Raw genomic sequence first — 72,089 nt, 5'->3', positions numbered from 1 at the left:
ATATCGTTAAAGGCCATGAGAGAGTGGATATCATTATAATGCTCAGATGTGTCAATAAAACAGATTTTGCAGAAACCATAGTAAGTTGCTTTTAAACTAATCCAGTGAGAAGAGTTATTTGTTAAGCATTACTAAATACAGCTTGCAGAACAAAATCTGATCCTTTGAAACAACACTGAAGTAGCAAAAGGAGAAAAATACTCATTAAAAAAGCAGAAAGGTTATGAAGTTTCAGTTCACAGATTGAACAGAAAGGACACAAAGTACAGAGAGCAAAATTAGTTTAAAGATGTTGAGGTTTTAATCATTAATAGAAGAGTCCAGTAAAAATAAGTTTTCCTTGTTATACTACTGCTCTGCTCTGGTGGCACAAGAAAATTACAAAGCTGGAGACCAAACTGGAAGGTTTCTTGCTACAGTGCCACTCCAAATGCACATAGAAGGCTTACAGTCAGTTTAAGTGAGCTCCTGAGAAGGCAGAGATGATTAAAAGTATGTAGCAAGAAGTTACCAAGATATCTCTGCAGACAAGAGATTCCTAGAAGTAAATAAGCAAAAGCTTTACAGATACAGGAGATATCTGTAGACATACAGACCTGGTATGTCTATAGACAAATAGGTAACGTTATAAGTGCTCCCAGATTATACTATGAGGTTTTAATACACGTATAGATGTAGGTATTATGTAAGGCAGTGAAAGAGCTAGGCCCTGTGGATTGAAGCAAGCTCATTTTTCCATGAGAGTACTAAACCACTCTAAACCACAGTTTAATGTCAATAAGCCAAATGGTCTTGTCGCACATTATTAGTCATCTAGAGTTTCTTAACACACTGTATATATATCACTGGTGGGATGTGAGCCATGTTTAGCCAATAGGGCAGCTTCTGCCTGGCAGTTTGGAGATGCTTATGAGAGCTGAAGGCAGGCAAGGAGACGTGTACTCCTGCACAGGTGGTTATTTTTGAGGAGTAACCATCTGGAAGAAAGAACTTAAAGTGTTGCATGTAAGCAAGATATTGATCAGTAGTAATCACCTGTCCTGTCAACTGGCATTTATCACTGATCTGGTGGTAGGACTGTGGGTGGGATTCTGTAGAAATACTAGATCAGAGGATGTGGGGAGAGGCAACAGGCACCCCAGCTTTTGGGTTTCTGTTGTCATCCTGCAGGAAATGAAGGCTGGAGATTCCTGCATTCAGCAATTCAGCTGTCTCCAACTCACAGCTTGAAAGAAGTTGTGTAATGAATGCAGAGTGAGTACATTCTGCTCCTTAAGGAATGAGTGCCCAAAGCGTGCTTGTCTGGGAGTTAAATTTGTGTGTGAGTTGTTCTTATGTAAGGGTTAAGAGGCAAACTGTGTAGTCAGTGTGAGCCAAACATCATTGTTTTAAAAAATCAATTATCTGCAATTATAGGGCCTACTCCAGCAGTACCTTTGCAGTATGCAGAGCCTTCTCAGGTAGTACAGCTATTTTTATTAGCAACCTCCCCTCCCCCAGCTCTCTGTACGGAGCCAAGTTTAGAGTCAGCAAAATGACTTGGAACCAGCAATTTTATCCCCAACAGGCCAACCAACCACAATTAAACTGTATTACCACACATTAGGCTTTAAAGGGATTCCTTTACTGCAGTATATAAAAGGCTCTACGAAGAGACAGAGAGGGAAAGGAGAAGACAAACATTTCACGTGTAATGGGTTAAAGTCCTCCCCAATGTAAGTCCATTGACTTCAGTTGGCTAAGGATGAATACAGACAATTCAATATTTAACAATCAGCAACTTTTGCTTAGTTGGCAAGAAAAGGAACAATTTAAGGTCCAGAGCCTTCCCTGTGTTCTTTCTGTCTTTCTCAATCTTCACTCGATTGCAGTAGCTCTCTGCTAACAGGAACGACACTCTGCAGGGTTGGCTGTTGGGTATTTTCTGCTGTGGTGCAAGATTACTCCTCATGGTTTTATGGTGCAGCAGCAGACTTTAATAGTCACCTGAGACAATTATTCAGATACTGTATTGTGCAGTAAGATTGCTTTTGAACAGCTGCAGAAATACTTAGCAGAGGCACACTCCCTGAAGCCCTGGGATGGGAAATAAAAACAAACAAACCACAGCAGCAAGAGAAGAGTCTGCATCTTACTCTGTCTTTTAGCTTGTAAAAAAAGGAGTTGTGTAAGTGATTTAAAAGTTAATTGGGACAGGGACCATTTTTCATTTAGTGGTCCATATAACACCCAGTAATAATAGGCTACAAATTCATATTCAGTCACTACCCAAACCCAAATCCTCTTTGGGCAGAGATGTGACCCAGTGTGTAGTGCTTTGCCAGGCAATTCTCATTAAAAAGATAAAGAGGTGATAAGATAGGGATGCAATTATTCTCTCCAGTAGTGATTATGTTTTTTGGTGCAATCCCATTTATAAAGAACATCACAAAATCATACGTTCCTCTGGTAGAAATGGGCAATCTTCTGTCTCATAGCTTCAACCTTGCCGTTCTGATGAGTACTATGCCTTAACAAAAATACCATTTCTTTTTTTTCCCCCAAGCCATGATAACCAGTGTTTCTCTGTTACCCTCTGTTGCAACTAATTAATTTCTCTGCCATTGCAATTCTAACTAGGCCTGGTGAAAATCTTTTGGCCAATATAACACATTGTGGCTTAGCTTGATGCTCTATGTTGTTTTAGGTCTCGCCGTACAAAGCGATATTCAGCTGCACTGTCTATTTAGCTTGAATAAAGAGTGCTCATAAACACATAAAATTTTATGGAATCTCTTAATAGCTACCTGGTTATCAAATCCTGCCTCCAGTTCTGGACTCAGGAGGATCTGGCAGTATACCAGAGGGAAGTACTCTTGCCTCGTTTGGTCTCTGAGAAGCATCCCTGCTTCTTTTTTTCTGCAGATGGGCGGTTGGCAGGGGCTCAGTAGGCTCTGCTAGCCCACTCCTCCACTGTATCAAAACCACTTCTCTCTTAAGACACAGTTTGAACATTTCCTCAGCATTTTCTCCAAGGATGACCCTGCAGGCAAAGTCAAGCTGGGACAATGTTTCATACTAAATATAGTGTGTGATTTGTTGGGAATTTAGTGGCTGAAGGACTGCTTGTTCACTTTTTACTGATGTGTGCTTCAGTGAAGTTGCACTTGATTTATAGCTGGATAAGCAAAATCAGAATCAGACCCTTGCTGCTCATTTCTGTGGGAGCAGGACTGGGCTTTACATGCTCTTGTGCTCATTATATACCTTAGTATCAAGTCTCACAGCTTTGATTCATAGAGTTCTCTTTAATTTGGTACGTGCAGGCTTCCAGACTAGATCACACAGCAGCAGGATAACAATCCTCAGGAGAGCATTTCAGTTTGAGAAATTCATGAAGAGGGTGACTTTGCTGCTTACTTTCAATGACACTTGAGGAATAGGAAAGAGAAGAAGTGAATGAAATGGAATTGCCAGCCTGTTTCAAAATGTATGCTCTATTTTACAGTAGATGACAAATAGCATCCTCAATAACATAGTTCTGGTAGCTGTGTGAGTTTTTGTTGGGTTGTTGTTTTTTCCCCACTGTAATCTGTCTTTTCACATTTAGGGCAAGGTTTTCTTACTTGTGTGCGCTGCACACAGGAGCTCTGAAATACTCCCTTATGCCCTTCTGCAGAGAAGGTATTCACAGGCTTTGCCTGGGATGGAGGTAGGCAGGAGGAACAGAGCCTCTTTCTGCCAAGCGCCAGGGAAGGACCTTGAGTTCACCCCTTTCCTCTTTCCATCTCCAGCACTCTGACCAAGAGTGTTGAATTCAGAGTGGAAGAGGAGTCATCACATTTTGAGATGGTACAGATCTAGGGCAGCTCACTTCCTCATGGAGCAAAACCAGGTTTCTTCCTGCTGCTTTTCTGAGCCATAAAAAAACCATATGTGCCTCCTTACACAGGAAGGATTGAAAGGCAGTAACGTTGCCTTCTTTCAGCAGGAATGAGCCACTCTCCTATTTGCTAAGGCATTTTACTATATATTTGGGTATATTGAAGCTGAGGGAAAAATACGTCCTTGACAGCAGCTGTAGTGAATCTTCAATATATGTATATGTATAAAATGACTGTAGGAGCTCTACAGCAAGAGAGGATGAGAAAGTGTTCCTAAAAGAAAAATAATCAGTTTCCCACTTTGAGGACAGCAGGGTTTTGCCCCTTTCCATGGAAGATTGGCTTCCCAGCCTGGCAGCTACACCAGAAGTATTGGGAACTGAGCTTTTGATGCTCTTCACCCCATCCTAATTTCTACACAGATGCATATTTGCAAAGGGCAATATTATTGGCCTCTAATAGTAGCATGAACTGTCTCTGTACAAGAAAAACTACTTTCTTATGAAGCTGAATAATGGATTTTGGTGGGGTTACACATTGAAAAGAGTGTTGGAAAAATGTGATTGAACAAAGCAAAGGTACTTGACGTACATCCTCCTCTTAGTCCATGTCATATTGCCCTGGCAAAAGCGTCCAAGATTATGGAGATCTTGAGCTAGACTTTTAGCTCTAGTGAAATAAAGAAGCTACGAACTGAGTATCTGTATATTGTGAGGGAGTGCGGAACACAAAAGGCAAAATGAATCATAGAGACCCATGTTCTTAATGCTGTTGGGAGGTGTCCTTTAAAGCAATTTGCCTTCCAAAAAATCCTGGGTTCGAATGCAGTTAGAGAAGGGATCCAACGTATGTTAAGAGAAGGGAAAATTGTAGTAATGTTGCTTCACTACTTCTGGTGGGATAAACCATGCTTGCTTGGGTGCATGTCTATTTGGGCACTGCAGTCCAATAGAGATCCAGGTACTAATGCATCCTGATTTCACAATTAGTTCCTTTGCTTTGGTGGGTTTTCATCCCATCCTGACTGCTTCTTTTAAAAGGGTTATTTTATGATGCATTTGATTTCAGTGCCTCAAGATTCTTTATGTATTTGTGGGAATATGCTTGAAAGTGGTGCTTTCAGTAACAAAAAATAGTCATATGTGTGCAGATCCAATCATTTACTGTCTTGTCCAAGAAATTAGCTTCTGTTTCATCAAATGATCTTACTGACAATTGTCAAAAACTTACTCAATAGCAGTCATATTCATGCCTTTTACATATTTTCTTCTTGAAACTTTATAGCCTATTTGAGCTCAGAGAAATCATCTAGCAAACAGATCTCCAACAGAAATTTTTCAAAGCCTCCTTTAAGCTTTTTTAGGGACTTTATGTGTATGTATATTTTTATGTTTTGTGCTGTATTGTTCAGACTCAGCAAGGGATCATGAAGAATAATGACCTTGCTCAGGTGTGCACAGTATGAAGCACTGTACATACAGTCACACTGAGGCCAGTTATGCAGTAGTTAATGAGATGATACAAAAAACTAAAAATTGATTCAATAATAATATGGTCCATATTGGTCCATTTCAATGTGTAATGCTTTGTACTGAGTAGAGAGTTACCTGATTAATCAGGTAACTAAATCTGAGGTGGGGCAGGCAAATGACAATCTTCTTAAAAGGGCAGATAATACTTAGTATGTTGCTCCCCCCTCCTTATTCCAAGGACAGGAATAGAAAGGCTTGTTATACCCACCTCAACAATGACCTGAATGAACTACAAGAAGAGGTGAGAGAATAACCAGTCAATGACGACAGCTCGGTTCTTGGATCCTCCTGTGAAGCCTGACAAAAATGCTGCTGCAAGTCACATACTGTCACTTGCTGGGAGGTGAACTAAGATCCTGAACTTGTTTCAACAGCCAACTGAACAATTAATTGTCAGATGATGCCTTTTGGTCACTAGCCATCCTGACATTCTGATAGCAGGGATGAAGGTTTGATGCTTCTATCTTGTGGGCTTCATAAATGTCTCTGTGTGCAGTAGCTTGTGATCCGAAATCTACCGAAATCAATGAAAAGACCAACTACTTTAGACCTTGTGTTCAGTAAATGTTAAATATCCTTTTCCAGAAAACTCTGTATTTAAAGTCAATGAAGTTCATGTCCATGAATCATACATGGTCCTTCTAGCTCCATGTTGCCCAGACTTTGGTGACCTAGAAACTAGCAACTGTCTCACCTCAGTAGCTCTGTTGAAACCTGTTGCTGAGTGCAACGCTCAGGTTTTCACAGAGTGGTTTTCATCACAAGCATCTGTTATAACACTTAGTCCATCCTTATCGATGGGCAGCCTTTTGAAGAGGAAGCTTCAGATGTTGTGCTTACTCTAGGATGAAAGCCAAGTTCCGTCCTCCCTTGCGCTGAAACTGACTGTTCTTCCTAGGCAAGACTGCAGGATTTGCCCCTTAACTTTGTAACAGTTACATAATTAATTTGTAACAGAGTTAAGTGACTATCCCTAGTTTGGGCGTGTAGTTTTTTCCCATCCTTCTTTCATTTTTCTGAGCTGTTAGCAATGCACTGAGTGATGCACTCAGTCACTTCGTTGCCTTCCCAGTCTACAGCAATCAAAGCTAACGGCTGTTCAGCAGCATAAATGAACCCCTTTATCCGCCCTGCATAACCTTATAACCCAAGGGCAGATTCTAGCCCCGTATATTTAAATTACGTGTATATTCACCATTACTCTTAGTTCATGTTTTCTTTAAATCTTTCATGAAGTTACTTCAGTCATTTAATTTTGAATTTTCAGGTGCACTGTTTCATTTTTAGGCTCTAAAAAGCCTCTCTGAAATTGTGCCTGCTCTACTTTTGAAGCGAGTTCAGGGACTCTTACCACTCCTTCTTACCACTCAGTATTCCTGCCACTCTTCCCATGACAAGGCAGATAAATTGATATTAATGCTACATAAGGAAGGTCAAGGGCACATTACAGTGGCCTGATCTGCCTGAATGCAGTCCTTCTGCTACTGGCCTTCCACAGAAAGTCCTGTTAAACAGTATGGACATTCCATTCAATCATGAGCATCAGTGCAGGTTTCCTTCTTTTACTAAATTTTATTGAATAAACAAGCCACCTAGAAAGTTTCACAACCTTTTACAATATGTTCAGAAACACATAAAATATAACTATTGCTTAATGGGCTGATACGCACTTGAAGTCAAGTCCTTGGACTAACATTCTTGCAGAAATAAGAGTAGTTGATGTGTTTCTTCCACTGCAATAGACCTGATCCAAATTCTATCGAAGCCAACAGATTTTTTTTTTTCTAACTTGTGGAATATGGCTCACACTCAGCTTAAGGGACTCACAAGTATTTAAATTATTTTTATGCTTTTGAAAAATAAGCCCAGTCACAAGTAGTGGCACCTCCTTTAAACCTGAATTTTCCTGGTGATAGAAGGTTCATAGAGTGGATGTTGAATGAGTAGGGCCTATCTGCACTTTAACTCTCACAAGTGCAGAGAGTGACAGCAATGGCATATATTTCCTAAGAACTTTACCCTACAACAGCTAGAGATAACTTATCAGAATAAACACTGATGGGACAAAGTTTCCATCTACTAAGTCCATGCCAGCCAGGAATCTCGACATCTCTTATGAAGCGGCTAACTTAATTTTTCATTTCTGCACTTCTGTGCAATAGTTTTAACAAAGAATACTGGTCAGGTCCCTGTCTAAATTCCTTAGAGAATCGAAGTTCATTGTATAACACTGGAAGGAAGGAAAATAGTATTGTAATGTCTTTCTGCAGAATGAGTGGTGGTTAAAATGTACTAGCCAGGGGTTTTCTTAGAGTCTTTTATCAGTTTGATTTACATATCAGCAATGATGGAGGATTAGGTTGTAATGAAACGTGGTTTAATTTCTCCACTTTTGTTGTGGCATCAATGCTCTACATGAGGCATGCTTTATTAAAAACAACATGAGTACTGTTATTTGATATTTTCACTGCAGCAGTAGCTACATGTTCCAGTTTAGCTACGTGCTTTAAAAGTGTAAAATAAAAGTCAGACCTGTCGCAACACCTAAAAGTGCATATATATGCTTAACTATGCAATTGCATTAATGTCAATAATGTGTATATTGTGCACAAATTTAGACATGACCATAACTCATCACGAGATTCAGACTTATGTTGGAGAAGTAGTAATTTTTTTTTACTTTTACTACTAGTTTAACAAGTAATAAGAGAGGGTAGTGGGAAGAGTCAAAGTTTATACTCTTGACATGCTGAGGCCTGACTATGTACTGCACAAACTAGTGACAATTCCTGTTACATTTGTGGAAATACCTGAAAGAGACTACAGAGCGATTTGGGTAGAAGGAGTTCAGCTATTTATGGAAGTTCCCTGTGTTGGCCTTATGGGGGCTGGGTGAATTGAACTTCTCCCACAGTGCTTAACTTCTTCCTTACAACCTGCAGGTATTGACTTACGCAATTCAGTGTTGTTGATTCTTGTGATCATGTTAGAAGTTCTTTGATACTTGATGTTTTTCCTGAAATCCAAATCCTTCAGGCAGGTGAAGCTGTGAGAATTTCTCTTGGTAATCCTTTGTGCTAATAGCGGAGGAGGGAGTTAAAAAATGTGACCGAGTACAGCCCTAAAGCTCAAGCCAACAGAACACATAACACTGAGAAGCAATGCTCTCACTTAAAAAGGGAAAATCCATTATAAATATTTTCACTTATAGACTTTTCTTTTTTTAGACCTGATTTTTTTTTTTTTTTTTTAAATTGATTTGCTTCCTGAATCAGTTACTTTGTTTTTAGCTTGGGTCAAAGGTTTGGGAACTGTTTTCCCCTAATTTTTATTTTAATTAGACTCTCACTGATTTTTATATTCTCTATTAAAAGAATATTAAAAAACCTGCAAATTCTTCAAGGCCTACTTTTCTGGTCAGTACAGAGTGCCCTCACATCACATTGCTCTTAATGGAGATTAATTGTATCGTGCCTATAGACCTTGGAGCAATTTTGTAGATATTAGGTTCTTAGACATCTGTGGTGTTTTATTATTGATTAAAGAATGAGAGGAAATCTCATGGCTTAAGACCTTGTGCTGGGATTTATGAATTACTTTTTTTCCTATGTGACCCTTGGCAGGTCATTGAATCTGTCTTTCAGTTTCCCATCCGTGAAGCAGGGAATAACGATGATTTTCTGCTGCTGCTCTTTGTCCATCATGCCTACTTAAATAGTTCACTCTTTGGAACAGGTCTTGTTACTTGCTAGTGCAAAGAAATCTCATTCTGAGTTAGGATCTGGAGCTGTAATACAAATAATTAATATCAGCATTAAACAGTCAAAGGTATTACATCCAAGATGCATTTGGCCTGAGGCCCACATAGTTCTTAAAATGATGGATTTTTAATTGATTATTTGGAATGAGACCTTTTCTCAGACTAGCTAAATCGCTTAAGACCCACGCACACTAGCTATATTTAGAGGTGAGGAGGTGGAAGAGTAATTCTTGAAGTGCTCTGTTTCTAATAACCCAGGTGAGTGACAGTCTGAGAGTGCTGCCTCTTTTAAAACAAACATGACTCACAGCCCCCCAGGCAGCAAGCATGCGCAGGTTAGAAATTGCGTTGAACTGTCCACATTCAAGAAACAATGAAATTCAGCCATAATCATAAACATTTAATTTATTAATTTCAGGTTAGTAACATGAGGGTAGGCATACTAATGGCTTGGCATCTATAATAGCAAAATGCAAAAAGGCCGTGTAAAATCTGTGTGAGGGGTTTAAGGTGAATCTGGAGTAAACAAGGCAATATTTTCATTCCACACCACACCCTGATGCTTTCAGAAAGTAGAGATGTAACTGGAGCATCAAGCATTGTTATGTATTCTGCATAAACTACATCTTTACAAGAATAAGATTATCTCCAGTGTCCAAATCAAAGGCAAAATGTAAATGGCCTTCTAGATGCATAGATGTTTAATTCCCCTTGAAACAGACCTCAACACATACGGCTGTTTCCCAGGCATTTCTTGTCCCAAACAATTACTAACACCCGTGAATGATCTTTCTCTCTCTCAGAGAACGTACATGGTGAAATGTCTGCAGAAACTGCAAGGGAGATGCAAGGGAGGAGTGAGTACCACGCTAGCCTTTTCACATCTCTGACCAAAGCTAAAACTAAGCAGCAAAACAGGGACAAGATGGTTTCCCAGTGGGAGAAGAATACTGCTGTCTTCTTGAAAGATGCTTTACGTCACTTGTGTTCCTGGGGACAATGGGCCCAAGGGATTCTCATTTTGTGTCCTAAGCTTGTCACTGACCTCGGCACCCAGCCACGTTGCACCATTTTCTGTGAGATTACCCAAGGCAAGCTCGTCTCTGGGAATCTAAGACAGCATTGCCAGGAACTCCCACTGATGCAACAACTTTCTTTCATCACAAGCTGCAAAGTTAAAAGCACGCTTCAGTCTTAACTGCAATAAAAATGCTCAGCCAGGCTCTGGAATAGCTGCATCTTTGTTCCAGCAGATTCTCGTTGAAGTTAATGGCTACATGAAAAATGAAGCCAGTTCTGACTACTTACCTTCTTAAGGTAGTTTCACTAGAAATTAGATATGGTCCTTCTTGTCCCAAATCATTGCCTCTTTTTTAACAGTTCCCATGTTTTATTTCCAAGAATTTGTATTCAATGAGCATGAAGTGACATTTTTGTGTAGTTTGCCAGTTAGTGCAATACATGTAGCAACACTGAAAACAAGTTAGGTCGAAGACACAATGCAGAGGCTTTGGTTCAGGATTTCCTCACCTCCTTGCTTCCTTTAGAGCAAACACAATATTGATTTTGTATTTGCCTCCTAGTTCTGTTTCTCTGTATTTAACCCAGTGACAGGTGAGAGGTAGGCATAATACCTGCTTAACAGCAAGTGCACGCCCAGCTCTGCTACTGCTAATGAAAACTGCTCATGTCAAAAAATCAGGTAAACATTACCCAGTGGTTTTGTACCAGACTAGGAATCTGTGCGTTTTGAAACATGTTCTTCATGTGGACTTGAGGGAACCTGACAGCCCTGGAAAATAAAGACCCAGCACCATGTAGCAAGGAGTTGGTAGTGGAACCTGTTCAGTGTCCTCCTGCCTATCTGCAAACATGCCTTCAACTCTGACCCACTGACTTTACTGTGTGGCGTCTCTTGTAATTCTTTGTCTTTTTAAGATTTACAGATTTACATGTGTAAATAGCTCTATAATACTTATATATAATCTTTTCCATCAATGTAAATAGGCTGCCAAGCTCTGAAACTACCAGGGTGTACTAGATATAGGGTTCATCTGGTTCCTAGGGGTGTTGTACAAACTAAGATCAGCTTAATAAAAGTACGGGAAGACTGCGAATTAGTAATATCTGCAACGTGTAGTGCTTTATGTAATATTTCTTTAACTGGCAGTATTTACTTCAAGTTATTGCCTAAGATTCAGATTCTGTTCTACTTTCAGAAGTTCCTTTATTTCCACACCACTACAGTTAACTATTTATTTGTGGCTAACCAAATTGAACTACTCATTGTCTTTGTTAGTTTGGGCTTGTCAGTTTACAGTTGCTAAATATCTGAAGTATAAAATTTAACATCTTTTCCAAACATTTTTTCCTCAAAATTAATAATTCTATACATAATTTTCATTGTCTGCGTAAATATCCAGTCCCTTTTTGTATCTTGTCAAGTTCTTGGCTTCCAAAAGAAATTAATTTCAAAGTCCAGTTATATGCTGGGTAAAAAGGTATTGTTTTTTCAGGGTTGGATTTTATTTTTCCTAATGACATTGAATTGGTCTTCTGATTCTGTATTATGAGACAGTGAGAAAATAAGCTCCCTATATTTTAGTTACTGATACACACTTTCAGAATTATCTGTTTTATAAAGGACAGTCTTATTATCATTATTTAAATAAGAGACAACAGCTTCAGGGATAGATGCAGTGATTAGCAGATGAATCATACTTACATTTCTAGTTAATATTCTCAGGATTTTTCTTTCTTTATATTTGCTACTATCACAATCAACTTCCAAGAAGGGCTTTCCATCTGCTGCCTGCTACCCCCCATCTTACCATCTATAGTGAACCCTTCTCTTCCAACTACACCGGCTCCGAAGTCCAATAGGAACAGTGGAAGATTGCTATCGATTGCAAAAAGCCTGTAATCAGGTCATGGTGAACTCCAGTGTTAAAGGGACAGTTTTCTTTCTTTTTTTTCCCTTCTAACTCAGCCTGGTAAGATTTGGCACTGTTTCCAGACTACTTCAGTCTCTCTGCCCAGGATTTAGTTTTATTAATGTATGTAGAGAAAGTATAATATGCAAGGTGACCTTTTCTCCTAAACCCGGGATTATTTCAGTGCCTGTTTATTTCCTTCAAGTTTCTACTTAATAGGCTGTTGCCTTGACTTGTAGCTTGTTTCCTGCAAGAACTAACTTGCTTCATTTGTCTGCCCCTATGATACTGGACATTTCTCCTGAAATCATATCCCATATAAGCCATTAGTCTAATCAGTCCGACTCTTGAGGAAGCTGATAAATCAACAGCAGTCTAAACCCCAGCCTCCCTTCAAGTGCCAAGCTATGTCAAAGGGCTTTGGAGTTCATGCCGTTCTGTGTAATGAACTCTGCACTGGTAGGACAGAGAAAATATGGCTTTATAGCTGATGAATGTTTGAGTGTCTTTCTCCTTCTGAGCAGTATTGTGATTTTCCTGCCTTTCAGTAAAATGCTTAAAAGCTAATTTAGTCAGTGTGTTGGTGGTGGTTAGATGTGGATGCTTGACCACTAAAAACTGAACTGGCAAGCTACACGCTCCTTTCTCCTTAAAGTCACTTAAGAGAAGGGGAAATGATTATCTAGAGTGAGCTGTCAACCTTTATGCCAGCTTTCCCCCTGATATGATTTATAAAACAGCTAAAATAACCTCTGGGGGGGAGCTTTGCAATGGAAATAGCAAGTGATTCTTATTCTAATGAACATAACACTGTCACAAGTTTAAAGTTCAAATCTGAGGTACGAAGGTTTGGGGGAAAAAAAGAGCCCGTAAAATATGAATGTGACAGCATATGTGTTCGTTGCCTGCACAAGGTATGAAACAGGAGAAATAGGCAAACTTTATTTTTCTAATGAGGTTTAAAATATTTTTCAGTCTTTATCAGGCAGAAGTTCCTCAATACTGGTTGTTTTTTCATTGTGGTTTTTTTTTTGCTTCACACTGTCCCCAGTTGAGATGAGGCATTTTTCTCAGAGCAAGTTGTGCGCCCTTTGGTCCTTCAGCATTGCAAAATGTACTGTCACAATTGGCACTCATTAAATAAGGCTTTGTTGGTAGCTGCAGCCAACAGGCAGAAGGCTGAATGGACTACAGGAATTTAAACTCCTGGAGAGGACTTGTCCTGACCAGCATTCAGAAACACCAAATGGGGATTTATTGGAGAACTTATTTCTTCCCATTTTGTTAAAAAAAAAAAAAGGAAAAGAAAGAATCACATTACTGGGTATCTGACAGCTTTCATTGATATCTAGCTTACTTCAGAACTGCTTTAAAAAATAAAACGAGACCCTTTTCTAGAAAATGTTTCATGCAAAAAAAAAAATTATTAGAAAGTTTATGAATCAAAGGCAGGTTAACCTGTCCCTGAACTTACCCAGCGTATTTCTTATGATGAGACCTGTATGAATGCAATTTAGATAGTCAGTGAGCCATAGTATCTGCAGGTTTGCTGAGGCTGATAGCTTTTCACTGTCTGGTCAGTATCTTTCTGTCTCAAGGCTAGAGTTGCACTAGATCCTTGCTATCAGCTGAAGTAGGACTCAGCTGAGTGGAAAAGTATAGTGAGCTAAAACTTTAACACAGCAATTTTGCTTATTAGCCTCACTTTCTGTAGGTACATCTCACCTTGAAGCCTTGCATTAGTTGGAAGTTCACATGTTGTACTAGCTTCTGGGTACACCGCCCAGCTGGAAGTGGTGTGGTGGTGTCCTGTGAGGTTCAAGAAATCTGTGTTCTCTTTCTCAATGGCCCAGGCACCCCTGTCCAGGTACAGAAGGGGACCCTGTGCATGTGGCAAACTCCTGCGCCATGGAAGCATGGAACTTTTCAGTGGGACATCAGTTGAATGCTTATGACCTGGAAGCAATATTGAATGTATCAAAAATAAAAAAATCCCTTCTGCTGGTTTGGTAGGGTTTGTGCGAGTTGTACAGAAGGTGCTCACAGCCAGCAAGAATACATGCCACTGCCATGCACTTGCTGTAGCGTCCTGCCATGATGAAGTTCCATAACTAGCAGCAATATTAATTTGATCCCACTTATTTCTCCTTCTTACATATATGCTGTGTACTTACAAACAGGTACCGAATAGCCTGAAGACAAGTACCCTGTCCCTCTGTGGCACAAAATGCACACTGAGTGGGGACACTGTAGCTCGATATTTCTTTCCACAACAATGTCTCCTGAGATATGATCAGCACTGGTTTGGATTAGGGAATAAAAAAGCTCGGTATTGCAACCTGTTGAAAATTCAGGAAAACACTGGAAAATCTTCCTCTTTGTGTTTTAGAAAAGTTTGACTTTCCTCAGAGGAAATAAAATCAGTAATTCCTGATAAATACCAAGCTTAGTATCAAAAAAATTTGAAGGTAAGAAAAATAAGCATCCTCTCCGTATGCCATTAGCAGGTGTCTGAAGCCTTGTTGGGTCTCTTACCGGCACAGAGATGCTAAATGCACTATTTTGCCACCATCATGGGATGATTTATCTATGGAATATAATTTTTTATGCAGCTGTTATACCTCAAGTGGTAAATAAGGCCTTGTCTGTGCTCTGAAATTATGCCACTTTAAATATACCACTGTAGTTAGAGTAATACAACCCATTGGTTGTTGTTACAGTCCTGTAAAACAGCATTCAGTCATGTAGTCGTCATAGTTGTGTGTAGTGAGAGGAGCTATCTGTGGTGATTTTCTACTGCGTTGCACACTGAAGTTTTTATTGGTGATATGGTAACAGCTAGAAGAAAAAAGGCAACGAAAGTATTATGCTGGGAGAGGTCTTGAGTGCAGATAATGCCCAAATCAGAAAGATTATGAGCCGCTTCAGGTACAAAACATGTTTTCCTGTGGCCAAGGGTAATGGTAGCACATTATGGGCTGTATTAAATATCATTAATAATGACAAGAGTGTGGCAAAAGCATTTCACTGAGGCAGGAAAATATAAGGTTTCTGGCAGTAGCATCAGCAGCCTTACCGCTGAGCACAGAAGAATTTCTCAGGATCCAACTCTTGTGCAGAATAAGACCATTTTATGTCTGCTAACTATCAGAAGTCACAGTGTCACCATGTTATGAAGCTGCCTCAGAGAACTGAATAGAAGTTTGTGCCATTGTAAAAAATCACTAAATATCTTGCAATACTTGGAGCATAGTATTTGTTTTCTGATTTCAAATAGGCAGTGAAAAACAAATCTTGCCAGGGGTTTCTGATAAGGATTACAGCTGGGTAAGGCTATTTTAATGCCTGATTTTGGAAAAATCAGATTCAGTTAAATTAATTGCCTTCTTGCAAGGCAGACCAATCTAGAGAACGTTTGCCTGGAAAAATTCTGTGGGTTCAGGATAGAAGTTATTCTCCCAACAAGGCAGACATCAACATAATGCACAGTACCAGTGACAGAAAGGCTTTAAATAGTGTCCCCCATACATCAAACCCATGATCTGATTGTCACACTGTTGGATATTTCGAAAAGGCTTTTTTTTTTTTTTTCCCTTCCACGTTAAATTTGGAATGGCTTTGATTTCATCCTTATGTAAGCAGAGTCATAATTTAGGATCTTCGTCTCTTCTCTGATATTGTTTAGGATTCTTCATTTCTGTATTTGGTCCTGCTGTTGATTTGCAAAGGGGCCACAAATTCTCTGTATCATAAATGACCGATCTCTAGTGTGGCAAATAACATTCCCTGCCTATCTGACAGAAATGTGCCAGACTTAATTAGCAACAGACAATGTTTTCAGAAGTGACTAGTTAGAGACATCCTGTGAAAATTGAGGCTCTTGAAGACTATCAGGTTGAGCCTCTGGATACGCATTCACACTTAAAAATTCACAAGTAAGTTGTTGAAAAACAGTTGGTGCTCTGATAAGATGCATTTTAAACACATTACTATGTATCATAGCGAATATATTAATGACTACTTTCATACACATAATCTGAAACCTAACTCTTTCTCTTGTTCAGTGCCAAAGACTTGAAATCCTACGTACTCTTGGTTGATATATTCAATTTTCTCTCACAGAGAAGGGCAAACTCTGCCAGACTTACTGAGGGTTACCTGCAAAATCCAGAGGTGAAACACTGTGGACTATGAGAAGAAAGAAGTTTTAAACTTAATATTCAAGCTTAGATCTGCTCAGGATTTTACAACCCCATGAAAGCATGCTTGTGTGACTGCCAGAATCTTTCACTGTGAAAAATATGTATCATGATTTCATCACCACACTGGAAGAAGCGGCCACTTGCACAGCACACACAAGTGCTATACAGCTGTATTAATGATGGATCTCTTGCTTGCTGACCTGATTTCACCTGGTGTCAACTCAACACAACACTGTAAACTTCTTTGGATGATTAGAAAACATTCCTCTGAAGTATGCGAACAAACATGAGCTGCAAGCACTGTGTTGGGAGATTATCTTACAAATGTAACATCTCTGCAGTGGGACTATATAGCTATGCTATTTTTTCTTCTGTCAGCTGCCTGAATATTAACAGTTAGTTGCAATCATATTAAACATCTCTCTGCCATTTTTTTCAGCAGGAAACATGATTCTTTTCTCTTGGAAGGAGCCAGACCAAGTTATGTGCTCTATCAACCATAAGTAAATGTAAGAACCACTCTGAATTCAGTGTTTATTTTGATGTAGTGAGGTATGGTAATCTGGGAGACATAAACTCATTGCAAGTCTTCCATGAAATGTGAACTTGAAATTATGGAAAGCCACTGGAACCAAAGGTGCCTTCCTCATCCCTTGAAACAGTTGCCAAGTATGCCAAATGTCTGTCTGTTTTTAGTAACTGTATATTCCTCTAAAATCTCGGTTTTATATGCCCTGGAAGGATTGTTGGGTTTGTAGCACTGGCATCGTCAGAAGATTCCCTTTGCACAGAGCATATTCCATTCCCTCCCTGCTCCTAAGCGTGCGCCAGACTGCAGACAGCAACTACATACATTTTTGCTGGTTTTACTGCTTCTGGCCATCAGAAGCTGCTGGGGCTCTGGGCACTGGAACATGGAGGAGGAAAACTCCATTTCCCAACTGACCCAGCTAGCCTCCATCCAGCCTGCAGTGTGGAGAGAGTTATAAAAAAATAAAATAATTCAACTTCATTGAGTTAGTCAGTATTTCAAAACTGTGGCAGCTTTGGAAGAAGATCCCAATATTTTTAAGTTTTCATCGATGGAAACACCCATGCTGGTGTGTTCCAGCTGTTCCAAAGTCCAGCTGTCAGCCTGAAGATCCCAGCCCTGGTAGATGATTAAAGAGATGTAGTCTCTGGAGCATCTGTCACTCCTGACTTGAAGGCTGTCCAGCCAGCAAGCTGCCATGGGAGTGGTAGACAGCAAGGCAGGAAAGTCTTGCGTGAGTCTGGCCTGACAAGCATGAATCTGCCGGATTTTTGCTAATCAGGACCTGTGTAGTGTAATTGTTCGATTTTTAAAGAACTGGCATATTCTAAGAGAAATAAAATCTCACCAGCTTCTGGTTTTTTACATCTTTCTTTGCCTCTCCATTCCCCTCAAAGAAAAGGCAGCAGAACTGTAGAAAGGGAGAATGAAGAAAAAGGTAGTGATAACAAAAAGAAGTCTGGGAACATACTGAAGAGGAATGATACAGAAATCTCAGTTCCTGCTGCTCTCTGCAGAGGGCTAATAAGAGTTTGCAGGGATAGAAAAAAGTAAATAAAGGCCAGGTTAAATTGGAGATAAGTAAAAATACCAGCAGGGTGGATGAATGGAGAGGATGGAGTGGAAATTATACCCAAAGAAAAAAGGTGGAGACTGGAAGGAAAAGGTGGAAGCCAACCTGATTTCCTTAGCTTAGCACTTGGGGTTAGTAGTAGTCTGTAGCTCTACCCCCTACTTCATCCACTCCCCAATTTCCACACTCTGCAAAAAGTAAAGCTGAGTTTTACAGAACTCTCATTTCATGGCAATTATCCCCAGAGTAAATCCATCTTGTGCTTTGAGATTATTAACAAATTTTATTTTTTAACTAAAGACTATTCACAATCCAGGAAAAAAAAAAAAAAAACCTGAACAGATTTGCACAGGTCATCTGAAGTCTAACGCTTACTATTTTTGAAGTACTTGTCTTAAAATCTTCCTGTTCTTTCAGGTATGTGCAGTGTTTTGTTTGGGAAAGGGGACCGAAGGGAACTGTGTATAGCAGATAGAGAGATACCGTGGTAGTAGAAACTAAATACAATCTTTACTAAAGCTCTCTTTGCAAGATCCTGAGGTATTGGTTCCTTTTATGTGTGTGCAGACTGATTTCTTGGGCCACTTCCAGACTATTTTCTATTATAACCGGAGGTCTTCCCTCCAAAACTGATGCCCACTGTTACACATGGAGAAAGGCAAGCATTTTGGTGACATGGCTGTATCGTTGTTAAACAGTGTAGCCTGTGTGGTCCCCTTGTGCATCGCCTGGCACCTAGGCTTCTCCTTCACCATTCCAACTCGGCCAGAGGAACTGGGTGAGGAAATTGGGGAGTCCCTTTGCTTTTCTTTTCCTGTCAGACCCTGGTGTGATACTCAACACCTGGTTTGCATTCCTCCAACTTCGTCTCTTCTGCCACAAATATAATCACTTGATGTACGTCTCGCTAAGACATTTTGTATCTAAGATCTTCAAAAAGTCTGTCAAGGAGAAAGCAATAGGGAGGAAAGCTGAGAAACTCAAATGTGGGTTTAGGTCAATGTGTAGTATGAATGTGACAAAACTTTACTGATGTACAAACGCTTATGTATCTAATTGTAAAATGTGAGTGCCTAATACCAAATTTATTTCATTATTATTCCCTCTATGTCTTTCTTTTTGAGTTGAGCCTTTCTTCCTGTAAGAGTATCAATTATTTTTCAATAGCGTCTTGCATCCCACTCTTTCTCATCTCTTTTTCAGTACTACCCTTTTCTCTGCTAAATCATCAAAGATATTTTTGTTCTTTTACCTATTGTGGCAGAGTCTGTAAACACAATCTTACAAAGAGAATTTCTAAGTGTAAGCATTTGTGATGCATTTGCACTAAAAGCTTTGAATTGCTATCTTTGATAAAGCTATTTGGTCTGATTATATTGTTTTGGAATCACACATTCAAGCGCACCTTTCTGAAAAAGTGGGTTTTTCAAAATGTAGTATATTGCATGCCTCAGAATGGGGGAGGATTATTTTTAAATACTGTGTAATCCATGTAAGCAATTATATTTCTATCCTGAAACTCACACACCAGCAATTAAGACTGAAATTTGAAGTCCAGTGTTTAAAATTCAACAACTCCTAATCTTAAAGATGTATCGAATATAAACAAAGTTAATAACAATTATTCTGGTTTTCATTCTCTTAAATTGCTTCTGTGCTTTGAAGACTGCACAGACAGATATTGCAGGCGGTTCTTGTATTGAACATGACAAGCATTCTGCGTGAGCGCTGAATAGCAGGTGTAACAGCCATTGATGCTTGTAGTATATTTTTTAAGCAGGAATTGAAAACAGTGTTTCCAAATACAAATTCAGTTCTCATAGACTGGAATTTAGGTGGGAGTAACTATACTTTTGGAAATTCAGTGATGTCTTTAAACTGCCATAAGTAGTCAGGAAAAAGTGTATTCAAGTCATCAAATAGCAGAGGCCCCAGAAGGCTGTAGCCTTCTATAAAGTTACACTATGTGTTGATCTCAGCATTTGAGGCATGGGCAAACCTTCCCTTCATAAACCTTTGCAGATGAAGACACCACTACCCTGGGACAGACATCACAGCACCAACCAATTCCATCATTGGAAAGGATTATGTGAGCCTTCTTTAATCTGTTTCAGTCAAAATCAGTCAGGTTAAACAGTAACTGAAGTTGACAAAGTTAATCCACTATGTTTAGTTTGAAGTTAATTATCAGGGGTTTTTTCTACCTGCCATGTTCAATGGCAAGACATCCAGAGGAATTAAATATAGATGCTGCACACACTTACATGTTAAAATATCTTTCCTTACTCTCACACGTCATCAGTACAAGCCATTGAACATACTTTGAGTCTCATAATGTCCATTGATTTTCAAAAGCACCTTCTTGTCAGAGCTGAGCACCCTCTGCTGAGTGTCAGTGTGCCTTTAAAATCATGCTTCTGCAATAATGACTCCTTAGCCATGTCCTTAAATTTTTATTATTTTTTTTTATAGCAGCGTACTATTTTCACTCTTTACTAACTTGGTATTTGGTGTCTCTCTCCTTTTTCTATGTATTGATGGTTTTAAAACAAGGAACTGAACTGCATTTAATAAAAAAAGCATGCTTTGTTTTAAATGATAACTAAATCATTTTTAACATGTGACAGACACTAATCTGTGTCTCCAATAATAAATCAGTAGCATACATGATACCTTATCATATTAAAAGACAACTCAGAGTGCTTTATTATAAGCTGTACAGAAGTTTAAAACTGTGTTTTACTCCAGCTAACTAATGAAAGCCAGAGATAAAATGAGTGAATCCAAGGTTTCCTTCTCTTTTTGCCTGTGTACAGTGTACTCAACCTCTCCATTGCATCGCTTTGAAGGTCCGTAGGAAGAAAGTACTAAATGGATTCAGTGACAGCATTTTAGTACAGCATTAGTGAAACTCATAAGCAATCAGCTGACGAGTTGGGTTGTGTTGAAATCTGGAGGCATTGGTGCCAGAAGATTGGTATCTGAGTAAATCCCGTGCCTTTCCATGGCCACCAGGCAGTGATAGCTTTTTCAGATTGTTGTGAAGACTGGAGATGCTGACCATGTCTGATAAGACAAAATCAGAATTCAGAAGAGCTGATTGAAACAAAATGAGTACATGTATGTCTACAGACCAATATGCTTCAAACAACCATATGATGAGGGTGGCCTTTAGTCACTTCTGTGTTCTCACTATGCCATACAGGGAGAGAAAACAAGCAAAAAGAAGGGTGATTATTAGGATGCATATACATCTATATCTGAATATGTGGAAGTAACATGATAAAATCCTCCTCAGCAAGAGGGAAACTCCTAATGACCTGCCTATTTCAAATTAGGGATGAGCCTCACTCCCAGGGGGTTTAGATCTAGAATTCTTATTCAGGCTCATTTTTCTTCACAAAGGTTTCAAAAGACCGAAGAAAATAAAATAAGAGCTCAACCTGGACTGTATTGTCTGTAGTATCCTAAGAGACCTTTGGTTTCTTATTTCCATAATTAAAAGTACAACTGCAGCTACATATTTACCCTTTCTTATGCTGGATTAGATCCTAGCAATAGCATTTTGTACTACTTGTAGTTTGCTAATTCGATGTGCTGGGACATCAGTCAAAGGTCATTACAATAGTTAAATGCAGGTGACATAGAGGCCCTGAAGTAGTTGTGTGCCAGAGGCATAAAGAAGCAGCATGTGGCTTCTGCATTAAATGTCAAACATAAGAGAAAGCTTAAAGAAGTGCCTGCACTTGGGAGATCACATCAGGATCCAAACTTGCCTGGACCTGTTCAGATTCATGGTTTCAGTTCAGATCCACGTCTAGAAGATGCATCCTGAAATGCTTAGCAAAAAAAAAATATCTGTGTTTCGATCATGCTTGGTACAAGATTTCAACCTGTCTCTCTTTACTGCAAGAATAAGAGCTAATTTTGAAACAGTTCTATTGTACATATCTGCAGATTAGGAGTGTAACTTCAGCTTCACTCATTTTAGGCAAATTGCTGTCAATGGAGGACATTGTACCCAGTACTCCAGACATGCCCTTATCAGTGCCAAGCAGAGTGGAAGGATCACCTCCCTTGACCTGCTGGCAATGCTGACACCTTTCATAAAGACTGACAATTGCATTAAAAAACCAATTTTAATAAGAAAATACTGGCCATTACAAGGAGAAGCTTTTTCAATTCTGCCAGTTTCTCCCTCAACCAAGCCACATGAGGCACTGTAGATAGGGTCTGCAGTAACTCGTGCAGTTTTCAGCTTGTGGACATTCAAGTTTGCAGCTGAATAAATAAAATTATGTTATGCTCTTTCCTGTAGCAGTTTACAAGGCTGAAATGTGTATGAACAGATGAGGGAAATAAAAAAGGTTTCAAGATGTCTGTCTGAAACTTTCTGTTATCAGCTTTTATGTGATCATCTGTTTATGAGAATTTCATACGGATAGACGATCTGTGTTTCATATGACCCATCCCATGAAAATTGTGAGATTCCATATATTATTTTGTGGGCAAAACTGAAAACTTTCAAGTATTTCTTTTCCCTTTGTAAAAGGATGCTCTGCCTGCTCTAGCATTCAGCTCTCATTTTCTACCATTCTCCTACATCCAATGTGCCAAACTGTGCTTTTCTCAGATAGCTTTTTCTCACTCCTGTGTGTTGAGGACTATCTATGTTGTAGACATAATTAACTATTCATTGACACAGAGCCTTGAATTTGCCTCTCCCTAAATTCCAGGAGAATAGCCCTAATCTCTAGGTTACAAAGTCAGCTTCCCTACAGCTCATAAAGCTTTACACAATGTGTTGCAGCTCCACCAGGAGAGATTAAGAGACTATCTGGGCACTGCAGTAGTTGGAAAGCTCTTCAGTGAGGTGGGAGATCTGCTGTCAAATCCCTGTTCTGACGAATATTTGCTTCTAAAAAACATGCTGACATCTTTTCATGGCTTCTCTGAAATGAGTTACATTGGATCAGGGATGAATTTAGAGCAGAAACTCCACCATGACATAGTACTTATATATGTGTTTTAGAATACTAACCACAGTCTACTAAATGGACTAGAATATAAATGAACTGTCACTATGGGAGATAGTTGAAATCATCCTGGATGTACAGATAATATTGTCTCAACTGTGAACCCTGCTTTAGAATCTCATTTCAGTCTGTACCTAAAAATCTATATGTCAAAAGAAAATATCCCGAGTGCCATCTACCAACTATAACATGACACAAAACCCTCATCTTTCTATATGATAGAGCTACTTCTAATTTTCCCATTAGACCAAGCGACATCATAAAGAATATCTGCCAACAACATGATATAAAACCATACCATGCATCATGAAAAATAATTGCAATCCAATTACTCCTGAATTATAAAACCGTCAACTAGGTGCAATAAGACAAGAGCCTTAGAACATATGAAAAACTGCTTAGCATAGATAATTATATATGTTTGAACAAAATCCCCAAAATAAAATGTGCAGTTTGGAGGAACAGGGTAATCATGCCAAAATAATTCTCATTTATAGCAAAGGTTTGAGCATCAGCAATTTTAAAACCATCTCCCTGAAAAAAAATTATAAAAGTAAATTAGCAAACCTTTCTCACTCATGGAGGGCATACCCAGCCACTGGACAAGAAACTATTTTTTTCTCCTGTATCGTCTTCTTGCTTAGATTCTGCTTTGGCAAAGTATTTAACGTTGCTGCTCAGAATCACAGAATGGCTGAGGTTGAAAGGCATCTCTGGCAATTGTCTAGTCCACCCCATCTGCTCAAAGCAGAGTCACCTACAGCAGGTTGCTCAGTGCTGTGTCAAGTTGGATTTTGAATATCTCCAAAGAAGGAGACTCCAAAACCTCTCTGGGCAAACACTTCTGGTGTTTGACGACCCCAGAAGTCTTTACGTGTGCTTAAATTGAGTTTCCTGTGTTTCAGTTTGTGCTCATTGCCTCTTGTCCTGTAACTGGGCATCACTGAAAAGAGCCTGGCTCCATCCTCTTTGCACCCTCCCTTCAGGTATTTATAGGCATTAATAAGATCCCTCCCAAGCCTTCTCTGCTCCAGGCTGAACAGTCCCAGCTCTCTCAACCTCTCCTCATATGTGAGATAATTCAGTCCCCTCATCATCTTCATGGCCCTTCACTGGACTCGCTCCAGTATGTCCATGTCTTGTACTTTCTTGTAGTTGCACTTGCTTAGGTATTGTGGAAAAAGCTATGGAAGTTTTGCTTCCTGTCAGTTCTCAGTTCTGTGCTTTAGCCACACTCCCTGCTTGAATAGGAGAAAGAGAGAGAAAAAAATTACACTGGGGAAAAAGTAGGATTTGAGGAGAAATGGCTACAGCAGTCTTTCATAGGACAAGCAGAGGAAAGAAAGCTTTTTGCAGAAGAGGTCCTGTCTGCACTCTCCCCAGGGACCTCCTGGGCATTCTTGAGAGAGGGACTTGATTCTTGGTATGTTACCTTTTGGCAAAATGAAGAAGAAAATGGCTTTCCCACATAATTTTGAATTATGACTACACAAGGAGAAATAAACAAATATACTTAAAATACAGCTTTTCCCTAAATTGAAAGTCTCACCCTGGTCTTCCACTTTCATAGACAAAAGTTGCCGTGGAACAAGACAGGCGTTATGTCTATCCTGCAGCAAGACAGAACTGGGCTAAGGTTCCTAGTTACATCTGGCTAAAGCGTGGAAAGTTTTGCAAGAATACTTACCAAAGGGATAATAAAATTATTCAAACATGATGTGGTACCATAGTCCCAGAACTCCCCAGAGAATTCATCATATAATTAGGAATTTTAATAACTGGTTATTTCATAGATGCTATTTTTCAGCCTTCAAAGTGTACTTTTACAATGTTTAATAAATCTTTATAAAATATAAAACAGTTTTATTTGAGTAGATTTGCTAATCTAACAGATTTCACAAATAAGCTTTCTCAACCTCCTGATGACTACATTTCAGTGTCTTGATTGACCTTTTACATTATTTACAGAGCACTTGGGTTTTGTGTGTATTTGTTCTTCTGGTGTGTAGTCAGATAAATACTAGTCAGCATTTTTACTGATGCTGATGAGGTTCTTCAGAAGCATCAGATACAGGTTTCAAAAGCTGTGAACTCCAAAAGAAGCACTGCCATATTCTATCCCAGTTCTGATTCAAGGCTATCTGCACAGCAGCCAGAGTACTCTGATACTGCAGTGATAGGCAGTGCAGAAGTTGCTAAAATGGTTGTCTGAGGTAAGATTTTAAATAGAAGAAGTTCCATCATTCCCCCATGAAATAGGATATAGGACATAGGAAATAAGACATTGTCCAAAGTGACACCTAAAGATAAAAAAAGAACAAAAAAATTTGACAGAAGAAGACAAAGAATGTTCATACTGGAAGTTAAATCTTTTTTTTTTTTTAATATGAACCTTTGCTTTACCCCTTCTACAATTAAACTCTGTCCTTACAGCCATTTTGAAGTCCTTTGAAGCACATGCACAAGTGGCAGGTCATCTCCAATGTGTACAAGACCATGGCTTCCAGCACTTGTTTTTCATGCCTCAAAAGACTTGTAATTTGTATTTGTTGATTTTTCCCCTACTATAGATGTAACTGCAGGGAAGGAAAAAAAGAGAGAGAAGGATATTGGAGTGCCTGACCCTTTCTCTGAGGCCACACATTGCCCTAGATGAAAGCAGGCATGAGCAGTACCTGCAGAAAGTGATGGTTAGCTACCTTTACTGAGGGACAGCCTGCAGGGATCAAACTTGGGCTGGTAACTGCTATTACGTGTTAAATTAGGCATTTCTCATGTGCATAAGAGAAGTAAATTGAAGTGGTGATTCTGAAAAGCATGAAGTCTAGTCTTAGCTTGTGTTTTTATCACATGTCTTTTTTCTGTCACTAGCCTTGTAACTCTTCGCATTAGTCACCTGGAGCTGTAGCAAGACACTTGATGCCAGAAGCATTCCTCCAAACTTGTCTTTGCAGCATCTTTCTGCTTTCTCCTTTTCTGTCATCCAGCTTTAAGCTGTGTTTCTTTACTGTGGCTGCCTGCTCAACCTACCACCTTGGACTTGTGTTTACACCATCAGGCAACAAACCCCAGGCATGTTTGCCCCTGTTTGGCAATGCTCTCCCCCAGAGCTTTTGCTCTGCTTTTCTAACGTCTTTGAAATTGCAGTCCTCAGGTCACTGGTCACTGAGCCAACTTCTCAACCCGTGCCAGTTAATGGGAATCCTGGTGCTAACTAGAAAGGTTTGACCCATGTGATTTTTTATTTACAGTGTCAAAATTGTTGTGTTGCACTGTCAATCTGTCCATGTTAATTATGCTTCCCCCCAAGATATTTAGCAGGAACCACAGCTGCTGCTCTGATTAAGGGTAATATTTCTCACATGTTCTTTAGAAGAGTAAGAGTAAAGCTGAATTAAATTTGCTAAAACATTAGAGAGACTGACCCTTCTAGAACATAAGCAGAGGTCTAGAGCCACTACTGCCTTTTAGCCAGAGAAACTGTTGTGCTGAAGTTCTGCCTCTTCAATTTCAATAAACTACCCCTATAATAAAAACAGTGATGACAACTGTCGCTTGTCAGAGAAAGTCAGGAGAAAATTTCAGTTCCAACCTGTCCAACTTCATTCATTGCCTAATGCTAATTTATAGGTTCCAGTATGGGTAGAAGTAACATTCTGCCTTCATTGATAGGCTATCAAATAGCAACTCTTTTATTAATGGCCAGACGTCTAGTGAGCTGACACTGTCATGTGAGAGCAAGTATTTTTATAAACCTCTCTCCAAGATCTGACTGTCCCATTTTGAGAGCTAACCTTTAAAGAAGATTTGTTTAAAAAAATATACCAAGTCCTTACTGGCAGAGAGAGGTACTACCAGAAGAAGGGCTGGGTTTTGAAATAGCAGTTATTTGGTGCAGCTAGTTTCTAGCTGCTTCAGTATATATAAAGCTCTACATACATTAATATAAATAGCAGAGTTTTTCATCATGCGTTATGCAGTCCTACTACCTTGTGTATTTAGAATAAGCCAAGTGAATGCCAGGTGATTCAACTGTAATTCAACTAAAACCATATCAAGTAATTAGATAGACCACCTATAATTGCTGCAGAAGAGATTAAAAACCCAAATCAATAAAGATCATATTGTTATATGAAGTTGTATATTCTTTTAGCATTAAGCATGTTAACTCATGTACTTATTGTGATCTGTAACTATCATAACCACCACATCCATATTAGTCACATACAAAGGCAATTCCAAAGTAACAATGGAAATCACTCACCTCCTGCTTTCTATGGCATTTGTAAAGCTCAGTCAATTATTTCTTTTCCCTTGTAGCTTGTAACCCAAAATTAAGGTAAATGAATCCACATGAGGACTAAGATACAGCCATCCTAGCTAGTAACCCTGCTGTCTCTACCACTTCCCATGATATGATTCACTTTGAATTGCTAACACCCATGAGAACAGGTAAACTTTGCACTCTTCTAAGAAAAATAATTTGTAGGAAAAGAAACTATTTTACATTGAAATGTCTATAGTAGCAAGAGTGTATTTATCCTGATGTTTTCTATCTGCTTGTAAAATAGGGTGATATTTCCTCAAAATAAAAAAAGTAACTTTCTTCATGAACAGTTAGATAAGAGTAGATTCATGCAACAGAAAATATATGCACCTTTTAGTCAAAAAACTGTCATCTCTCTGTTTTCTTTTGGGATTGGCTTCATTAGGCTTTGATGGAGAAGCTAAGCAGAGTTACAAGTGATTTCTAGTTTGGATTTCTCTGGTTAGTTTATCCAAATGAAGATTATTTGTCTTCTGATCTATGATAGTTAAAATGGTCCTTGGCATGCTACATCACAGCTGTTTTCATGCTTAACTGGACGTCTCTGAAAACTGTAAGTTCTTTGGTGTCTGAGTTCTTGCTTTAGACTTGTACTGGATTAAAAAAAAAATAAATTCAGAATTATTTTAGGGAGTAATCTATTGCTACTTAAATTTAAGCTTCAGAGCTTCTAGCCTTTGTGTGTGAATCACAGTTGCTTTAAAAACAAGCCAGGGAAGTAAACCAAAACTTGACAGCAACATTCAGATTTTTTTTTTCTTTTTTTTTTTTTTTTTGAGGTACTCTTGGAATCTATCTTTATCCATACTGGTTATATACTATCGTGCATCTGTTCTGGGTTGTAGGATTTCTCATATACTAAACAGATCTGAAGAGGTAAAATTTGGGTAGTTATATGGACAGATGGAAACAAACAGCAGAGCCTACGTCTCAGAAAATGCCATCAGAGGCATTGAGAGCTCTATTTAGAGAAGCAGGCCTGATTTACCACTGCCTTGTAACGTGTATACATTTGCGTTTGCGCAAAATAAATACAAAACATTTCTCATTCTTAGTTGGGAGTATTTTGAACCAGTGTTAGTGATCTTAATGAGCTACACAAAATGGAGAAACTGATCTAGGAAATGTGCAAACTTCTCTGTGGATAAGGTAGCAGGAGTGTTATAAAGCACTATAAGTTTGGCTTTTCCTAATTTCTTTTCAAGATGGTGATTGCTTTTGGTTGATATGAGAGAACAAATCATCCATGTCCCTGCCCCTTATGATGCATTGTAGCTATAGCAAAATATCTGACTAGAGAAACAGTTCTGGTTTAGGTTGCTTTTGGATTGCTTTGTTTTCTTTGCTAATACATTCAACTTACTTTCTTTTAAAATTTGCTTTTCTAACTTAAATGCAGTAGCATTACTTATTGTTATAATTAACTTTATCTGAACTTCAACCAAAAATAACAAGAAATGTGATAATGGTTAGATATTGTTAACTTTAAAAAAAAAATAATCCTCTTCATCTCTACTTGCAATTTTTCACTTGTTGCCTAATTAAGGTATCAGATTATTTTAACCAAATTATTTTCTTGATCTATTATTTGAATGGTGCTGAAGATGTTAGCTTTCCTGTGTATTTAAACCTGTATCTTTAGCATACAGCTGGAGTTGCACATACTGTATTGGACTCACATAATTTAATAGGTAATATAATTCTGGGGAAAAATCTTGCTTACCCCCAAATGCACTAATTAAATAAACAGATTGAGTTCCTGAGTGTTGCTAAATTTAAATGTTGATATAGCTCTTTGATTTTTTTATACACTTTGATCCTATATGTAATGTCACAAAAGTGACAGGTGCCCTAAGAAATTGTAGTAGTGAAGTGTGGAATTCAAAGCCAGAGTCTTACCAGTTTGCTAATTACAGTGGAGGAGAACAGAAGTATACCTGTAACTTCAGCTGCTCTACTCAGTCGTATTCAAAAAAGACAAGCATGACTGGTGCAGACAGAAGAGATGTGCAAGAGAAGCAACTTTTGAACCACACAGGTGACAAGGAGCAAAGACCGCTATCTGGGAGAAGCAACCATGCTGGAAACCTGTCTCAATCTGAGAAGAAACTCCAAGAGGCTATTTGTGTGCTGCTGGTGGAGCTGTGTGAGCGATTCACGTTCTTTGGCATTGTCTGCAACATGATCCTCTTCTGCACTGTCAAACTTGGCTATCGCAACTACCAGGCAGCTATTGTCAATATGTGCTTTGTAGGCACCTCCATGTTGACCCCAGTACTGGTTGGCTGGCTCGCCGAATGCCTTGTGGGGAGGATCAAGCTCGTGTGCATCTGCATGTTTCTACACTTCCTAGGTAGGTGACACCCTGGGGACTATTTCATGTTTTAGTAATTCTGTTGCAGAAATGCATTGTTGAGCATTGTGTTTGAAATCTAACAATTTTCTCCAACCTTGTGGCCACCTTCTCTAACAGCTAATTACTTAGTTTCTCCTCGACAAAATGCACTGCAGTATTTTTGCCTATATACTTTTGTGAGGCAGTGCTTTGAACAAGATTAAGGAACATTTGCATGTGCATCTTGTGGATAGTTGGTGCACAAACTTGACTCCTCTAAAGTGGCTTAGCTATTCAGAACATGCATGGTCAACTCTTAGAATTGGTCCCTTTAACAAGCATCTAAGGATATTAGCATTTGGGGCAAATGCAAGGCTTTAGTCAGAGAGATAGTTTGAGAGAGGGTTTGGAAACTGTTTCCCAGCTGTTGGTAGTAAGATTTTATTATATGTAAAGGCATATGGCTGTTGTATTTGGACAAGAGGGAAAGATGTATTTAAGCACATACCAGTATAAACAAACTTTGCCTTAAGTAGAGAGGCTGTATCCTAATACCTGTATGGAGAGTCTGCTTTCTGTTAGCACATCTTGAATTTTCCCCATGTGTTATTCTGGAGATCTTCTACATAAAAACACTGTTCAAACTAAGTATGACTGTTCTGTAGCAATTAGTGCATCTCACAGCTGGTGGTTATTCTGTCAAACCAAACTGATAGGAATACTTTTTACTTGGACCAGTTGTTGAGCAGGTCTGATTTCTGCAGTAGCCAGCCATATTGTTATTTAGACGTGCAAAAAAGTAAGGGAAAAATCAGAGTCATTCCTGAAATGTTCTTGAGCTGATTGCAAAACCATTGTGCAAGCAGCCTGGAAAAATGATTGCTATTATGTCCCACTGTTTCTCCCATGGGCTCCTGGTTTGGAATATTCTTCTGCCACTTGTCATTTCAATGCATTTTGTAAAGTGGAAGACTGGTGACACAAACAGAATTTGATGTATTTGGGTATTGTTTTAGCCAGAACTTTTTTTTTTTTTTGAGATAGATCATTAAACATTCCTGATGTATTAGGGTTTGATACACAGTCGTAGTCTTAGTCTTGGCTAATGTAAATGCAATTCATGGCAGTGCTTCTATAGGTAACGTTTCTGAAAATCATGTATTTTCCATGAAGCTGCAGCAGGAAAAAAAAAAAATCCACAAAATTTTTGATAATATGTTTGTTAAATTATGATTCTCATTACAACTCTGGGGTTTAAAGAAGATGCAAAAAAGGCTACACTCCACCATGGGGTGGTTTTTTTTGTGGTTGATCGGTGGTTCACCAGGTGAAGTTACATGTTTTAGCTGGTGCCCTCTGGCAAGTGAAGAGCTACTGCCCTCTATGTGCGGGCAATGGGGAGGGCAGTGGGAGGAGCTGTGTTTCCAGAGTGAGCTCTTCAGTTGATTGAAGAATCTGAATCCTTGCAAGCATTTCAGAGGAAGATTGCTTTCTTGGAGGCCCTTAGTGGTGGTCTTGCCTTACTATATATAGCAACATCGAAAAAGGTTCTGCCTCTCTACAGAATTAAGACTGTTCCTCCTTGCACTCCTCTGTTGTGTGTCATTGATTTTTCACCTGTCTTTTCAATGTAAATGCTTAAAAAAATGTCTTATCAGTCTGATTGTAATCCATTTCAAATGACAATTTTCTTTCCAATTCTAGGCACAGCCCTATTACCTGTTGTGGCATTCCCTTTTGAAGATATTTACATTGACAGACGACATATTCTTCATACGCTAACCAAAAGGGAGCAGAAAATAGTATTCTACTTTGCACTACTCACAGCTAGTCTGGGAATAGGAGGCATAAGAGCTATAGTTTGTCCATTAAGTGCATACAACCTTGAGGACTGTGGACCGAAGGAACTTCTTTCTTTTTTCAACTGGTTGGTAACTTAATGTGAGCTAAATATCTGTTGGGGATCATAGAGCATTGCCTTGAAACTCACCACTGACTTACAAGGCAGATTCTACAGGTGGTGGGTTTCATGTTTCATTTTTAGCTGCAAAAGATCTAGATTTTGGAAGAGTTTCCAAGAATTTCTGTAAAAAATTTTCCTAAATTTTTCCTTCTGCTAGGACCAGTAGGTGATCATCTATTTTGGCTTCCTACAGAAATCTTTGGTCAGAATTAGGATGAACTGATTTGCCCAAATGCTCACAGACTTGATAGCCTAGTTGCTGTTAGAACAACATATTCCATTTGGTTTTCTACCTTTAACATGGCTATTCCTTTAGGATGTTTTGCTGTTACTCCTTAACTAACGGTGGCAAAATTCAATGATATATTAAAATTTACATCAGAGTACATATTTAGCAACAACAGGCAGCAGTAGAGTCTGCTAATTTGTTTGAACTAGGGATTGCTAGTAGTCTGTAACTGCTAAGCTTGGTGGTAGGGATCTGCTGTATTGTTTCAGCTCTGTTGCTGTGAAGTTTTAGCACCAGATAAACTGTGTGACATTTGTGTATCAGTTTGAATATTTTAAAGTTTTTAAGAAAACTTTGAGGAGAAATTGCTCCTAAAATGGTTCTTAAAATTCAAAACTTTTTGTATTATTTGTCACTCTCAGTGTGTCAAAGAGGTCATTTTTGATTATATGTTTCCCTTCATTTACCACTTCTGTAGCACTATAGAGTGCTATATGCATTCACCTCCACCTTCTGGTTAAACTGTGGAGTAAGGATCAAAGAAGTCACAGTGGGAACCTCCATATACCTGCTTTGAGGCAGGGTGAAATAAGTCCTAAACTGCCCCCTTTTCTCTTCTTTCCCTGTACATGCACAGTTATTAAAATCAAAACTGAGCACATTTGCATATTGACAATGCAATGCTGAAGAATCAATGAAGATCTTTGTGAATCAGCTTTCTCTTCCTTTGGGAATGGCTTTCCTGGCTATTCTTTTTTCCTCTAATTATGTTAATATCAAAGAGTTTTGAATTAAATCCAAACTTCAGTGAATCAGGCAGCTTTAGCAAAGGTGGATGACTGTTTAGTTCCTTAGAGCAGATTCTGCCTCCTTGACCTGCCCATAAGAGAGATGGAAAAAAAAAATAATCCTTTTTACTCTATTCTGAGTTTTAATCCTTAATTAGCAACATCATTTTGATTAAATAAGACTCTGGGGGATTAAGACTGGAGAGCAATCAGTTGTTCTGAAAGATAGCTCTGGAGAATTTATTGTACTGTGGTCTTAGCCATTCAGAACTGTGTTTAATCAAAGTGACATTTCTCAGTGTTGATTACAAAGGAGACATAATACGAATAAAAAGTTCCTTGAGGGAATCCAAACGGGTCAGTTCTTGGGACTTTGGAAATATCAAGAAAGGCACATGTGCGATGAAAAAAGTTTAATAATTTTTTCAGTGGCATCCAAGGACGGGCTATTTGATTCCAATCTCAAGATTTAAAAAATGGGGGTTTCATTCTTAGCATTCTTAATCTCATTAAAACCTCTCAGAATATAACAATTTTCTCTTGGTAGGTGCTTTGTCACAGGATTGAATTTTAAAATAATATAAAATGAAATAGTTGCATATTCTTGGTGAGTGAGAGTCTGTGTTCTTAGCTAAATTCTATTTAAACAATCAGAATTATTGTGTTAAAGATTGGGTTAAAAGACCCTGTAATTACCTGTTGTAATTGAAAAAGATTGCTTTGCATATCTAGGGCCTGGTTCTAACCCCTAGTATGAACTATGAGTCTGACCTTTTAAATAAACAGAATATACCAATGCTAAGTAAAGAAGGGACTTGGATTCTGCTGGACTAAGTTTCCCTAAGGACTTCTGCTTTTCTAAGGTTAAGGTTATGGGCTGGTACTATTTTTGCAGCAGGAGAAGTAAATTCTGTCTATGGAAGCAGAGAATGAGAGCAAAGGGTACAATCCAGACTAGGGATGAGAGTTAGCAGTGTAGTGTCTTGTCTTACTGATCTGCTGTAAAAAAATGCAGATAACATGGAACCAGTAGTATTTCTCTTCTTTCCTTCCTTCCTTCCTTCCTTCCTTCCTATCTTATGTCTTTTCTAAATATTTTTTCTTTCCATATACTTCAGATTAGTTTCTGCTGTTATCCTGGACACACTTTACTTTGACTTTTAAAAATGTTTTTCTACCCCTTTGGGGTTCCGCCCCCCCCCCCTTTGTCTTTGCAGAGAACTCCATAGTGATTATGAAAAAATTTACCTTCTCTTCCTACAAAGCTGTAGTACAGAAAAATATATAGCTTGGATACTGGTCCATACATTAAATATCTGGGTCTGAGTTTGGATAAATCAAAACTTAAACTGTGAGAGCTAGGCATGCCTAAAAAATAAAAGCAAATAGTAGATTTCCTGTCACTTGAAATATTGAGTCTTCAAAATTAATCCAAAAAGTGACAAAAGGACAGTTTTAGAATATTTTCATATATTTTACTTGATCTCGGATTGTTTCATTCAGCAGTTTCATCTCAATTGTTACATTAAGTAAAAACTTTTTGAATGCTGTATAAACATAAACAATACTTTTAAATAAGAAGTCACCTGGATGTTACTGCTTTAAAGTTATCACAATGAATACGTTTCTGTAAAATGTTATAAGATGATTATTAGGTTTTTATGGGCATGTCACAATAACATTTAGGTTTGTATATCTGGACTGCATTCTTGAAATAAACCTCCCAAGTTGGCTTTTGTCTCTCATTGTGAGGAGACCTCGGCGTGCTGAAGCTGCAGGAAGGAGCTGTTCCCTGTAAAGTTGGACATGATATTCAGTTTGACGTATTTAACTAATTCAGCTATGCCCTCCTGGGATCTCAGACACTTTAATGCAAGTCCAAATATTGCAATACTAGATAGCTGTGGTATATGAGAGCTAGCAAGATGTGTTTCTGTTTGTGTAGGTTCTGATCTGCTGCTGTCAGATATATATAAGCAAATATCAAAATTCTGTTGTGTGCATTGAGGTTAATTTATCTTTCTTGTTTGGTCCATAGGGATTGCTAAAACACATTGGGGGTTTTTTTTCTTCTCATTTCGGCAAGAGGACAGGAGCTTTATGTTTCAGTCTTACAGTACTTTGCTATATGGTGGTGAAAAACAAAAGCACTCTCCTGTACTCAAGGGTTTTCTTTGGAGGTTCCTACTTCCAGTGAAACAGTCGTAGAGTCATGAAGAGTGTCAGGACTTCAGGTAGCTCAGGCACACTTCTTCAGAAAATTTGGAAAAAAAGCCACTGAAACTTCTAACTTAAAAATTGTCAGCTAGGAATTGTTTCAAAACTTCTACACAAGTTCTAGTTGACCCAGTTGTGTAACTATTTTTAAAAAGCTTTAGTTGAACAATAGTCAACATATGTATGTACAAAATCCCTCCAATTATACCATCATCACAGAATAACATAATTCCAAAGTGCCTAGAGACTGCTTTCAGTGGAGGGGAAAAGTTCATGATTCTGATGAGTATCATTTCTTGAAAATGTAAATTACTTAAAGGGAACAGTAATTGATTTGGAACTTCAGACGTGTTTTGGTGTGACTTCAGAGAAATGCGTGAAGCAGGAGAGCTCACTGCTGTGCAAGTCCTTGCTGGTTCCAGGAGAGCTGCTGCAGCATGGCTCTTGGCAGCACTGAGTTTGCCCTGGAGGAGTACGTCATTTTTCTTCTGCCACTTGCCGTGGGTCCTGTGAGGCAAGCTGCATAAGCATGTTCCCATGCTTACTGCTGCACAGCCCTGTGGTCATCTCCTATCCCTTAGCAGGGTGAGAGAGTGTTATCTTTGTAACTGAACAGACCTAAGTAGCATTGCCAAGGTCCGTGCTTCTGACATGATAAAGGTTTTGCTTTCTTGGCACTAGCTAGATGTGATGTAATGGGCAATGTCAGAACAAGTGGAAGGAGTACAGCAGGCACTTCAATACTGTAACTTGTAATATGACTATGGTTTGTCTTGGCAATTATGGCAGGCCACCTAGAAGTCATTTTAAATGAATGAAATGGGGTTGCGGAAGACTCCTAGGTGTCAAGAGAGACTTGCAATCCCCCTTTTAGGATTTTCAGCTCAAAACATTTTGCTGTGATTGCTGATACAGGGAGCTGCAACGGTAGGCTGATGCCTCACTCCTGCGCTACCCACTCATTTGCAGTTGGGGAGGGATCATGCTGGAAAGCTTGGGAGTTGGACTGGTGAGGGGGAACTGGTCTTCTACAACGTGTTAAGATTTTTCTTTTATTGTTGAGAAGGTAATTCTAGATGAATTAGGAGACAAATACTGATATACTGAGATAGTACTATTCCATTATTGATCCCTCTTCTTTGTTTAAAATACAGTTGTCGTCTTTAAAGGCAGCTTGGAACTCAAAATTTTAGTGAAAGTTAAAATTCTTAAAATTTCAAAGGCTAAGTCTGCAAGCCAGAGTCAAATCTGAAGCAAAAGTTGCTGAATGACTGACTCTGACTCTTCAGATGAAGTATCATACTGATCCCCAACAGTTAGTGTTTTTGGAAACTGTGACTCCAACAAAGCAGGTCCTCCCTAAATCTGATCTCTCTACTCTGGGATGCTGAATATCCTTCGAGTCTGCTCTGTAGCCTCAAACCCCTGTTTTGTGTGAGAGTTATGTTTTAAGGGAAACCTTGGTTAAAATTCTGCTGAAAGCAAAAAGACAACACAAGTGGCCTGAAGAGCAGCATAAGGGGAGCACCTTAGAATTTAAAAGAACTTAGAGGGGTTATAACTGAAACACTTGTAATTATGAATGGTAGAGTAAAAATTGGTCAGTCATGTTGTGAGAAGAGGGCTATGCAATAGAAGTACATTTTGTTTCACTTCAGTTATGTTTCACTTTAATAAATAGCTATACAGTTAACTAACTTCTCAGAAAAGCTGAATTTTAGAAGAACTCATGATTTAATCTGTTATGTAGGAGTCAGAATCCAAGGAAAAAAGTGTGGTGACAATATACTCCTAACTGTGCAGATATAAACACATTTGCTAGGATAAAGAAAATAAGTAGTTATCCTTTTGCATCCTATCAGGGAAATGCATTGTTTTGGCATTTTTTATTTTTGGGGGTTGCTTTTTGCTATTCTTACAATTCCTTAAAGCATATTTATTGTGCTATTGTCAGGGGTTCCAAACTGCCATAGGCCTATCACTAGTGGTATGTCACATGCTTCCAAGAGTATGCGATTTTCTTTTTAATATCTTCCATGCATAGGAGGGAAGCACCTCTACTGCCAAAGGCACTCTCAGTGCAAATTATGTAGGGGAATCTCCTTATCAAGATATTTCCAGAAGCCAACAGAAATTCAAGCTGAGCCTTTCAATTAATAGAAAAGCCATCCCTTCTGATAAATCAAATTCTAATATTTCTTAAATAAGAGATGGTGGTATTAAGACATTTCTCTCTTTAAGCTTAAAGTATGTGATTTGATGATATTGCATACACAAAACTTAGTCAGATATTAAATGTGTAATTGGTAAATGTTGATGTATTTAATTAGTCTGATCCACAAGAATATTTCCAGTACTAGATTGATAATTTGTTCACCTCTACTGCCTTAGTAGAGTTATTTTCATCATATACCTCTTGGTGCTGAGACATCCAAGTGAAATCTGATGTTAATTGCTGTGTCAGTGTGTGCATGGTACTGATGCTGTCCATGCTTACTATACTTACCATGCCTTTAATGTAATGTTTTAATCTTCTGTAAAGGCCTTATATTATTCAGCCTGTCCACTCTTCTCTCTCTTGTCTGTGTGTACTAGGTTTTATTGGCTGATTAACTTAAATTCAGCAGTTGTCTTTGTCAGCATTTCTTATATCCAGCAGTCTGTGGCCAGGAACCTTGGTTTTCTTATCCCATTTGTGTCCGTTCTTATGGCTATGATCACAATTCACATGGTGCGTGGTGAAATGATTTACAAACCCAAAACAGGTAAGAGGCAACTATATATTGGGAAATATCTTTAGAGATTATTTTCACAGAAGAGATCAACTTGCATATCTAAATCAGTTCCTCCACAATACTGCCGTGTTTGGTTGGAGATGCTTGGGTTTTAGCTCTACAACGTCTGTGTGTAAAAGACAACATCCATCCTCTGTAAAGACAGACCCGGAGATTCTGGATAGACTGAAAAAGTGGAAAGCAGTCTGTGGTGAACTTATGTACACTTTCTGTCATGTCAAGACATGTGCCAAAGCATTTGTGTGTGCAGGAAGAGGTATCATATGCATGCTACTCGTGGACTTTATTCTGCCATGTTTGGTTCAACCTACGCCCAATGTGTTTTGGTCAGTTGAAGCAGAGTTTACACCTATGCTAAGGCACCAAACACACTTGTGTTTTCTCCCTGAGTGAGCTCCATTGCTTCACCTGAACTCTCACCTCAGCAACCAAGCAGTGTGGTTAGTCAGCTAAACAGGAATATGCACTAGTAGCAAAGTTGTTATATAATGCCTTTATCTTGCAGAATGTCTGATGCTTATTGTTATTTCAAGATGTTTCCTTATACAGCATCAAGTATTTTTACACATTTGAAATAACTAGAAGTATTGAATAACTCTAAATAGTTCCTGTGCAGACTGTGGAGATATTTTAAAACAGAAGATCTTACACTTCTGTGGCCTCACTAGTTAGTACCTGAGCTCTTCAAAATCCTTTGATGGCAACTTTCCCTCTCCATTGACCAAGCACAGAAATGTCAGCGGAGCCTAGGTGACTTGAATAAGGCTGTAAGTGTCCAAACCTTGCTATTCTTTTTCCAACAGAACCCAGAAACTGAAAGCAAGTTGTTATTTCAGTCTTTTTGTTATAAATCTAATCTAAGCAAAAATATATTAGCAGTGAGGGAATGAATGCATAAATCAAGCACCTGGGAATATCATATCAAAACAAATAGAGACAAAGAAATGCATCCCCTCCACAATGCCCCAAAACCATCAAGATAATATGCAACTGAGGTCTGCAAAGACTAGCATCAAATTAGCTAGCTTCTTACGGAGAGAATGATGGCTGTCTGGCTTGCTGGAGCTCACTACAGGTTTTACAACCTGAGAAGGTAAAAAGATCCATTAGTATCCGCCCCTGAGCTGGACTATTTCATATGGACTAAATCTGTAGTTTATCATCTAACTAGTTTAATTCTACTAAGTGGAATAACAAATTTGTAGATTGTGGTTATCTTGGCCATCAACAAAACTAGCAGAATACCTTTTTCTATAAAATTCTTTTCCCTATGAGTGTTGTTTGATTTATCATATATTTTCCAAGTCTTTGCAGAATGCCAATCTTACGCTAATATCTGCAAAGTCTTTTGTCTCCTTAGTCAAAATAAAAGATAATATACCTTGTAACTTCCAGTGAGATGATGAAATTGGAAATTCTTCAGAGTGTAATTCAAATCTATAGGTGACCTTAAACGATTTTTGTATATGCTGCCTTTTTTATTTTAAGGTAACTCTTCAAATATGGATCATGCATTCAATTATGTTTAGCTGTCAAGCATGGACTTCATTTGCATTTCTTCCCACTGCTATAATTTTGAGGACTGGCAAGTGACCAGAGACGAGGAAAAAAATGCGTATCTACCATCTAGGGTGCAATGTAGGCTTTTTATTGTAATTAAGTAGCATATAAATTCATGATTAGATCAAGGTCAAAGTAACAGGACATTACAGCCAAGGACTGAAGTATAAAGGAGAAGGAAAATCGCCTTCTGAAAGCTGCAATTTAATACCTGTATAGATAGATTGATTACTTTTTTAAGAAAACATTGGAAATATAAGTATAGAGTATATGATGTTGATCTACGCAATGTGTACTGATATAAATATTTATGCTTTTAAACATGTCTCTTACTAGCTGATCAGATTTGTAATCTGAAGAATTTACCACTGTGGAGTTCTGTGGGGTTTACTTGTCTTTTTTTAAAGCAGGGGTGAGATACTTATTCTAACTACATCACTGGCAAAATCCTCTTGATATAAGTTAGGTCTATGTGTCATTCGAGTTGATTTTTGAACTACAACTTCAAATAGCTTTATCTTCACAGTTTACTAGATCTTATAATCTGCTGGAATTCCATGTCGAGAAACACAGCTAAATAATATAGTTGTCTGGTTTATTCGTAAAAAATAATGTTTCCTACCTAGGTAGTTGACTGAAATTACACTCAAGAGGACCTCAGCTTGTCCATTATGAAAGGCAGTGAAATGTCAGGATTTGTTGTCTATTTTAGTCTTTTTTTTTTTTTCAATGGAAGCAAGTAGGAAGAGTCTGCCCAACATCTTCCATTCCAAAGGAAAGGAGATGGCTGTGGCCATCTTCGAGACTAGGTCAGATAAACCAGGACACAGCTATGTTGTCTCTTTGCTTGAGCTGCCTGCTAGTCTTGTCATGGGGTACTCTGTGCATCTTCTGACTTCCACACTGACAGGGTTCAAGCCCTTGTAGAACAGTAATAACACCACTTTACTGCTTTTAATTCCTTCTTTGTGAATGTCCAACCTCTCATGTACGGCAAAGCAAAAGACTATCACTTCTTTGACCTAAAACTGTAATTACTAGCTCTGCCAATGAGTTCAGCTGATGCTGACTTTTCTGCTATCTTTTTTTACTTCTGAAAATAACTCTGCTTTGAGAAGAACGCCAAGTCCCACCTGTTTTCTGGTTAGCTTCTTAGTCAAGTCACTCTGGAAGTCTGCATATTTTTCTTTTAATCTTCAGATTTGGACTGGAAATAGCCTAGATCCTTAACTTAAACATCACTTACAATGAGTGGTAAGAATAGCTGCCTGGTACAGTCATACAGAACAATAAAAACTGTACCAGCTCTCTGTGTTCGCAAGCTTTGATATGCTCTGTATTTCAGATTTTATTCAAAAGTGCCAACAGTCTACAGGTTAATGCTAAACAGTCAGATTTTTGAATGTTAGTTATCTAACAAAATTCCCTTTCTTAGTACTATAGAGCAAGTGCTTCCAATAGGTGTCAATGGATATTTTTAGAAGATAATTTCCGTACCAGAGATAGTAGGGGACATTTTTCCATCTACCACCTTCTTAGTTCACTGTAGTTTTTGGAAGTTATTGTAGTGCTTCAACACACTTGGAAAAGAAGAGAAGGGCTATAACCCTTATTTTCATGCATTGGCAACTTAACAAAAGTAAATGAATCTGCATTCCCAAGCCTGAAGCTGAGAGTTTTATCCTTGTTTTAGTTCCATTGCCTCTGAGTCTGAGAACCAAGTTAGCAATTCCTGAACCCAGTAACCAGTGGGCAAGTTTTAATATGCCAAATACTAGACTGGAAACTTCTCTCCCACAGAATGCTACTTGGAAGTCCTGAGAGAATATTTCTGGCTTTGAAATGCATCCATGAAAATTCTCTTATCTCATCAGCCCTCTTTTGAGCTCCTTTTCCTTCTCACTTCACTACTACCCTCCCCTTACTGGACTTCAGCAGATACGCAATATTTCATTACTGTCTTGAATTAAAAACTAACCTCATTCAATCAATAGAAAGCAAAAGCAAAGCAAAGTAATACTTTACCTGCTCAACTACAGCAACAAAGTGTCATCGTGTGTTAAATAACTGGTAGCAAAAGCCACATTGCTCTGTGGATGTTGGGCTGGTTTGCTTTTGTAACAATTAGGTGGTGAACCAACTGGCTTCCAAAAAAGAATGTTTTGAAACAAACCCAGACTGTTATTGCCTTCCCCCTCCCCCAAAAGACATAAAGGTGAATATATCAGGTTGTATTTTCCCTCCCAAAGTGATTTGTCTTGTCTTGTTTATTTTGGCAGCAAGTAAAAAACATACCAATGTCTAATGTCTCTGATTGTTTGCAGACAGTTCCCTGCTGACGACTTTTGGGGTAATTGCTAGTGCACTGAGAACATGCTGCGTGCGATATCGCTACTTTAGCGGAGGCGTGGCAAACTGGCTAGATCATGCCAAGGAAAACTATGGTGGTCAATACAGTGAGACTCAGGTGGAAAACACAAAGTCGCTTGCCAGGCTCTTCCCATTGTTTGCTTTCCAAATTCTATATAGAACGTGTATTATGCAGGTGGGTACACAGCTTTTAAACAAAAATCTTGACAAATACTGTGACATGTTTCCTACTGTGTTTCTAGGCATGTTTTTTTAACTGTTGCTTTACCACCAGAGCAACCTTGCAGAGTAGTTTTAATTACCTGAGAATATACCTTGTTATAGCCTCTCATCTCATCAAATAAGTAAAATTGATCAAGACTCATGAAGGAGCTTGTATGACTGCTTGCTGCTTATTTCTCTGAACCCTTACTGACTGAAACATCTAGTGCTAGAGTCCTGTGCTCCTCACGCTGCTATGTTACAGTTATTGCAGACTCAGGCTCAGCATTCTTCCAAAAAAATTTAATTTTCCAATTTTTTAAATGTTCACTGACTTCTTGGGAGAGGTGGAAAATCTTTATTTGCTCTTTTGGTTGCATATTTCTCTTACTGTTTTGGTGGGATTATGTGGGTACTGCACCTACACTGGAAATGGGTGGGTTTCCATTTGTGGAAAGAAACGGTCCTTTACAGCCTCTCTATCAGGCTACATGGTTCTTTCCACTTCTGAGTGTATGTATGTTATATAAATGTAAATGTGTCAAGAAACTACTTAAGCTGACATGATTCCTTCAGATTCATTTCTGTCTGGATGATCCTGGGTGAGCAGGAGTTTGAGGTAGCTTACCCCTTGGCAACTGGCATAACAAATTCATGAGCTGGCTTAGAAATTCATTTTTACTTACTGGTGTTAAAATGCTACTTAAGGAAATTCTTACAAATACGTAGTATGTACTGCTTTATTGACACTCCCTCTTGCCATCATTCTACATTCCCTTCCATCTGCCTCATTCTTTCTCATTTTCCCTCCTCGCCCCCCCCAAAAGCACAAAAAAACTAAGCAAACAAAAAAACCCCACCCTAAACCAACAAACGCGCATACATATGGCCGAGGCTATGCATTAATGACCAGATGGAAATGAACCAGATATCAATAATCAGGTATATATCTAGAAAAGAGAAAACTATTTGCACTGCTGAAAGAGATGACTTTTATTCCTTCAGCAGAATTTCCAATAAGTTTAAGGCCCTTTCTTAGACTAGGTGATAGTTCAGTATCTTTTTTTGTGAAGATTAATAGTATTTTCTCCATATTATTAAGTTAACAGCTTTCACTGCTTGTGATTCATGTTGATGATATTTTAATTCCTATTAAGAAGTCAATTCTGATTTGCAATAGGCAGTGGAAAGAAGGAACCAACAAAATTTGGCTCAATTCTGATCTTTCATAGTTCTGTTGCCATTTATTCACCATCTTACAATTTATATCTTCTTTTTGTAGGTGGAATGTAGGTGAAAAATATTTTTATTAAGAGCTAGCATTTGAGTAATTCTTTAGCACTGAACAGACTCACAGTGAATAGGGTTGACTATAACCATTGATGAGAAACCCTAGATGAGCTCAGTTACTAACTATACATTAATTTTCAGACATCTATAAAGCAGTAATATTCTACCTGGATTTGGCATTGCCAGTCATGTTGAAGAGCCATGCAGAATACTGCAGGAATCCAGAACTCTCTAAAAACAGAAATTAGTATATTGGCAGATAGCTCTAACTAGGAATGATCAAATAAACTAAAGGGGTGCTGCTTAGAGTTGTTAAACTGAGGAGCAAATGAAATAGAAGGAAAATGTTACATTCTGTCAGAGAATGAGAATGTCACTGAAAGGCTTTCATCATGAATCGTCGTTCCTTTTGTCCAGCAGAAGTTTGGCTTGCTTTTTCAGAAGGAAAAGAGTTGGAGAAGTTTCCAAATATAGTAAAAAAATCTTATCCATGAAAGGTAACTGGTATACTAATGGAGAGGATTTTTATTTTCAATACAGATTCCTTCAGGATATTATCTCCAAACCATGAATTCCAACTTGAACTTCAGTGGATTTGTCTTGCCAGTTGCAGCAATGAATGTGATAAGCATCGTGCCACTACTGATTCTTGTTCCTATTTTGGAATGCATTAATTCATGTCTCTTTAGTTCCAAGGACACTGGACATTCTCCAACAATTTACATTGGTACGTATAAAGTACATGTGTTTATACAGTTTTGATATGTATTCTGTTTCTGAAAGAGAAACTGTAGTAGGTGATGGATGATCCTATACAATTATTTCTGACTATAAATATTAAGATGGACTTGTTTTGGGATGACTCTGAGAATTGAATATGTTTCAAAGGAACTGTAGAAAAGACAGTCTTGAAAAAACATATTAGATATAAAGAAAAAACGGATAGCTTTTGTTTAGGACAGATTGAGGCTTTTCTGACAAATGAAAAATTTTGACACTCACTCACAAATAACTAGAAGTCGTCCTAAGGAATTGGTGAGAGAAATGGTACTAACCATTCAGGCTTGAGACTTACTCTGATGTGTTTCTCTTCTGTATGTTTGTTTCTCCATTAACTTTTGAAAAGTTAATTTACTTTGGAAGTCTTTATGGGGGGTGGGAGAGCACTTCAATGGCTCTTTGATACTGGAGGAAGGTTCTGTCACTCAAAATGATGAGTTTGGATTGAAATAATTCGGTTATGAATAAAGGCTTTGTTTTTCTTACATTTTTATGCTATAACTGCATCAACATTAGGACTGCAGCTTATAAGAGTGAAATTGTATTATCACTAGTACAGTTTATTCCAGTTTCATCCCAAGTGAAATAAAAGGATCTAGTATAATTCTGTGTCTGCAACAGGTGTTTTTAGAACTGGCGAGCAAAAGAAAACATGCAGACAACTACGTAAAACAAATGGATGCATATCACTGGAGTGCTGTTCCCACTGAGCAGGCTGAACATTTCACAGGTGGAAGGTTACTTGGAGAGGTACAGCTTTCCTCTCTAGTACTAGATTTTTCATTTGAATATCTAGTATGGGATAATTGTCCAGGTGTTTAGTAATTTTATTTACTAAAATCCTAAACTGAAACATACCTTACTGTACACTCACTTAAAGTAAAGCAAAGAGGCATTTACAGAGGTGAAGTACTATCTCCTTCTCATAGAAGTGGTACAAAGAAGTCTTCTCTATTGTGAGTCCCAACATTTTCAACAGTAAGCATTGTAAACCCAGGCTTGAAGAGTGGTGCTCATTTCAGAGAAATTCATAGCCTAGAAGTAATGATGGCTTTAGTAGGTGTTGGGCCTCCTTCCATTTTATTTTATTTAAATTTATTTTTAATTACCCCCTACCCCCAAACCTCTTATTTTCTAGGATCTGGAGGGATCCTCTGCAACCCTTTTCTAGTATCAGCTACATCTAGTACCACCAGAAAAGCAGTTTCCATTCTGTAGTCACTTAAACCTATTCCCTTTTGTAGATACTGTCATTAAACTTCCTACATTTTTTTATCTTCCAGCCTGCATTACAAACTTCAGACAAAAATATTTATAAACGACTATTTTCTCAGTGTGCTACTATTAATTCAGTGCCCCATGGCAAGCAGCACAGCGAGTACTGACACACACAGAGGTATTAATCTGACTAAATTAGCCTAATTAAGAGTGTTATTTAGTTTTATACAAACCAGATGCATATAACACAGCAGGTTGCAATTACCCTAGTTTTTAAAATAACATCTGCATTAAAACACAAAAAGCACATTCGGGTAATAATTTTCTTTAAAACCTTAGAAATTTCAAGTTAGTATTAATGTTCTATCCTGTTACATTGAACAGCAGTAGAATATATGCAGTGGTTTACTCTTAATAGCTTCATTTATTAAAATAGCCTCCTGCTTAGGGGTGATAAATTACCTGAGGCATAAAAATACCTGTGAGTACAGGCGATGGCTTTAGATATCTGAGTATATGACTGCACCTGCAAATATGGTAGACCTCTAAGTGCCAATATTTTTGCCAACAGTTAATTAGGTTCACAATTATTTTTCAGGAACAAAATTGAAAGTATAAATAGACTGTTGGTGTTAAGCCAGCCTATAACTATATTTTAATTCAAGTCCTTTAAGAGGAAGAAATTTAAATAGTTTTCTGGAAATTTTCAGTATGTTAATAATAACAGTTTTCAAGGACAAACCATATAGACAATGTTGAACTGAAATATCTGATTGCTCTGTAATAAGGATCTACATGAAAACTGTGATCTGTGTTAGTTTCTCTATAGTTGTTGGTTTATTTGTAAATTAGGTATCATCTAAAAAAAAATTAAAATCTTAAAGTGAATTTAAATTGTGTCCTGAATATGTTGAGTATCTGGACCTCCTTACGAAAAACAGTCTTTGATTTACTCCATCCAAGAGTGATGTGGGGAATAGCTCTCCATACAGTACACAAAAGCAAGCCTCCAGTCCAATGTCTGGTTCAGGTGATTTAGGAGTAGATGATGACCATTTCTCCCTAAAAGATGTTCTAGTTTGAACAAGTATTAATTTCAGGAAAGCTTTTTGACGTGTTTTACTTAGGATATGAGATGATCTAATCACAAAGGTCCAATACAACCTTAATGTCTAGATGATATAAACTGCCTTGTCCTAGAATCAGCCCCAAGTGTTCCTAAAACAGCCTGTTCTCCTGTTGAACCAAAGCCTCAGATGGTCATTCCAAACTGCTTGCTTTAAAGAAGACTAAAGGGAAAAGAGGCAGGAGGAAAACCAGATCTCCACAGCTCTCAGTTTCTTCCTCTGCCACATAATGTCTTAAAAGAAATATTACAGTTGTTGGGCATTCAGCGGTTACTTTTTCTGAAATGTTTTGGCTTTTAGTGAGGAAAATGCTTAAAATATAGCACTGTGTAGTAATATTGAACTTCTTGAGGTTTCTTTAGTACTAACATAATTTTTCACTAGAACTCTTGCTTTGGTAGATTACAAGAAGTTCCTTGAGAGCTTTATACCTGGCCTTGATAAGGTGCGTTGGCTAGAAAATGCTGTTGAATTCCCTCTCGTCATTGATTTTCAAGCAATAATTCATTGATGTCCTTATTAAGCACTAGAGGGGCCCTAACAGCAGAACAGCTTCCAGGCCTCATGTTAGGTGGGGGAGAGGGTATTTAAAGTTCTGAAAATGCAGGAAAACTGTGCTGGTGGAAGGGTGTGAGAGTTTGCTGCTGAGAGAAGAAACACAAATGCATGCAAAAACATAACAAGGCTAAGGCCACTTAGCTGCATGAGTTTTCTGCCTCTCCTGTCCTGGCACCCAAAGAGACAAACATTATATATGCTATAAACATAAAATGAAACAAAAGCCTTTGAATGTCAACACCAAATCTAGTAAGTATAAGAATTTCCAGTCATGAAGTGAGATGAGGTTTCTTATGGAGAAAGCAGTGCACAGTCTAGGTATTGGAGCCAAAGCTGTCAAAAGAAACCAAATTCTCACACCTGTACTTACATTATAGCTTAGAAATGCTGAGGAATCACAAACTTAGTCAAAATCAATGGGAGCTCAAAACATCAGAAGTATAAATATTTCAAGTTCAGGAGACTGACTTGAAAACTTTGCATTCTTTGTGGTTTTCTTTTCTGAGAAGCTACAACCCTTTCACACTGTCAACATCAAGAAATATAAAATAATACATTTAAATAGCATCCTCTATGCAATGTGTGGTGAAGTGTGCGGTATTTAAAATACACCTGAGTTTATCAGAAGCTTTTTCTTGCATTATAAGGCTAAACACAGGGTTTTTTCCCTGACCTGTGTGCTTGTGCGGTACTTGTGCCTTACCATGGAGCAGGCAGTAAGACTCCACACATTGCATGTGCAGTAATGTATTGAAATGTATTATGGATCCAGTATATTACAGATCATGCAGTGATACTTCTTCAGGACAACTGAAGAAGGGAGGAGGCAACTGTAGTCCAGCGGCTTATGTGTAAACATTTAGAAAGCTGGAGATTATTTCTTCCAGTAACGCAGCTCATCTCATCCTAAAAATATTAAACAGCCCAGCAAATGCACTATCCAACAAAACTTTCAAAAGGAGGTCAGGAGAACTCTATAGTGGAGGGAAAGGGGAACATGTAAGAACGCTTGATCTCCTAAGGTGTGATATGCACTGCTGATCTTTTTCTCTCCCATCTACCATGGCCTGTAGACATAGAAATCCAGTACTTCAACTGCCTGTGCTACTTCTTTTTGTATAGAAAACAAATGGGTAAAGCATACAGTGTCTGTGTATATTTTGTAATCTTACTGCTACTTGAATAGGAGCATTTCCCCTGCCTGGTAGTCTTATTCCCACCCCATCTCTTGTGATACCTGGAAGGGTTGCTGCCTTTTCTTTCTTTCCTCCTTTCTTACCTCCCCCAACCTTCAAGAAAAAGTTCTTTGTGACTTTGCTCTTCAGAAAAGTTTTTCCTCTCTCATTTACTGTGCATCCCTAAATTCTTTCTGTGTTGAGCTGTTGTCCCTTTGCCCCATATTTAGAGTTAGGCTTGTGGTGTAGCAAGTACTCTTCATCCATGTTTGTGTCGAGAGAGGAAGTATTGGGGAGGGGGAAGCTTCTTTTGCATCTCCTGGGACTCTGCTTCATTCTAAATACGTGAGAGTCCTATAACTACAACCTTGGTGAATGCTCTCTGTGCTCTTTACCTAGTTGTAGGTCAGTTATCTGCTGCACTTTCCATGATGGTTGCTGGCTTCTCTGAAATACACCGAAAGCACTTCCCCCAGGTGGAGCAGACGCTTTCCGAAGAAGTTCTCCTGGTCTCCTCCATGCCTTGCTTCCACTTAGCTCCTCAGTACATCCTACTTGGAGTGGCTGAAGCTTTGGTAACTCCCTCCTGTAAGTAAAATCTAATAGGCTAAAGTGAGAGTGTCCTGATTTACAGAGAATTATATCAGCTTCCTAAAAATAATTACTGTCATCTGATATTTTATCCCTGGCTCTCTTCCACAGGCTCAATGAGCAGATCTGTGCTTTACCTGCTTCAGAGTAGCATAATTTGTCTTACTCAGTGAGCATTGACGTTGTTCCAGATTAGCTGGAAGGTGACACAGCCCAGTCGGGTCCCTGGGGTGCATAATCCACCCTGCAGCAGGGGGATGATCGGAGCAGTGGGACTCTGGTCTCGGATGCGTGACTGGTCTTGAAGCTGAGCCTGCTTCAGGTGGGGGCTGGACCGGATGAGCTCCTGAGGTCCCTTCTGACCTGAACTCTTCTGTGATAATTTTCTTGAGACAGAACAAATATGCACATGACAGTTGAGCTGTGGTTGCTGTCTATGACCACTTTTTAGTCAAAGCAAGGTGAAGCAACTTAGCTTAACCCTTTTCATTTGTGGACCCAGCTAATAGAATTATTACACATTTTTTCACTGACACAGAGAATATGCAGGCAGGTAACACAATTCAACTGACAGGCTAACCTGGAGAATATTGTAAGCAGATGCAAGATTTTTGTTTGTGCTCCAGTTGGGAGTCATTCGAACATGCCTGCACAGAGCATCATGCCTTTGCTTGTGGCATGGAGCCAGAGATAAACACTCCTGTTTTGCAGAGCACAGGCAGAGCTTATCTCACGCCTGCCATCCATAAATTATGTAGACGCACTCTTGATTGTGAGTCTGAACCTTCTCTCCCTTCTATAATTTACCTTTCCCCATCTAAACTGACATTCCTGACGCTTATTTTCTTCTGAGGAGCACGCAGAGTGCTTACCAGTGTTTCACCTTGTAGAGCTTAAAAAAAATGTTAGTATTACAAAAATAATCTCATCAACATTCCCTTAAAGAGACACAGGTAAAGTAATTGACTAGCTGATCTCTGCAGACATTTAATTCTACAGGTTGAGTGTCTATTGTTCCAGTACAACCCCAGAAATGTTCAGATTTTTATTTAGAGCAGGAAATAACTTCAGTGTCTCAGCTTCATTCTTACACTCTAAAACTACTGAGAGCTGTGGGTCACGGTCTGTCACTAAAAAGGTAATTTTCCCTAGTTTTAAATACTTAGCACTTTCATAATGCCTCTTCATCCGATAGCTCTCAAGTACTTAACTGAGACAGGTTTCTATGCAGGTAATGTGGTTTCTAGGTTACAGGCTAAGTGTAACTGAAAACTGTGACCTTCTCTGTTTAGCTTAACAACAAAAAAAAAAAGGTTAGGAGGTGGCTTGCTTACAGTCTTCTCATGCAGAAGCATGAGAAGAATATTGCTGGTAGAATACGGCTTTTTAATCTAGCACGCTGGGACATAACAAAAGTCCAATGACTGGAAGATGACACTAGCCTTTAGAAAAGAAATAAAGCTCTGTCTTGGGGGCTTTTTTTTTCTGTGGGTTTTTTTTAATCTTTTTAAAGGATTGTGATTAGAATTTCTTAGGAAGAAAAGTTGTCTCCCCCATTTAAATAGAAATTAAGCATCTTGCTAAGAGCTGCAGTTAGAGGTGCGATTCAAGAACCCAGGTAAATGGGACTAAGTCTGAATTTGAGAATTGCATGTAGAAAACTAAAGGTAGATACCTGAAATAGTACATTACTACTGTAGTCCATGGGGAGGGATGCAGACCTCCATTCACTTGCCCACACATAGGTGTCTGGCACCATTTGTGTTGGAGCATCTATCCTACACGCGGGGGGCAAGCAGGCTCTTTAGGTACCTGTGTGGCCTCCAGCTGCTGCTGGAGAAGAGCATGGTTTTCCTGTAGGTCTTTCACCTTATCGGACAGCCCCGTGCAGATGGCTAAGGTGCACTAGAGCGTTTCAGACAGCACCAGGCATCTGTATTCAGGCTACTGAACTGAGCTCTAGGTTTCTACTTCAATTTGAACTGCATTGCTGTTCAGGAACTATTCAGTGGATCTCCATGGATGGTAATGACAGAGTAGACACTTAAATAGTTGTATCACCTTTTCTGACATTTTACTGCCTTTGTTATGCAGAAGGTCAAATTCAATTATCATAATAATTTACTTGACCTGAAAGTACATGATCCAAGTTGAAGACAGAAATGTTCACACTTGTAATCAGAGGGAAGAGAGGAGATATCTCATTTCTGAAGTGCTTGGTTAGAGGAGCTAGATTTGGCATATTGAACTCTTTATCTACATTTGAGCCCTGATACTTACAGCTGTGTTTATACAATATATTTCATTATCTTGTTGGTAGGAGTTTTATATAATCATCTGTTTTAGGTACAGGAGCACAATAATATCAGCATTTAATGTTTCCCTAGCATTGAGGTAGTCTTTTAAAAAATAAAATAAAGCAATGATAAAATAATTGCTCTCCTCCACAATGTTAGGATGTGAGATCTCACAGACCTCTCACAGCTTGAATTTGTAATCCTAGCTTGGTCCAAAAAACACCACAAAACCCCCAAAAAATACCACCACAAAAAACAAAACAAAACAAAACAACTCCATCCCGTGGGACAATGTTAGCAGGCGTTTGCCCTCACAGTGCATGAGACTGCTGGTGCTGGGAAGCCAACCTGCTGGCCACAGCAGCTGTGTTACACTGTTAGTGTCCAAGAAGTCTGGTGCACTGTAGCTGCTTTGCCCTACAAAGGGTTAGCAGATTTGCAGTGCTTGCTGAATTGCTGCAAGAATATCATCTGCCCATCAACATGTCTCAAAGCACTTAGGAATGGGAAGCCTTGTAACAAACAGCTCTGTTAGTTAAAGGATATATCGGGGATCACTTCACCCACTGATGAAATGCAATAGTCTCCAGGGTGAAATGCAGCAGCTGTTTAATAGTTCACAGCAGCACCGTGGGAGAAGTGAGGAACGGAGTATGCTATTGAAACAGCAGGAGTAATTTAGGTAAGTAGGATGCAATCAACCAAGCTGAATTTGGCCAAGATGCATGTTTTGCATCCCTGCTTTTAGAAGGGAGGAATAACCAAAAACTTTTTAGGCATTTAGCGACTCAAATTAGCTAGGACATTGACTGTACAATGTTTCAGACTGCACTGTTGCATCTACAGATGGTGTCCCAAGCTCACCTGCTTTCTCTTGCCCTCAGGCTTTTGGTTCCTCTTGTGAATGAGGAAAAAACACTGCCCGTGGTATTTTTTCTTTTCTTTAATATGTTGCCAAAGCTCTCATTTGGACATCCAAATTAAGAAGTGTGGAAGATGGTGAATGCAAAGTTTCATTTGTATTCAGAGATGCCTCGGGCAACTCAGCATCAAAATAGGATAGGCTGCTGATGAGTTTCTCAAGCTGGAGGTCATTCAAACTCAACTAATAAAGCAGGTTGGGAGACAGTGGGGCTAGGAGAACAAGTGTGGATGAGGGCTCAAGGTGTGAAATTAGGAAACAAGAGGTTTTGATAATCAGGGAAAGTTACTCAGAAAGAACAGCTATCATAAAGACTTACTGTTACTGTAACCTAGTTTAGCAAAATTATAAATGGTGGGATTATTTACAGTCATCCATGCTACAATGGCATGCTACAGCTCCCCCTCACCACCAAAGCTGTTGCTTCTTCTGATTTAGTCTTCTGGCAGAGAAGTGAAGAACAATGTCTTAAATTAACCCCCAGAGTCACTGGCTGCTCTCCAGGGAAGAGGAGCATTGTCCAGCCTTACGTTAAAGCAAGGTAACTGTCCAAGTTAAGGTAGAGCTCCGGATTTTGGGGGTATTTACTAGTGGCCGTGCTGCATTGGCTCTGGCATAGGAGGTCCCGCTGTCCTGCAATTAAATGTCACATCTGCTGTCTTCACACTTGCTGACTGTGGTAGTGTTTCTCTTGTCTTGCTATGCCTGAGGTTTTAAAAGGTGAAAGCAACCGTCTGGGTGAAAGATCTTTACGTACTTGTGATATATTGATGGATGTATGTGGGATGGTTTGTTACAGAGATTCATTTAAACAGTTCAGATAACCCTTTGTTAATAGGGTACATACTAACAGGTCTGATTACCTTTCTGCAGTAAGTACATTCTCTGTGTAAAATACAGAAAGTCCCTATTAGAGACACTTTGGATTTTTTTCTCTTATCTATCTTCTACTTTTTTTTTTAACCTGTAGCTGTATCTGCTTCCTTTCTAAGGTTCCTTACTTTCATTCCTGCTTGTGCCAGAAAGAATTAGAGGGATTTCCATGCATTTTTTAACTCTCTTTAATGGAGCTGGCTGCTTTATGGGAGCTTTCTTTGTTCAGACAGCCCACGCAGGCACTCAAGGTAAGAGTATGCTCATGACCGGTGTTCCTGAGCAGTTTTCTAATATTGATTTGGAGAATTAGGCAGCAGAATTAAAGGGGATGCCAAAGTTTTATTGATTTGCTCTCACAATTAAGATGGAATTAAGATAGGAAATAGCCTTCCAGCTGTACTCATCCAATTTTAATGAGTCATCTTAGTTTTGATAGTTGGAGTAATTAGAGGATGGCATCTTGCAGGAAGCCCTCACCTCCAATCCCTGTACTTCTGTTCTGGAAGACAAGAAAATAAATTGTCTAGGAAATGCCTTTTTATGTTCATGAAGAAGTACGTTCATGTTAGCCACGTTTACATGGAAGCCTGTGGCCATGCGAGCAAGATTAGTGCTTCGAAGAATGGAGAACGAGCCTTTCTTTCTGTTCGACAGTGTCGTAGGGGAAAGGAGGTTGGGTTGAGTGTTTCAAAGCTGTCTAGGGAATTTGTTCCCTTAGACCCACTACTTCTCTTTTTTTACGCCTCTCCCTTTGCCCAGTTACTGGAAGACCCAGATTCTGTGACTATATGGCCTCGCTGTGGTTTTACCCTTTCGCAGATGAATACTGCAATTCGCAGAGAACTTTTTTTTTCAAAAAGAGTTATTTCAGATTCAGCCTCTTGAGGAGTATTTAATGTAAGCCTTGAACTGGAGATTTTTCTGGGTTGCTGACTTTCAAGACAGGCCAAGAGTTTCTTAGTCTTTTTTCCTTTGCTGATGAATCTTTGTTCAATACAGAAAAGACTTGTTTCATAAGTAAATTTAAAAAGTAAAGCTCTTGAGTTCTTGAACCAAAGGACAGGGATCCCTTTGTTCACGTATCTGAAATAGTTCCACTTGCTGAAGCAGTACTTCTAAAGATGCTTTCTATTTGATAAGCTTCATTGTTACTGCATTACAGAGAACTGTTCTATTACAGAGCACAACTGCTGGCCCTAATGCATGACACCATTGCAATTACCATGGCTGCAGAATTTTGTAACTGCTCATGGTTAAGCTTGGGGTTCTTCTCCTTCCTACATAAAAAAAAAAGTAACTTAAAAACAAGGGGAAGTGGGTTTTTTGAAAGTATGAAAAGAAATTTTAATTCCTGCTTGCAAGATCTGGACAAACGAATGGTCCTTTGACATGCAGTGCTGTTTTTAAGTTAACAATTCAATTAAAATTTTATTACGAGGTATGAAAGCATCACCTAGAGATGGGTAAAAACCAGGAATGCTTACCCGAATTAATCAGGCAAAGAACTGTAAAGTACCAAGGCATCCAGTGTGGAGAGCAGAACTCCTGGAATGTCTCCCAGTGGAATAGATTTTTTTTGTTTTCATTGGGTAATATGGATTCAATGAACTGACAGTTCAAGAAAGACTGTGTTGCTGTCTTTTTTTTCTGCCCCCCGCCCCCCCCCCAGTATGGAAATTATTAATTTTGATAAGGTTGAAATATTTTGTTTTACTAAAATGGACATATTTTACTGCAATTTGACTTTGGGTATAATTAAATATTTATAAAATAATTAAGCATAATGTCAGCATCAAAACATTTTGACTATGTTGTGCCACTATATATGTAATTTATTCCTTTATAGAATATTTTTATACAAAGCCATAGAGGAAATCAATTTTTGCATTTGGTTTGCAATTCAGTAGAATTTTGTCTAATTTGATATCAAGGTGATTTTATTCTTTTTCTGTAAGTCTGGATGAAAACATTTAATTGACTCAAAAAAGAAAATATTAATTTCTTGCCAGAAATACTGTTTTATCAGAGCCTTCAGATTCTTATCCTGGCTGGGACCAAAAAGCCTGAACTCTTCAAATTCTCCACAGGCTGCAGTTGTCATGTTCTAACCCTTTTTGCTCAAGATTTTTGAGCAAACTGTAAAATTTCCTGGCTAAAATACTCCTCACTTTTTTTATGAAGTTGTGTAGCAAACTTCTCTACTTAGCTTTGAAAAACAAGATGTAACTTATGTCTTTACTTAACTTTGTCAGACCTTCAGTTCTTGTAGATGGAATTGACTGCACCATTATCCTGAGCAAAAGTCACTCTTAAATTTCCAAGAGATTCAGTGACAGTCTGTATTCAGATTAAGGTGCTGTAATGAGACTGAATAAGCCCCTAAATAAGGGAAGTCCTCTGCAAAACTTGAAAAGCTTTAGAGAAAATATGGTGGAAAATGTTTAATGTTTGCTCTGTCGTTCTAGTTAGAAGTGTTAGAGATTACTTTCCCTATTAGTATGTAAACAACATATTATTGGGCTCTCACATTTTATTTCTAAAAATAAGTGGAATCTCACCGGGTATCTCTTTCCCAGTGTTCCCTGCTTAAATGAGATTAATTATTCCAAGTTACCACAATTCATGCAATTCACAACTTGTAAATAATGGGGATATTCCTGTATCTTCATTTGTGTTGTAATGCTTCAGACTGAAGACTTAGAGTATTCCTCTACTCATCCCAGCCAGACTTTTTTTCCTTCTGACTCATAAATCAAAGTAGGCTTGGGATCAGGCTTCTGGAGCCAGGTATAGACTATAACAAAACCAAGGAGGTATTTAGCCTTGGGTTATTTTTCTCCTAGTTTGATAGGAAAAGTTATATACAAAATTCTCTTCTTCCATCTGTATTTTTTCCAAACTCTTCCATTGTGCTTCTTATGGTGTTCTTTGGTGCTTGTGCTGAAAAGCTTAGGATCAGCAAAACAATTTTTTTTTAATTTATAAAACCTAACGGCTACCTATTGAACCTTCTAAAGATGACAGCGCTTCAGAGAATAAAACTGTGACCTCTCTTAGGTCAAATTAAGGTCAAATGACAGAAATTAAGCTCTCATTACTCACATTTGGTATTTTTTTTAGCTCTGTTTAAAGAGCTTGTAAAACATTCTGTATCTAGACAATTTATGGAACTGGGGGTAAAGCAAATCAACTGGAACTTTTTCACTTTTTTTCACCAAAGATGAACTAATTTATTTATATTGGAAGACCAAAGTTATTTCTGGTTTGCTGGAAGAAGATGATACTGTTTATGCAATGGTTTTATAAGATTTAACAAGGCTTAGTGTGTGACTCTTGGGCCATGGGTGCTTTTGTCTTGTCCCATGATTCTTGTTTCACTAAAACCTGAGCCAAGGCTATCTCTGTTTCTCTCATCTCTAAGCAATGAGACCATGTTTGCCATGAAGCAATTCAGGATGCAGTGAAGTAGATCCTCTAGTGTGTATTTTGAAGTGCTGAAGCACAGAGGGTGTTGACAAAATTCAAACATTTTTTTATATCCTATTTCATGTCACTAGTTTAGCATTTTATTTGGGTTTTTATTGGCAAAGTTGATCAGATATCAGTCACAGTCAAAGCTGCATTAATCATTTTTAACGCATCTATGGAGGATGGTGTGAATATGATAAAATAAGACTTTTTTAAAAATCTGACGAGTGCAAACAGATGACGGGTGACAGTGATATTTTCAGTACAAGCTGGGAAACTGCTTTCTTTTGGATCTCTTACCTCTCCTAACATTTTAACGGAAGAAGATGCAAGACAAAACCTGTCCTCCTATGCCAATCATTTCAGAATACATTTCTCTAAAAATATTAATATAAATATGTAAGAAAGAAGAAAAAAAAAAAAAGGTCAGTGGAAGGAAACTGCCCCAGACACAGTTTTCCTGCTTGTATTTAGAGAACAGGGGGTTTTTTGTGGGCTTTTTTTTTTTTTTTTTTTTCAGTTTGGAGCCTTGTGTGATTCTAAATACCAAAGATGATAAAGCTAAAGGATATTTCTTGCAGTCCAGATGGTGGTGTCCACTGATGCCTACTTAGCTAATAAGGATTAGAGGCAGACTGAGACTTTAATTTGGATATGATTAAACACTAAATATATGCCCACTAACTTGATGAAATGATGGAAGGCGATACAATCCTTTTCTAAGATATGAATTAAATTTTTCTATAATCATAGTCTAGGTTGCAGGATAGCTGTAAAAATGCAGAAATCATACAGAATAGACTAACTTCTGGCATGTGACTGTTTCGCTTTGTCTTCTGTGTTTTCCCAATACTAAAATACGATGGTGTTATTCAGTAAACAAACTGAATGTCTTCCTGTGCAACTTTAGGCTTTGTTGTGAATCCCTTGAGAACTCCAAGGGTGCCATCATAGTACCAGATACCTTGTGTGCACTAGTATATGTCAAAGTTTGGCTTACAGCCCTCTCCATATCTTCTTTCATGGCTAGTATTGCCAGCAGTTGTCACTCTCGGTCGTCCACCAGAAGCAGCACAGGAAAGTGTCTTTGTCCATGCCCTAATCCCTGCTTCACTGACTTTCCTGCCTGTGTTGGTAGGATCAGGTGTTTTCTTTTGGTGTTGTATAATATTCCTCCTTCTTGTACTACCTGAGCATTTTTGATGCAAAATCAATAGGACTGCAAAATGTCAGTGAAAGTTTAGCTGGCACTTTATTTCAACAACGTATTGTGTAGCAGGCTTGAGGAACTGACTCTGCCTAGACTTAATCTTCTAATTTGTTCTAAATTTGCCATGAAATGCATAACTGATTCACCTCTAACCAATAAGAAAAGGCTCTTTAAAATATATGCAGCTAAAGGAAACTTCTGATTCTCTGTGGTGATTCATGCTACAAAGTATTTCCATTGTTGGAATAAAAATGGAAATCAGGAGCTTGTTGCAGAAAGTTAATTCCCAGTGAGCAATTATCTATGTGACAAGCCAACCTTGTAATTGGCACTTCTGTTGGCAATCTCCATAGAAAAGTAAAGGATTGACAGAACCCAAAGGCAGTGTCTTTTGGGGGAGAGTGACTTCTTAGCATATTGCATGCCGATTCAAGGATGAAAAAGTGCTGGACTCTTCAAACACAGGAGTGCACAGGGCGTCTTACTCCAGCAAAAACCTGCAAACTGGCCCAATAAATTCCTGACGTTTACAGCTGAGAGTAAAATCCTGAAAGTGTGAACCCCGAACCCAGTTAGTGGAAGAGCTGGAGTCTGCAGACTGCTTGGGGAAGGTTTCAGTGGGGTAAGGGTTGAAAGCATCTAAAGGGAGTTTTGCTGCCTGAAACACATGGCTGACGTTTTAATACCGAAGGATGTTCTCCCAAGGCTTCCTGCCAGCAGAGGATTCTCTGTGCAGTGAATGGAAGTAGAAGAAAATGTAGTCCAGGCCTATCTCCTCTTCCATGGAAAACCAACTTCCTTTTAAAAAGAAAAAGAAAAAAAAAAAAAAAGAGAAGTAAATATTTTTGGGCAAAAATAGGAAACGGTTAAATTGATTTTTGCTGTACCCACAGATGAAAATGAGTATTGATAGTAGGATAAGAGTCTGGATATCTTCAGGACTGCTGCCACCCCTGTTTCTCTGTAGAGAAAGGCACCCCTGACAGACCTTGTTGCCCCTCACTGAAAGGAAAAGAAAGCTCTGCTCCTACCTCTTGCTTTGGATAGAGCAGTAAACTAGAGAGCGAGCTATGGGAGCTGGAGTCTTACCGTGCCCAGTCTCATTTTGGCCCTGCCTATGCTGTTGCTCATTTGTAATACAGGATTTTCGAAAGGCTTTGTGTTGTTATTCTGGTCTCACCATTTAAACACTGGCAATTACTAAAAGAAGCAGAGAGGAGACAGAGCAATCATCTTTGACCCAGACCAAGGAGGAGGCTGGTGTTGAAGTGGGGGCAGAACCCAGATCTCCTGCTTGCTGGGCTGCTCTCCCGCCCTGATAAAACCAACCATTCCCACTTTCAACACTTCAATATGGTGCCTTTGCTAGCATTAAGACAGTTTCAAAGGTCCATTTTACTCTGTTCTCTTAGAAGCTGCTAAATTCCTCCTTTTTTTTTTTTTAATCATTCAGTACTATTTTTAAGTACATATTTTCTGTTCAGGTTCCATTGTAAATGCCGTTCCATTAGGAAGCTCCTGCTGCTCATATAGTTAGCCTAGCCAATGTAAATAACCTAGCAGACAGTGTGAACTCCGCTTTGACAAGCTGTAGCGCCGAACCCCATGCGTGCTTTCTCTTTCATCAGATACACGCGCTCTCTCCGTGACTTCTATTGGCCACTGGGGGATGTGAAATGAAAAACTACCTGATTGTGAATTATGACAGTAAAAGTTTATAAGCTACTAAAATGAAGTTATAGCACCTAGGAGCTCAGTCAACTGACAATGTTAAATGATACATTTTAAAACTGGCTCTGAGATAATGCTACAAAAGGAGCCGCACACGCAGAGGTGAGGTGGTGCTGCTCTGTGACAGGCAGAAAGGTAACGTGGCAGGGAGCAAACTGTGGAGGAGTAAGGGAAAACTGCTGCACTGATGGCAGTTGTTCTCTGTTAATCCCGGGAGAGCTAAAGGTAACTGCTATTGAAAAGAAATGTGTTCACAACTCTAAGATGTGGAGGAAAGATAAAAATGTGAATATATGTATGTGGGGAGCTGGGGTGTAAACCTTTGACTGCTGGCTCTTCTGGGCTGTGGAACTGCTCTTTCTAATTAGAAAATTTTGACAAGCTAAGAATGGCATTGGATGGCTAAAGATGGCATTAGTGGCCAAAAGATCTGTTAAGGCTATCAGGTTTGCTATGGCAAAGAAGGCTGGTTTTCCTCCTCTCTCTTTTAGGTCGTTTAAGAGGTGAATAGCCACTCTATTTAGATGGGTAGGATGTGATAGCAGAGTTTGAGGGAGGAAAGAAAGGTGACTTTGGGCACGTTGATGCTAGTGTTTTAGTTCAGATCAGGAGTGCACTTTTTGATCTGAATCTCCTGATCGTGTCTGATTTGCATCACAGAGTGACCTTGGAGCACAAAAAAACCTGCATTCCTTTTGGATGGAACTAAACCAAAAAAATACTGATGTGTTCCAGCTGTTGGTGGGAACTGGTCTGATGTGAACCCCCCTGAGCTGTGTATGATGTGGACATCACATTCTCAGCACCAGCTGTTTCATGCTCTGTATTTGCTCCTATTGCACTTCACCACTTGCTAATGAAGACAGTCTCTCTTTCTTCTTCAAAGGCAATAAATATCCTGTATTCCCAAATAACATAAAAGGTCATTACAGCACTGTAGAGCTCTCTCTGATATTCTGTACCTGCTGTAACTTCTTTTTGACCTTGGTTCTATGTTTTTGTTGTAGTTGATTATCCTACTTCAGGTACTGATTGTCTTCAAATGCAGACTGACTGGGGCTGGCTTTCTTTTTAACCATCTTGATTTCCTTAGTTATTTACCACCTCCGCTTGTTTGCAGACTAGTTGCAATGGGCAACATTGAAGGCAATGCAGTTGCAAACTAAAGCACACAAGAATACAGGCAGGGAAGACTCTGGGTGTATATAGGTGGTACCGTCCTCTGCTGAATGGAGTTTAAGCTGCCAAAATGTCTGAGACACTGTTGCCAAAAGCCTTGGTAGAAAAAGGTCTGATTCATGCAAATAAATGCCATGTGCGAGACAAGGACACATTGCAGACTCACAACTAAAGGCAGCTGTAAAGAAAGGTAAAGTAAAATGTCAGGTAGCATCTTGGTAATGGAGCACCATCCAAGGCACTGAACAAATGCTTTTTTTGCCTTTTTTTTTTTTTCCTTAAGAAGGGCCTATTAAAAGCATGAGAGATGTGAATAAGGATTTCTACAGAGCACATTAATTCTAGCTCGTCCTAAAATTTTCACATTTGACATTCATTTAGCTATGTGCACAAGATAATATAGAGGAAAGATGGCCCAATCATTACAGTAGTAGCTGTGCAAAGTTAGGCTTTCCAGTACACTTCAGATTTGTTAGGAAAATTCTTTAGTTTCTCTAGATCTCTATTGCCTGTCTGCAAAGCAGGAGCAAAGCACACTCTAGACTCAAAAAAACATAGACGCTGTGAGAATGAAGCCTGTATAAAAAGCTACAGGGGGGGTTCAAAGCACCTGATTGTGTCTTACACAAAGCTATCTTTGTGTCTTTCATATGAGCCATGTGTCATCCTGCAAGGTAAACTAATTCTGCTTCAAATGTCTGCTTTGCCAGGCAACTGGTTTCCACACTTACTGCATGAAGGTAAATTGGAGAGATTCTTCTTCTTCTTGGCTTCCTTAATGATGGTGAACACCCTGGGCTTCTGGACCATTGCACACAGGTATGTGTGAGAAAATGAAAGCTTGATGTTTCATTTGTAGATATGGGTAGAAATTCTTGCAAAACCTGTAAGCTAGTGTGTAATAAAGAATTGGTAGTGATAGATCATATGTTATCATCCAGGGTTCAGATTTTAGTATTTTTCATCTGCCTTGAGGAGACAGATTTCACAGTAAAAATTACGTGGTAATGTTAAAAAAAAAAAAAAAAAAAAAAAAAAAAAAGACTGATATAATTAGCCTTAAATACTTATGGGATCTTATAAATACAAAAAAGCCTTGAAGAAAGAAGAGCATCCTATCCTTTCCAGAAGGATGTAAACATGTTGGCGTGGAGTTTCGATGACAGCACCAAGATATCTTGGTCATGGAACTGACCTCCACTGCAGTTGGCTTTGTACCAATATATAGAAAACATTGCTGTTGTCTCAATGAGCTTACATTTTTAGTATAGGACAGTAGGTGAAGGGGTTGCAAGAAAACAGCAGACCGCTACTGGTTAATGCTGTATGCAGTGATTTCAACAGAATAACCCTGAAATATTTTCTGATACTCTACGGGGTAATGAAATAAAAGCAACTTTCTGCTGGAGATGGTGGAATTGCTCAGTTAGCCCCCACCCAGGAAGCAATTTTATGCCACCTATAGAGCCTAGGTTTAATACCTGTATATTGCCTGTAAAATGCAAGGAACTTACAACTGGAATCCCCTTTTACATCCAGGGTGGCTTGAAAGTTGGCTTGCCTCCTGTATTCTTTCTCCTGTATTCTCCTGTAACTTTCTGTTGTCAGTGTTATAAGTGATCTCGTAGTCAAGAACAGGGAGAGAAGCAGCTTGTGTCACCACGAGTGGGAAGGGTCACGTGCGAGTGGCATTCTCTCTTAGACATTGGGCTGCAGTTCTGTGGAAATCCTTCAGAAACCTTGATGAAGTAGTGATTTGATAATGGCAATAATAGAAAATTTCCAAGGGCAGTGTACTTCTAGAACTCTTGAGAAAAATACTGCTTTTTCTACTACATATAACAATAACTTTGCAGCACCGAAGATTACTGTAGCATTTTGTCAATTATTTCAATGTAACCTGAGACACAAGTGTCCATTTATTCCAGTGGCTAGTTCTTGTTTCTCTTCTTTTCTAATCATGACTCAGGTCACATTTAAATGTTTCTCCTGCATGTACTTTGTCTTCCTTTTATAAACTAGGATTTTATTCTTCTGTAAAATGAAATTTCCACTTGTGACATTTACTGCTGAAAGCTAAAAGGTTTTGGTTGTCAAAAAGTGACCATAGAATTGGGTGGAACTCAACAAATAATTTTGCCACAAATTAACATATTTTTATGGGAATTGCGTTGACCTCCAGTCTTCCAAAAAAAAAAAAAAATTATATCAAAATGGTATTTCACTTCAAAATCCAGGTACGTAATTTTTAAATAAGACAAACAAAACCTACATGAAATATGTGTTTTTGAGGTCAAATGTTATTGTTTCATTTTGTAGTGAATAAGGATTCTCCTAGAGGGGAGAAAAAAGGGTGAGGACTATTCAGATAAACACTGATTTAGGGGTGGGGGGAAATGCTTTAAAGCTCTGAATTAGAAAAAATATACTAAAACTTCTCTGAGGTAAAAAGCATGTTTGTTTTTTAAATTTGTTAAAATGACATAGTACAGCTATTATTAACACCTGCATCCCATTTGGCACTTCTCATTCTGAAAGGTTCTAGGAGAGCACATATCACTATTCTATTTTTTGGCTGCTTAGAAGTCCAGAACTCAGAAGGCACTGTAACTTGCAAAATAGTACCTAATAAACAATGGGTGAAGCTAATACCAGAAAGGATGGTTATTTTAATATTTTTCCTTCCCTATTCTCCCTCCCAGATACAACAATCTGAATCAGGAATACACCAATGAATTCAGAGGAAGCCTTCCTGAAGAAAAACTTCTGAAGCATGAAAAAGCCATCAAGCATTATGATAGTGTCCTGGAAAGTTCTCCCATTTTGTCTCCTATGGAGAAAACCTGATAAAATTTCACCCTTCTTTGACTAAATTTTGATTGTGTTACCAACCAGCTTTCTAATTATAAGTTACTTAGCATACTTAAGTGGAACTGCCAATGTATTGATGAATTATCTTAGGAATAATAATGTTATTTCTAAGTTTACAAAATAGCAGTCGTCATAGGATTTGGCATTGTAGGATTCTGCACTGTCATAATGCAGGTTGAGGACAATGAGACCTCACCGCTTGGCATGGTTGATGGAGAGAGGCTTTTAATCTCTATAGGGAAATAGATAGGTATCCATATGTATTTGTACTTAGTAATGGTTCAAAATTAATAAACTCATGTATACATTTGTTTAGCAAATTACTTTGTGATGGTATTATTTACAAATAATTTTGCAGTCTGGTATTGGCTGGTTGCTACTTGCAAAGGTGGGAGACTTGTGTGTTATTCTTGGCAACCCAGCCTTCAGCAAGTTGCTTCTTTACCTTAGTTTCCCCATCAGTAAAATGGACACAGCCGTACTTACCTTCTTTGCAAATTGCTTTGAGATCTACCAAACATATACTAGAAACTATATACCAGTAATAAGCCCATGAAACATGATGCTGAGGCATCTAGTCTTTTATTTGGTAGAAGCACTGAGAGATTTGTCATTCCTAAAGGATGATATACAGAAAATTGCTAGCAGAACTGGAGACCAGAATGTATTTACATCAAAATTACTAATTGTAGCCCAGTTGAAGGTGGTGAAGGGAATTAGGAAAAGAAGATTGGGAAAGGGTAGATGCAGTTGGAAATGGGGGAAAAAATTATTAGTAAAATGCATTCCACTTCAAAGATCTAAACAGTATTAATCACTCCCCAAACTGGCTTGTGAGTGATGCTAATCTAGCACTTAACGTTTTGGGTTTTTTTTTTTTTTTAAATGTCGTATTACTAGAAAGAGTGAGGATAGAAGTGGGGTCTTTATGTGATAAGGAAACATACCAAACCCAAAAACTAAAGGAGCACTTTGATATCAAGATGTTTGTATTGGAAGTGGTAGTCAAGCCAGACTGCTTGCTGGATATGAGGAGTGCTCTACTGCAGGAGAAACTACATTAAAGGAATATAATGCACTGAAGTGACACAGAGGGTAATTTGTGAGCTGAAACTATGAAAGAGCTGGTAAAGGAAATAATCTCTCCACCGTTAACCATATTTAATGCTGTAACTTTGGGTTGTGCATTGTGGGAGGGGGAGCAAAATGTAGTAAATACATCTAAGAAGTAGGAAGGAAGGCAGGAGCTGTTAGTTTGATCTCACTAGTATTTAAGGTTTGGGGTTTTTTTTAAATTAAAAAAGAATATTTAAAGTCATGAGATAAAAGGAAAATTGAATAAAATGCAACACAGATGTATCAAAGGTAGATTTGCCAGACTACCTTAATGTCTCTGTATAATGAGAATTCATTTTCTAAACAAAACAAAGTAGAGGTGATCTGCCTTGATTTCAGTAAAGCATTTGACATATGTCCCATGGGAAACAACTTGTGAAGATGGAGATCAGGGTCAGCAGAAGAGCTACAAGGTGGCTAAGGTACCTGTTAAAGCCCAGATGGCAACAGATATTCTAGAAAGGGGAGGTACCCATCTGGAAGCGAGTTTTTTGTGGAACTTGTTTAATATCCTCCTTCGTGGTAGAAGAGAATGTGATCCTAGGATGCACTGGTGGAGATGGAAGAAGTAAATATATCTTCACACAAGTTCATCTGAAATGGTCATCCATGTCAGAGGTGTGCTTTCTGACTCGCGCGGGACGCCATGCCTTCATGGCAGAGCTGACTGTACAACTCCCTGTTTGCTCTGTAAGAAGTGGTGTGAGGGGAGAAAGGCTGGCTGCCTGCTTGCCTTGCCCTGGCTCTTGCCTGGCCAGCAAGAGACAGCCTCTTTCTCCAAAAGTGACTGCATAAGCTGGGCTGGTGCTGGGGCTGTAAGAGGGAGAGGCAGCGAAAGGCTGAAGGATCTAATTTCCAAGGACACCAGAGACTGGGAAGCAGTCAAATTTTGACATATTTAAGTAAATCTGTCCATCCCACCTGACAGTTATTTGCTTCTAAGGTATTATTTGTAAGGTATTATTTTCTAAATGGTATTTGTAGCACAATAAACCCGACTTTAAGCCACAGAGGCTCCTAGTTTCTTTCCATAAAGAAAGAGTGAGAAATTCCGGAATACTTGACTTGACCTTTGTCTTAGCACAGAAAAGCTGCAAAGATGCTGGCTGGAGTCTGCTGACAAGAGGTATGTGGTCACTGTCAATGCATTTGAGAGTTATACACAGAAGGAAAACCTATCTAATAAAAGGGTAAAATCTAAGATTTGAGACAGTGAGTATAATTGGGCTGGAGATGCTTTTAATGCCTAATGATATAATTTCTTTTTTCTTTTTAAACTGCAAAAATAACAGCAGTTTGGAACCATTTACATCAAGAAAAGGAGAACAAGAAACTTAACTTTATTTTAAGATAAAGTGTTTCCTCTGGTGCATCCTCAGGCTGAATGACCTCAAACTTCCTAAGACTGTTGGTTTTTTTTTCTCAGAAGTCAAAATGTGAGAATAGATGACAGCAGAGAGGAGAATGCAGCCGTTGCAGTTTAATTGTCTGATAAAGATGATTCTGCAAGAAAAATAGGATTAGTTAACTCCCTGGACAGGACCTCTCTGTCATGCAATCATGCAAGAAAGACTTTCAGCAATGGAGAAGGAAGCAGCTGGGCAGCTTTCATAAAGAGGTACTCTGGAAGATATGGGTTAAAATGGGCTTTGGGATGAATAGATGACTGCTGAAAACTCTCTGCCTTCTTCACATGGGCTAGACTAAGGCTTTTTCTATCAGATTTAGTTAAGAATTTGGCCTTTTGGGTGGATGGCAAAAGAAAAGGGGTACTGATTGCTGTATTTTGACTTATTTCAGCTGGTGGTGCAGAGGAAACTGTATGCAAAAGTCTATCAATCATGCTCGCTGTTATGACAGAGCAATTCAGCAGTTATACCCAACAGACGGGGATGCTTCTTGAACTGCAGCATCTGGGACTCCATACAAAGCTGATGGAATCCTTTGTACTTTCAGAGCACTGCCTAAATGTTATAGATCTTGTACCAGCACACAGTGACATTAGTATAAAGGACTCTATAGGTTTGGGCTTGACTTTGAAAGAAGCTGCTTTTCACATCTGGTTTAATACATTAAAAAAAATGAGGGGACAGAAAAAATAAGGAAACGTGTGCATATGAAATAATGCAATAAGCAGCTGGAAAATGTTAGAATAGCCTTCTTTTGTTCAGCATTTTTTTGACCTATGGCAGTTTTCATGGGAGATAGCAAAACATTCAGATCTGGTTGCCTGTGTTTGAGGTCACCTGTTGATGTTGCTTTGCACAAAGTAAATCTAAGACATGCATGTTTTAATCCTCACCATAAAGGATTATAGTTTTGAAATTTATTGTGGAAAAAGTTGCCTCCCAAGTGAGGTTAGGAGTGACCAGAAACATCCCAGTTCAGTTTTGTAGTTCGAGTACTGCCTAAATTTTCAAAATCTTGTCCCAGCACCCAGTGGAATTAGTATAAAGGACTCTGTAGATTCAGTCTTGACTTTGAAAGAAGCCGCTTTTGTGCTGTCTACCAGCTCTGGTTATAACTATTTGAGTAGGTGCTGTGCTCAGCAGAGGTCATTACTAACCATGAATAGCCATATGTATTGCTGATTATTGCTGATATAGTTTTGGGATGGTTTTTTTTTTTTAAAGGTTAAATGTGTGTTTTATACTGTATACATGTATGCACATACAAAAAATACAAGTTCTGTCCCAGACAGTTCACTGAGCACCTCAGTTAAGTCTAAATGCATGGGATACCACTTTGAGTGAGGGAGGGTGAAGAAAGCTCGCTGGAGAGGATTAAGATCTCCATCTGTTAAGTTTGCACTGATGATAAAACACATGCTCCCAGTTGGAACAAGATGCATTAAAAGAGCAATTTCACTTCTACTGCCTAGCAACAATGTCATTGAGCACCTGCAATAGTTTAAACATTAAGCATAATTGGCTTTGCTTGACACAAATCTGTAGTTTTGTAAATAAGAGCAGTTGAGTTTCCATGTAATACCAATTAGCTATAAGGAATGCTTTGTTTGCTGAAGCCTGCAGCTTTGCAGAGGAAGGAGGGAGTTGTTAAGACTCAGCAGTAGTAGTCAGAAGGTAGAACCCAGATCAGACATTACATAGGCTTTGAGCATCCTTGTGCAAGTTTATTTAATCTGTTTCAGTCAGGTTCCCTAGGTACGAAAGGAAGAATAACATTCAGAAGTCTTTTTTTGGTAAAGAACCCTGAGTGTGCCTGATTAAAATACCTTGGAGGTAATTTTACAGCATTAAATTGAGCTGTCTGGGTCTGTGCTGGATTTCTTTTCCCTTCTTTTAGTTGGAGCAACTATTGCATCTTGAAAGTTCTTGTAAATTTTCTAGAATCACTTGCTTTCTGCCAGTGATGGAAGAAAGAAGTGTGTGTGACCCGCTTGATATGAATATCAGTCTTGTTCAGCTTCTGTGGGAACTCTGAGTTGGAAAGATGAGGTGGGAGAATGCCTTCCTTGTGGTCCTAGAGCAGAGCTGCAGAGCAGAACTAAAGCTTTTAGACTTCAGGTTGGTGTCTGTTTGCTATAACATGTACTAGATCTGCCTTGGCAAGGGCAAATACAGCTACCTTCTATGTTTTGAAAGTCTGCTTTTATTTAATCTTTAAAAAAAAAAAAATCAAAAATTCACAAGTCCCCTCATCATGTCTCTGTTCTGAATAGAATAAAAATGACCTTTTCCTTTCTATCTACCTGGTCTCTAGAAAGTCTCACCATAGAAGTAATATTCTGTTGGTGTAGTACGTTAAATTATTCTAGTTTCAGTCTCTGTCTGTAACCATAAATATAGATTTCCTTGATTCAGAGAAGGTTGACATCTGAACCTTATGCAGTCTACTAGCACTGGTGCTGACTCTTTAAAGTTAGTTAATCAGTTCTAATACTCAGTGGTAGTAAGACTGAAAGGAACTGCTCTGACAATGATTTTTCAGTGTTTTGGAGATACTTCATCTTTGCGGAATACTAGATAAGGCACCCTAAGACTACCAAATTTTAGATACAGTCCACACATTTTGTTGGGGGATACATGCTCTCAAAAAGAAAATTAGCAGATACTTTTTTTAAAATATTGTACAACCAGCATCTTCTCCTACTTTGGGGTTTTGGGGGTTTTTTTGGTGGTGGTGGTAGTTTGTTTTGTTTTGTTTTGTTAGGTTTTTTCCCAAGATCAAATAAAAAACCTAGAGTAGCTACATCTACAGTTTGGCTGGGGGGTAGTCCACTACCTTTCCATACACCAGGATTTTGTGTAGAGCCAAAATATGCTCATTCCAATTATCTAATACAATTCTGAGAAAAAGCACGTGTCTAGAAAATATTGCAGATATTAACTTTACATTTTGAGAGTTAGGCTTTTTTCCTGTTAATATGGGAAACTCCTGGTCAAGTGCTTGCTCTATCACATCTGGAACAGCTTAGCTTAGGACAGAGGTTTTGAAACTGAGTCTTGCATACCCAGCAGAGTGTGCTGACTGGATGGAGAATGAATGTAGGTGCGCATATTTTCTGGACACTCCTTTTTTTATTTAAAAAAAATATATAGTCTTTTTCCTTTCAGATCAGAAGAAATGTTTTGAAATCTGAAACACTTAGCAAACAAACCAAAAAACCCAACCACTGGGGAGGGAGGGGCGGAAACAACAAAAAAGCCTTAAAGCAGTCCACGTTTGTCGTACCTGCTTTGTAGCCTGGTAAAAAGTATCTTTTGAAACCAGATCCTGAATGTTTTCATTGTCATGTCATGTGAACTTCAGAAGCAAGATCTCTGATGAGGTTGGGGATAGTAGTTATAGTAGCACTTAGTAAAAAGGCACAGCAAGTTATCTCAGCTTTGTTTTTTAGATGGTCAATGAATACAATATGGAGATACTGTCTATTTAGCTGGCAGAAAGAGGCAATCTTTGATACCAAGCAAAATCATAAATTCAAAACAAATGTTGAATAGTAAACCAAAGGTTGCAAGAGGATGCAGCTTGAAAGTGAATCCAGCATTACATGCAATTCTGAATTTCTTTACGTTGGCTCATAGACTTTTCATATTGTCTTGAAATTGTTCCTTTTTAAAATATTCAGGTGAAAACCTGAGAGATTTTAATATCATGCTGACCGATGATAACCCCCACAACAAGCTTTGTCACTGTTTGTAAAGAGCTGTCATTTAGTGGAAATGCTTTTTAAGCTTAAGCAGTTTGTAAACTTAACTTTTATGGTGAGAATATTGTGGAAAACCTTAAGGCAAAATTTTTTGCTGCTTCTGTAGTCCGTGAGAAAGAGCTAGGGAATGTCTGTGACTTTAAGGGAGAAACTTCATTGCAGAAATCCAAGTACAGAAATTATGCACGTCTTGCAAAAATAAGCAAATAGTTTCAACAACAGAGAGAGCAGAAAACTGTACCAAGAGGGGAGGGAAGGCAATTATTACCCATTTGAAAATGGTGTTGCTTCATTATGGAAGAGCTTTCAATTGCTGCTCCTTGCTTGGGGTAGGTAATTCATGTTTATGAGAATACGTGAGAGTGGATGAAAGTCTCGTCTGTTAGATCACATAGATGTTAAAAGAACTAAATGCAGTGGCAGTGAGGGCACACCCAAAGTACATATTTCTTGTATTTTTAAAAAAATTTACCAGAAAGAGGGTACTCTTGTAGTTCTGGCTGAAACAGTTGAAGGGTATAACTAACTTAGTAAATCCAGTGCTTCTTTTCTTTTTAGTTCCAATCAATTGATTCTTGCTTTTGCAAAGTTTATTCATCTGATTAATGGCTAAAGTGGACTAGCCTCTGCTCAGTTATTTAAAATAACAGCCCCAACCCCAGGGAGGGTTAACTAAATCATGGTGATTTTGGTTTTGTTCTTTCCCCCAGTTAGCATTTTCAAGCTATCTTCCTATGCACTCAGTGATTGTTACGCCTACCTTTCGACATTCTTTAGAAAACAGTATTTTCACTTTCTTTGAGCCTTTTTAAGATGCAGTGAGTTCCAAATGACTTGCACAGATGCTCATAAATGCTTTTTTTTTTTGAGATACTTGTGCAGTTCCGACACAGGCTCAGGCGTGTAGATCCTTCAGAAATGCTCAGAGAGAGTGGCCCAATTTAAATTATCTATTGAATGCTGAAACACAAATTGCACATGAAATCCCCAAGCTTCAAGGGTCTCTGGCAGGTCACATCCTACCAGTCACTCAAACATTTAGTCAGTGCTACCCCCATGCACCTATGAAACTGAGGCTGTTTGACACCTCTGAGAATATTTCTCATGTTAGATCTGTTGTAAATGAGCACATGGTCCAGAATAATTAATGGTAACACTTCAGTCCTTTTTTGACAGAGTTGTGTTTCTTATGCAGTTTGTGCTGGTCTGTCTATTTAACTGCAATCAGCCATGCCTGAAAGACAGGAAAGAACAAGACGGACAAGTGTGTCAGTGAGTGAACCTCTTTTCTGTAATTAGAAATGCACAGGGAATAAATTATTCTCTAATTCAAGCTGTCCAGCTCACACTAATAATAACAACCCAAGAAGCAATCTGTTTATAAAAATTAAAACTGAATTTGTGAGACTCCTTAGTGCAAGACGGGATTTATGGTGTAGTCTTGTTCTAGTTTAGCATGCTTAAAGGGCTCTATCAAGTCATTGTGAGTGTTTCAGGCTGGACTACACAGCGATTTCATGCATGCATTTTCTATCACACAAGATTAGCTAAAACTTAATCAGAGATTACTGTAGCAACTCTGGGCCAAATTCTTCTCTTGCTAAATTAACGGCTGATAAGGGACAAATGCCATAGAATAAAGGTATGAGGAAACTTGGCCTAAGCCATTTTTTTTCCTTCTGTGGACAGCTTTTAATACTACTCCATTCAATTGTCTTCCGGCTTGCATGGGCAAAACTTCTTCTGCGGAGGCACTGGGGAGGACACTAGCAATGGCTCGATAGCTTTTCTTTTGTTTACCTAAGTATAATTCCTATGAGTCTGGTAATTCTTTTTAAACACTAATGGGGCTTAGTTGTATCTCTAATGGCTAAAGATTTCATTTAAATTACTCCATAGTGGGCCTTACAATTTTCAAACCATGATAATATTAAAATTGGAGACTGATTCTGAAGGGTCTATCTTACTATCACAGCCATAAGATAATAAGCTAAACTCTTCCTTCTCCGGGCTCTAGGATAAAGAGAGTGGATGGGATCTTGAACTTTTGGGCCCCCAAATGTTTGGCTCAATGGATTTTAACTGTTTCTTGATATTTTTTTCCTATTATTTTTTCCTAAACTTACACAGGCCTTAATTATGGCTAACTTCTAATTCTAGCACCTGACGAAGATGCAAAAAGCTGAGTGCTGGAGAGTGCAGAGCACTGTTACTTGATTCCAGCTTGGAGTCAAGTGGAGATGTAATGTCTTGAGAGTGGAGGAGGTGCCAGAGAACTAGCTCTCCAACAACGAGTCTGAAAATGAGAGTGCACAGTCTCCATTTTAAACCTGGGGAAGTAATCAGGTCTCGGGATTAGATATGTTACTTATCCTCTTTCAGAGCCAAAAGCTATAAAGAAACTGCTCAGAATTTGAACAGCTGTCATAAAGCATCCCTGACACTTTTAAGCAATCTCAGATCTTTGGATGAAGAGTCATGATAGTAACTCTTATTTTTGGAAGGCTGAAATGTACACAATGAATTCTCTCTGTCAGGCGACATGCTGCAAAAGAGAGTGTTGACTACGAGAAGTAAGCCTAACAGGTAACAATTTTTTATTATTGTTGTGAAATCTCAGCAAATCACTTTATTCATTTTATTCTTCATAAAAAGCATATGTATTATGGTCAGTTGCTGGTCTGAAAGTATAGATGAGATCCAGGGGAGAGAACAAAAGCTATCTAGGTTTTCTGGCACGTTTGTATATATACATCACTTCAACCTGAGTAGAACAAGCTTGAAGAGTCACT

At 38.6% G+C, this 72,089-nt stretch overlaps 1 protein-coding gene across 1 annotated transcript; it reads left to right on the top strand.

Moving 5' to 3' along the window:
* The first annotated feature begins 29,240 nt into the window (after window positions 1–29,240).
* SLC15A5 (solute carrier family 15 member 5) lies at window positions 29,241–62,984 on the top strand. Its single transcript, XM_059817240.1, has 9 exons — window positions 29,241–29,610; window positions 31,297–31,519; window positions 37,385–37,554; window positions 41,469–41,689; window positions 43,546–43,732; window positions 48,263–48,451; window positions 52,666–52,797; window positions 60,848–60,956; window positions 62,840–62,984. Exons 1-9 carry the CDS (start codon window positions 29,241–29,243, stop codon window positions 62,982–62,984), a joined length of 1,746 nt encoding a protein of 581 aa, XP_059673223.1.
* Window positions 62,985–72,089: the final 9,105 nt, after the last annotated feature.

This window comes from Gavia stellata, chromosome 4, assembly GCF_030936135.1.
Source record: "Gavia stellata isolate bGavSte3 chromosome 4, bGavSte3.hap2, whole genome shotgun sequence".
Taxonomy (NCBI): domain Eukaryota; kingdom Metazoa; phylum Chordata; class Aves; order Gaviiformes; family Gaviidae; genus Gavia; species Gavia stellata.
The sequence above is the reverse complement of the archived record's forward strand: the minus strand, read 5'-3'. Positions and strand labels throughout refer to the sequence as shown.

Bases quoted from the DNA above. Each gene is read 5' to 3' on its own strand.
- SLC15A5 (XM_059817240.1), top strand. From the start codon at position 29,241: ATGACTGGTGCAGACAGAAGAGATGTGCAAGAGAAGCAACTTTTGAAC. The intron at 29,611-31,296 runs GTAGGTGACACC...TTCCAATTCTAG, and splicing joins CATGTTTCTACACTTCCTAG to GCACAGCCCTATTACCTGTT. The intron at 43,733-48,262 runs GTACGTATAAAG...CTCTTTACCTAG, and splicing joins TTCTCCAACAATTTACATTG to TTGTAGGTCAGTTATCTGCT.